Here is a 72089-nt window from a genome sequence, read left to right as displayed (position 1 = left end):
TGTAAATTCTAAACTCAGATATATCAGCAGAGAGATGACCTTGCCAGATTGCAGAAATACAATAAATATTAAATCCTTTAAGGCTAAGGCTTCACTCATATATGCAAAGAAGTTTTAAGAAATGAAATACATGTATGTATTATAGTTGTATTAAACCTCTACAACATTTTAAACAAGAAAGTGAAGTTTATGCTAACTGAATTTCGTATGTCACAGCCACAGAAATTTGCAGGAAAAAAAGTCATGAGAGACTAAGGGAAACATATTTCTCTATGAGAGTCCTTATTTTTCGTGTTGTGCCTTATTTTCACCCAGGAAAGGCAGTCACTCTCTCACTGATCTCTGCCACTCGTTTCCCCTCAGCCAGATGCCAAGGCGAATAGATCAGCCAGCAGCTCCTCACGCTATTCCTCTCCAGGAATTCAATTAGAGATGATGACTGCTTGGTGAATATACTTCCCATTTGCTTCCCCTGGACCTTGGACTAGGATTCATTTGTAAAACTGAAATAGCCCAGTCAGGAGGGTTCGTAAACGAACAATTTCTTTTAAAGGTCACGCATGTACTCTTGGAAGGACTGAACACCTGCACATGAGGATTTATTAGAACTCAAAACGCAGATTCTGTATGCATCAAAATATCAAATCTTAATGCTTTCGTCTTAGAGAATTTTTAAAACATACATGAGTTTATATCACATATTTGCATAGACAGTACAGGTAACTAAACATAACAGCTGGATATGCTGACCAGAAGCTCACCTCATATCTAGTATCTAATGTCTTTTTAAATTGATCTTTTGTCTGCAAAAGAGAGCTGAAAATAAACTGTTCTCTGACACATTTTAGTTAATGAACTTTACTGGATAATCCTGTAAGATAAGTATTTATTTCATCGCTAGGGAAAGGTATTACTTGTTTCTCTCTTCACCCTGACTTCACAAAATGTAACAGTTCCAGGGCAAAAGACACTGGTTATAGCCGAATGCCCAGAAGAAATCCCAGATGGTTAAATTGTTCCATTACTGAAGTACAAAGACTTCCATCATCCATCAACATGTCAACAAAATTTTAAAAGGTGGCTCCTCTGAGTAACACAGATTTTTTCCAGGAGAGATAGTGCTCTGTACATGAGCCTGGAACTAGAGTGAAAAAAAAAAAAAAAAAAAAAGAACAAAAACAGCTGAATAGAATTTGTAATCCCAGAGACTGAGACTAGCATCTTATTTTAGCAATCCAGATGTTACTAATGGAAGTAGCTATGTTTTATAAAAACTTTAGCACAACACAAGGTATCTACAATGTTGCACTAAGTAAGAAAACCAATATGGTGCATTCTGGTCARGGAGATATTTAAAAATAAATCTCTCATAGATTAATTATTTTGGTTGAATGTATGTAGGTGAGAAACAGATTTCTCTAAAGTATTTGGTCCTACCAAACCATGGAAGCCCAGGATTAAACTGTAGCAAGGGGCTGTTTTTCTTTCTTTCTTTTCAGATTCAAAGGAAAAAAAGACTATGTAAGAAATGCCGGTTTCTCACTGAAGTTTTCTGACTGATTTTTGACTCTCAAATGAAAATTTCTAACTAGCTGTGAAATGAAGTCATAAAATTCTTGGGTTATATAAAGCAGCTTCCTGTCCTCACTAAAAGTGGTAGGTTTTGTATCATTTTCAAATTGCTCTTCTCTTCCAAGTTTGGTGAAAGCTACTTTGCAAGTAGTCTATCTCAAATGCCTGGCCTCTGTTGTTGAGGGATTTATTGGATGTGTTTCCAAGTCTCCATTTACTATGGCTTTCTAGTTTATTAACTATTTACGCCCGGTATCACRTAAGTATCTCTAACATAAGCACCACTGTAGTAAATGTAGGTGCTATATAAATAATGGAGGAGTAACAGATTGGATCAACTCCATCTGGAATGGGATTAAACTCTCCTCCAGTTCAGACAGAAGCTCCTTCTAAAGAAGGCCCAATGCGAGGTGAGTTTCCCTCTAGAGAAGGAAGCTGGAGACTTTCAAGGCTGTGCCGGAGGGCAGCTTGCTGCAAGCGCTGATGCGCCAGCAGGACCTCRGCAGGCACTGGTTGTATTCAGTTCACATTTTCAAGCTTCCTTTGAAACTGTAAAAAACTAGAAAATGGAGTTTCTATCTCATACTAATTGTATGACTCCTGGAGGTGGGCTCCCTGCGCTAGACAGGAACAGTGGGCACACGCTACAAATGCTTTGATCCAGCCCTGCCTGGCCCAACAAGTTGAAGGCTTTCAAGACAAGGACCTGGCCTGAGATTCATTCAAACAGTCATGAGGAAAATATCTGATCCATATATTAGTGGTATCTTTTGCAAGTATCTCCTTGTAGGTGAATCTTGCAACAGTCTTAGTAGATACAGGTATATAATAAGATGTAGTTTGTTTTTATTTTTAATGCAAAAGATATATCAAAAACCAATTAGGTGTCACTGCAACTATGTTTATAAAGGGATGGCTAGGAACTTGAGGCTGGTGTAAATTAAGTCAGATTTATTCTGCTATAGATGAGAGCTTGCTAATAATACTGAACTGAACTGCAAAGAGAGATGCTGCTAAACCTCCCTGCGTGGCAGAAATCTCATCCATCATGGAACTGTTGCAGTTGAATATAGCACATTTACACAGTCTGAGAAAGATTTTCAAAAGCACCCAGGAGATTAAAGAGCATAACTGCCAATGACTTTAAATGGTACTTGCTTTTGCAGATTTTGTCTCCTGAGACAACTGTAAATTTAACAACCCACAAAAATACAGTCTGAATTGCTATCTCGTTCTATATAAGCTTGACATGTCTTCCTTTTGTTTTAATTAGACTGATACTGTCTAAAAAACAAAAGATTTTTTTTTCAAATAGTATCAAACTGGAAAATAATCTTTGTAATAATGCTTAACTTGATAGGGTCACTAGTATTCCTACTGCCAAAAGACAAGATGATATTAAGTAGAAATCAGCAGGGTTAGTTTATGTCAGAGAAGAGGCAAGTAAAGAGAGTTAACTGGTCTTAAGTAATCATCTCACCTGAAGAATACCACCACTGACAGCAACACATGAAAATGGATTCACAAGGGCAAATAATGTAGCCTAAAGCATGCAAACAAAAGTAACCTTTTGAAGTTGATTTGCATCAGAGTCCTCCACCTATTATCTAAAAATAATAATATTGACTCCAGCAACCCCATCCAGCCTCATCTGTAGTGTGTCAATAGAAAAGTCAGTCATCTGAGGCTATTTTAGCAAGAAGTAGCAGGAAAGAAAGAATGCATGAAAATTGGTTGTTAGGACCAAAAAAAAATTAAAAAATAGTGCCACAATATCTAAGACTCTCCCTGAGAATCCTGCTATTATCTGGGAGATCAAATTCATTGTAAATGTGTCTTTCTTGGCCATGTCTGCTTGTATTCCTCAGATACAGAACACTTTTCAATGGTGTTTTGCAAGTCTGGAATCCATCACCTGCAGATTGTCAGCTATTTCCAAGGCAGAATTGAAGGACTCGCCAGAGCTATGGCTCTGCAGCTACAGGAACTGCAAAGAGCGCCGGTGATGTCTTCAAGGATTTCATATGAATATCCATTCGAATGAAGCAGTGAGTTCAGCCCCCTTCCCCGCCTCCACTGTGTGACCTGTCTTGTTATCACTTCGTTCTCATWTTGCAGGAACACAAGGCCCCTCATGGAAGCCACAACTCAAGGTCAAGTGATGAACCCCTGGCAGGCAAGMCATCTCTGCAACAGGGCTGCTCACCATGCCTGTAGGCATGCTGCTTCCATGGGCAAGAACCACGTGGGTAAGCTGAGTTTTAGAATACTGCCAGCAGAAATGCATGGAGTGATGACTTTTGAACTGATATCTCTGGTATCTGCAGTGGACAAACAGACCCAAGACTTATATCTTACCTCTGTGAGATGACGCATCCTCCACCATGCTGTGGTCCTGCAGCCCAGCCCCATGCCCCRTGCCATGGGGCTGTTTGTGCACTGAGGTAGTATGCCAGGTAAAGAAAATTCAAGGGCAAATATGAAGKGTAAATCTCTCTGGGGCACCCAGGGCTGTTACCTAGTGCCTGGGTATTTTTGTGCCAGCTGCACCTTTGTGGCATGCTACCTGTGCACTAGCACTGAAGGAATGCTGTGCAAGTGAAAAATAGTGATATTTATCATTTTGTATTTGTTTCATCAAAGGAACTCGGTCTGCTTCTACACAGGCAAGAAAATGTCATCCAGAGAATTCCCCTTGTCACTGGACACCTTCCAGATTTACTTCTACTCTTTCGCTTCTACTCTTACTTTTTTCTTTTGTTGCTTGTCCTAACCTTGAAGCTTTAGCAGCTATAACGTATAAACACTATTGACACTTACTTAAATTAGTCTTATTGACTTCAAAGCTTGCAGGATTACAAATTCAATGCAGAGCAAAGAATCAGGATAATGGAATTTTAATTCAGATGATGGGAACTAGCTCATGTAAATATGTAAGAATGGAGCAAATTTAGGTAGCTTTTCAGTGCCAAGAAAATCTTGCATTAATGGAAAAGTGCTTCTTTAGCTATGAAATGATAATTTACTTCTTCTGTATAAAAATATATAGAATACGATGCATAATGCATGCCTTTTCCTTGTACTGCTCAAGATGGCTATACTGAAAAAGAGCAGACACAGAGGAACTAATCATCCATCTTTTTGCTATGCAGTAGATGTCAATAAACTGGAGTTTGTGTTCCATTCTACTAAAATCCCAATGTCCCAGACAATATCCTATCTTTCAATAAACCCAAGTGTAATATCCACTGAGAGGTAAGCTAATGCTGAGTGGAAAATGACTTTTGTGTTTACTTACTTCCAAATTATATTTTATCCATTTTGATTTTCTAGATAAAAACAACTGCCCCAACTTATTCGTTGTAAAGAGAAGGCTGAGTATCCATCAGAAGCTTCTATGATCAGGGGGATATTGATGGCAGAAGATTTCTAGTGAAACAAAAATGTTTTCCATCTAAATAATGATTTTAATTTCTCCATATATGATGTCTCTGAACCCACTTTTAAAATCCCATTTAAAAGAGATGTTTCAGGCACTCTTCAGACACTCTAGGTACTGTAYATCAGAGGAAAGTCTAAAGGGCAAACTCCAGGATGACCGATCAACTCCTGAGATCTTTATTTTCAACTCTGAGACAGAATTTACATGGTACAGCTGCGATTCCTAAAACGCTGCCAACTGCCTTGCCTAACTTAAACACATTGCAATGCCTCAGCACATGCTGCGCTGCCAGGCATCCCCTAAAGACAACTCTGCACTGTTTTGTTTTACATTACTAAATGGGAAATATCTAAGTAATTCATTGTATCAGCAAAAGAGTGAGTGCGAAACGAAATACTCCAGCTCTTCTGCGTCAGGCAATCGTCTCCTTTCCCTGCCCCAGTTCCCCTTCCACCCACCCCTTCTGCTGTCATTCTCTGCCCACATCCGGTGTCTCCTCCTAAATGCGGTGTCCCTATACATGTCCCCTTCACCTTTCCCAAAACACCTTTCCTTGCATAACAGCAACCCCTTTGGTTCACCCCTGCTCCTGCTTTGCTACAATTTCCCACTGGCGAGCGCACTTCTTCCTCTCCGCCAGCTGCCACAGCCCAAGAAGCCATTGGGACCACTCTGGCTCAGGAGGAGGGTGTTGACTCTGCAGCCCAGGGACCGGTCACCCAAAAGTCCTCCCAGCTAGTGCTAGTGCTTGTTTTTGGCCTTTTGGCAACAAGACTTGCCTGTTTGTATCAGCTGCCTCCCAGGCGAGGCAGGCGGAGGTGAGCTCCATCCACTGATAAATCACTCTGCAGGTTACCACCATCTCAAAGCTGTGCAACACCGGGCTGAGTTTGCAAAACTATTGATAATCTGAGATTTAAAAACACAATGCACATGGCCCAGGAGCCAGGGCTGCCTCTTTCTTTGGGCCAGTAATGAGCTAGRCTAATTGCCTAGTGCCAAAATGAGCTAGTTTGTTGCCTTCCCTACAACTCAGTTTTGCCACACCAGGATGATGATTAGGCATGCTTACACCATGCAAAGGAATATTTTTCTGGAATATGTGGGACTTGAACTGTTTTAATGTGTTTAGTAGAGATGCCACAATATTGGGTGGGTGGGTGGATGTCAATATTACCCTTGTTGCAGTTGCTATTATTATTATGATTAATTATTGTCATTATACTCTGCCTATTATTGCCACATCATTTACTACATTAAATGTGTGCTTTGCTCCCCAGCAGAAATGACAACTGTTAATGAAGAAACAGCGATATAATTTTGCTGAAAGCTGCAAATCAAGTTCATAGTCACTGTACTTCTTCATGTACTCGAGGGGCCAACGTGTCATCCCCTTACTCCTTCTTTCCTTGTCACATTAGTTCTGAAAAATCCAGTGGTATTATTTATGGTGGAAACCACTACTGAATGTGAGTAATAGAATCAGTTTGGCCTTTATAGAAGAGCATTAAATCACAATGTGCTGAGATACGGCAAGAATCCTCAGGCTTCTTTTAAGGGCTATTTTTAGAGATGGATATTCAGACTTTTCTTATCAAATAATTAGTCATCCCAGGAAAAGACAAGTTAACTTTTGATAATAAAATATGAGGTGATTTAATCCTTTTCTGAGTTTCCGAAAAAGGTTGATTTAAACTTTAATTGATATCTCTGCACCTAACTGAAATAATTTAGTAAAGGGAAAGCAGAAGCTCAAAAAGGTCCGCACCAATTCCAGCCCAGTTTGTGGGGCAAAGAACCGAAGATAAAGACATTTATCTAGATTTCTGAACCATCCCAGTGCTGCAGAAGTGCAGTGGGAATACATACCAGGTAAGGTGTTTTACAGCCAATGTAGTCTCTTTAAAAAACAGGATACCCATATAAAGAAGGAGAAAATCCTGATTAGACAGAAGGATGATGGAAAGGCTCTAGACTCACTGGAGATGATGCTCTGACTATGAGCCAACAAAATAATTCTGTCACAAAAATGCCAGAAGCCTTGTAGATTTGTGGTGAGGGAATTGTCACATATAAAATAGTCAAGATAATTATTCTGCTGTACTTGGCACTGGTTAAGTTTCAGCTGGGTGCTTGCATTTAATTTCAGGCACACAGATAAACTGGCAGAGTTCAGAGGAGAAAAACAAAAATGGTAAAACAGTTCAGAAAAGAAGACCTACCTGGTCTTCCCAGTTAAGGGAACTRGGCATAGTTGGAACAAATGAGCCTAAATGGTAGGGGGGAAGATTTAGGTTAAATATAAATGAACCTTTATAGCTTTAAGAAAAGTTCAGCCCTCAAGTAAGCTGCCAAGGAGAGTTTCAGACCATTACTGGAGATACTAAAAGGCAGGAAACCATCTGTCAYGGACAGTTTAGAGATAATAAAAAAAAGTACTGCCACATTTTAGGAAATAGAGCTAAATAAACCATTCATGACTAGACCTTAATAGACCAGAAATGTCATGTCTAATCTTTTTAGGGCAAGTTCCTAGACCTTTTCCCTGTAAAGATTTTCTTAAATTTATATGACAATGTAAGTTGATACATCTGATTTCAGATCCRAATTTGCTGCACTTGAATGTTTCCAGGGATAGACATTAATTTGAGCATAGCAAGAACACATCTCATTTTTGTTTCCATCATGTTTTGAACATGTGTATAGCACATACCTTGGAACTGGTATTGAAAAAACTGCATTTAATTTAGGTTAAACCATAATTAAAATCCCAACAGTGGTTATATCCCTTAGTATTGTAAGTAAGTAGTTAATGGGCTAGTCCAGATCCGTCCAATAACCTGAGGCTTGTGATAATGATATTCGAATGGACTTCAGATCAGGTCTGAACTTCTGTGAGTGGAAAATGGGCAATAATGGGTACAAAGTCATGTGTACCTGGCCATATGATTCCAGCACTGGGTCACTGGAGCCTGGGCATCTCTGGTAGCTTTGCATCAAACCTAGTGAGGCTCATTTGAGTGCAGGCTCAGGTGAGAGCTGTAGGAGCACACCAGCAGTCAGACCCCACGATTGACCCTATCACTTTCATTCTGCAGATACAGACGCAGAACAGATCAGGGCAGTAATCTGTTGACTTGCAGGAGAGAGACACTTTAAGAGAGCTTCACCTTGGCACTAGGCATCTGCTAGTTCATGTGTTTTAAGGAAACATGAAGCAATCTAGCCCAAATGGTCTTCAGTGGTGATTCAGCTGAACAGTGGTGATTTTACTCTAGAAGTTTCAATTGCCAGAATACATTGCAGACTCAAATAAAAACAGAAAAAAATTACCTGATCTGACTAGAAATCACACTCAGACGATCCAGTAAGTTTCAGCAGAGCTTTTCTTTTCCTTCTATCCCAGATACACTCTTCTTTTTCTCAGATGATTCTCATCTACCCTTTTTTTCCCATTTCATACTCCTGTAAATGTTTTTTTCTGACATATCTACACCGCTGCGCTCAGCCAATATACTTTGGAACAATTTCAAGCAGGCTGAAAACTGATGTATTGCTTTTGGGCAGAAGTAGATGATACAATTGCTGTTGACATCCATTTCAACAAGCAGACTTGATGAAAACGCCGTGCTACAAGGAAGCTGATGGAGGAGTTGTTACTGGGACTATGCTTGCTATACCTGCTTGGGATGATCTCTCCAATTACTGGGACTCAAACTGCATCCTCTGTGTATTCAGTGATGCAGTACCTGGCTCTAGCGGAGCTGTATTATTTCCACAGGGGGTGAATGTCACACCTAAGAGTTCTCTGCCCCGAGGTGTAACTCACACAGGCTTGCAAAGGCGGATGTTGAGCTGCATTATATGCAGCTTGGCTGATGGAGAGCAAATAAGTAAGGGGAGAGGAATATTGCTTATTCCCATGGGCCCTCTGGCCTTTATACATACGGCCAGAAGTGACCGACATCCTTCTCCTCTCCTTTGGACGAGGCCAGGCCAGGGCCAGACTGTGATGGGGCTGGAGCCAGCACCATTGCGGTGTCGCCATGGTCAGCCCAGTGACTAACAGTCCCAGGCTGGGTTAAGGTAGGGCTGGAGCTAGAGGTGAGGAGGCTGAGGTGGGCAGGGAGAGCAAGGGCTGCTGGGGACCCAGGGCTTGACAGCACCTTCCTCTGCTCTCTGCTCGGCCTTCAGCAAGCCCTCTACAACAACTAAGGAATGCAATTTTTTCATAAGGAAAGTATTGATACAATGATTTGACACCTCATTTTTCCTTTCCCTTTTCAGGTCATTTATATGATGTCAAACAATGCCAATGCCATTGCAGTCCTACTGGCAACTTTGTGCTACCATGAAGCCTGGCTGCATGATCCCTCCCTTCTGCCTCCTGTCTCATAACCAGTTATTTTTCTGTAGGAGGATCTTACCACTTATTCCAAGGCTGCTTAATCTCCTCAGAAGACCTTGATAAGGACCTTGTCAAAACTCCTTGAAAATCTCAGTGCACCTAGGTCACTGTCACACGCATATTTCTTCACTCCAGCCAGTAGGTTTGTGCCTCACAACTACAATCAAGCTAGTGTTGACTTTTCCATAGTATTTCATGCTACCTGTATGCACCTTTATACTGTTATTATCTCAAGCCACCTAATAAAAATAGTATTATTTTGTGAATCTATGAATTAGATCCATTTTTAAAATCTGCTATCAATTTACTACCTCTTATTCTGCTGGAATTGAAGCCRTGTGTAAGCAATGGATTAAACAAAGCAGTCATCACATATTTGAGTTACTTTTGATGTAGGTGAATCTCATCCAATCCTGGCAATTTACTACTACTCTTTTTGTCATTTTCTTTTTCTGATGCTTCAGTTTGATGATGAATTCCTTAGATTGGCATATTGTAAAGATCCCTGTTGTGGGATTCTCTGCTGTGGATGTTAACGCAGAGGATTCATTTCAATTTTCTGGTAAGGCCTTCGCTTCYCCCTCACCCCTACAATTCTCCAGCAGGCTATCAGCCTCAGGAATGTTTGAAAAAATTTTCTTTTCTAATTGTACCTTTAGCAAGCTGCAGACTGGTTTTGGCCTGCCTTTCTGTAATTCTGTGTTTAACTTAATAAAATTCACTTTCTTTGTTGCTTTCCTCGTTTGGTCATTCTTATGCTTGCTGAGTGAGTTTCTTCRCTTCTAATAGTTTCTTTCACTGTTTAGTTCTATAGGTTATTTTCACAGTCCGGGCAAGTATGTGAACCAGAGATTTCTAACTCTATGGCAATTTTTCTAATCCTACAGTTGTAGGCTATTTGAGGCTATTCTCTTTTGGGTGAGTTTGATAGGTAATTTTGAGCAGAAGCAGTGTGAATGTGTCTGAGGAAGGTGTGGATATATGTGGGTGGTGGGAGTGATAGACCCACCTTCTACAAAACCTACCGCTCTGAATAATTTTTCACGTTACTTACAAGAACTATTAGTTTCTTGGCACTCAGATATCCACCCAAATGAAATTTTGCTATTCGTGACTTGGTAACTCCCATCTAGGTTAATGCGAGTTAGCTAGAAAGCTCAGTCAGTGTTTGGAAGTTAAAGACATTAGTACCTAAATGTGTAAAAGTGCTCTCTTTTTCCCATCACAGTTAAGCTCCTGTTTGAATCAAACCCTTTTCCTCATCTCAGCAACATCCACACAGGTCTTTGGAAAGTCTGAGTTACTGACAAAAAAAGGAAATAAAAACTGCTGTCTTGGACATGAACAAAGAATCAACAAAAAGCAAGACTCAGGAGGGTCTCCTCCTTTGAGAACATGAACTGAATCTGTGATGCAAAAGCATTTTGATATCAAGGGAATGTCTGAACCAGAGGCRGTCATAATTAATCCAAATTTCATGCCAGCTTACCATTTCCTCATTATGTTTCACTGTGTACTAAAACTGTATTTGTAAGATGTAGTCTGAACTTCACATTGAAGAAAGAGCAGTAATTCATGTAGTAACAGCCCTCATTGCTGTGCTTCGACAACGTAATTGTTCTCCCTTGTCCCCACCATATGATTATTCCTGTTGTGCAGTAAATTTAACTCCAAAGAATGTCAGATCAAATATAAAAACGTAATGCTTACTCGTAGTTTTTATTCAATTAAGTAGCCGTTACAGAGCTCATGCTATTTCATATGACATAATGCAGAAAGTAAATGCAGTCCTTTATTATAGAGATATGTTCACCTAAACAAAATGGCACAACACAATCCAAACCCATTAGTATTTTTAAATTATTGTCCTAAGGGAATTATTAGATGGTGAACAGCTTCTGGGAAAGACAGGCAGGGAACCTGTGGCCTCCACAGGCCACTTTCACAGCACAGTAGAAGCGCTATTTGAAGTTTATTTGTGAAACTCCTAGATGCAGTAAGCAATATAAGAGAATCAGTGCTGCAGAAATATTCTCCTAAAGAGAAAGYACTGAACTCAGTGCTTCAGCTTCAGCTCTCAGCTCAGAGAACTCTAACTTTGTGTGTGATGTCTTACTGCAGTAAGTCACACACATGACTATGTCACAGGCATAGGTAGGTGTCTGAGGAAGGTCTGGGCAGCATTTAGGGGTTTATCCTCAAAATAAGATAAAAAAAAGCCCTGTCCATTCCTGTCCAGTCTTGCTGTGCTCATTATGCACCTCACACACTGCGCCTGTACATGCCTACACTACAGTAAGATCCAGAAGGCTTCCTCTGCCCAGTATCCCAGAAAGGCACCATTCATTTATCCTGCATGGTCCCAGAGCTCCTATCACCTACCAGTTTGGGCTCCATGCTAGGTTGYTGCCCAGCACCATAAGTGCCTTAATCAGTGTAATGCTGAGGGCCTTCTCTTTGCAGTCTGGAGCCTACACTCTGGTGGCTCTGCACCCTTTGCAGTATTGCTCTAATGGTAGCTTCTCATGAGAAGCAATTGCCACCAGTGTGAGACTYTCCCTACTGCCCTATTCCTACCTCTTGGTTGTAGCTTTTAGTTTGCATCATGGGACCAAAAAATAGGCTTGCACAAAGCTTAACCACCCAGCATGCAACAGCTGCGCTGCATTAAAGTATGCTCTAATCAGTGCTAACAGCATCGTAAGTAGGAACAACCAACAGGGAGTTTGAGTAGGTCCTGATGAAAACAGTATTGTTACTGCGGGTAAAGCATTAATGGATAGATTATCCGCTCTGGAAAGCGATCACCCAGGGAAGGATGCTCATCTTGGGACTCCTATTGCTTCTCCTCCTGGCTGGCCACTAAGAGCTTTTGCTTTCTTTTTGCTTTCTTCTTCTCTTTTATTTTCTTTTTCCCACAAAGTAATTTGCACTATTAGAGTTAGAGTTGTATGCCCTCAAGTAGAAAGCCTGCTAATAAAAATTAGTGCATATGTGTCTGTTTCAATATCCTTTGTGCAACAAAAGGTAGTCATAGCCACTGCTTTTCTTTCAAAGGTGCAGTCCCACAAATATTTTATGCTATTTCTCATTTGTATTTTATGCCAAATAAGAATTGGATAAACATAGAAACAGATCTGGAATCATGAMGCAAAACTGAGGATATGACAGACATCCTCCACACACATTGTCAGAACCACAGAATGGACAATGTCCTCTCCCACCAATACGCGTTCAACATTTTTGCTGCCAGATGCACTGAGAAAATGAAACTGGCCCCCGTTGATCCATCTTCTGTCCTAGTTATTGGCATACTCCTGTGCAAGCTGGGAGAGCAGAAAATGAATTCCTCTAGACAGAATGGGAAATTACACATAAATCTCCCWCATCTGAAGCCCTCTCAGCTCCAAGCTGTCCAGTTAAAGGTAAGCAAAGAYGCTGCTGCTCAGCACTCCTGCCTCTGGTAAGTCTTACTCTGCTTTCTTGAAGAGCCACTGCAGACACCTGTCCYTTAGAAAGCACTTTTGTCTGTGATTTCCCCAGAGGATTGAATCCCCCAAATTTGCTGATRGAGCTAAGTGCAGGGTAGAATTTTTGATACGTTTCTGCATGCTGCATGTCCCACTGGTTGGATCTAAGCAGCTCCTTGTTCTGAGTACAAGGTATTTTTTTTAAACCTTTTCTGAAGCCTCCAGCCTTTCCTATGTATTATACAGGCAGCCAATTTCTGAACACATCTGAGGCCAGGCAAGAAGAGATCCTTAATTAGGACCAGCCTCAAACAGATCTGTTAGTCTTTTATAGTGTGGATGGAGAAAATAATAGGAATACTTTCATTGTTGTGACTACTTTTTATTAACCAAATAGGCACAATATGATGACAGGGCAAGGAGCTCATATGAACTCACTTTAAATTATGGGACTGTGTAGCTGGAGACAGATAGTCTGTTATGATTTACTCTATCAATACTAAAAATTATAGGAAAAGAGAGAAAGGGGGTAGAAATATTTACTGATGATGYAGACAGAACAGCTTCATCAAAACAGACAGTTTAGGAGGCTAATTTCTATTTTTAGAAATAAAAACCTTTCCAAATGTTTCTGGAATTGGGTTTTGTATTTTGAATCTGTTCTTTTCTCTCTTTTTTTTTTGTAACAGTCAGTGCAGTACTAGCTGTATAATTCTGAATTTTATCACCCAAAGGGGAAGGGCGAAGGCAATTTCCTCCCTTAAGCCATTTTATTGGCATAATTGGAAAAGAAAAATAAACTGCTCACTGCTTTCCACACCTCTTGCCTTCATGCCAGCTCCTGTCTGTAACTTTTGACTTTCAGCTCATTATAGGAAAGTAATTTGATTGCCACATTTGGCTGGCAGCTGGAATTCTCCAAATGAGGTAAGCAGGGCTGAGATGTGTGCTCTCCTCCCTCGGCAAAAACCTTGTAACATACGGTGCTGTTACATCTCCAAGCTGTAAATGAAGAGGAAAATAGGCATCTGGGCTGAGTTTATTTGTAACGCTGTGCTTGCTGGATTAACATGAAAAGATAGATGAAGGCAGACACTTTAATTACTTCATCCTAACTTTTTATTACAACATCAAGTAACATGGTGAGTTACAGAAGTTAAAGGATGTGAAACACCTGGGATGAAGCTACACACAAGCTCATTGTTTGATATCTGCCAACGGGGTTTTAAATATGGAGAATTCCTGTACATGCATCTTCCTGTTATTTCTGATTTTCCTGATAAATCATTTCAGGATTACTTTTCTTTAAGGTGTGAGGTAGCTGCTAAGACTGGGACCCCGCTTTTTTCTTCTGGAATTTTCTGAACTGCGACTGTATCGCCACTGCCGCCCGTTCTGTCTCTGGCGCATCCATGTCTATGTCAAATTCCTCTTGAACTTTCTTCTGTCCATCTGCCCAGAGAAAACAAAATATCAATACATTTTTCAAATAGTGATAATCACTGAACAGCACAGATGAAAAACCCTGCTCTTCTTTCTATCACACAGGTATGGGGATAGGATRTGTATTCAAAAGAGCCACTGGAACTGGTTTCGGCAGGCACAGCTGATTGCATCCCTTACTTTCCCCAAGGCAGAGCCCGTGACAGGCAGTTTGTAGCTAGGCACGGAGGAACGACATCCATGTGGTACTTGGCAGTCACAGAACATCCCCAGGCACCTCAAGGAGAAGAGCCTGCCTGGTTAATGAAACAGATCAGGGATCAAGTCAGAGGGCAATGAAGCACAGAAGGAGCCTCCTTTACAGCCTATCAGGTAGAAATTATTCTTTTCTCTATATATACACTATTCTAATAAAGGTCAAAAGACAGAAATTTTTAAATCTATTAAAATCATGATAAAGACTTTGTTCCTACCCCAACTCCTGCATCAGAGGAAGAGATACTGCTTGCTAAGGTAATTTCCAACATTTTCACTTGTTTTTTTCTTGTCCCCTTCAACACCTACTGCCCTTCTTTGACTGATTTATGCTCCACCTCTGCTGGTTTGCTCCCTCTATACTGCTTCCTACCCTGCTCTCTCTGCTCTGCTGTTCCTTTTCAGCTTTGATCCTTAGTGTGTGACCCTCCTTTAGAATCACAGAACCATAGAATCAGTAAGGTTGGAAGAAACCTCTGGAGATCATCTAGTCCAACCTCCCTGCTCAGCAGGGTCACCTAGAGCTCGTTAGACAGGGTTGCATCCAGGTGGGCCTTGAAGATCTCCAGAGAAGAAGACTCCACAACCTCTCTAGGCAACCTGTGCCAGTGCTCTCTCACTCTCACAGGGAAGAAATTCCCCCTCACGTTCAGGCGGAACTTCCTGTGCTTCAATTTCTGCCCATTGCCTCTTGTCCTGTCACACAGGACAACTGAAAAGAGTTTGTYCCTGTCCCCTTGACACCCTCCCTTCAGGTACTTACACACATTGATAAGATTCCCCCTCAGTCTTCTCTTCCCCAGGCTGAAGAGGCCCTGCTCTTGCAGCCGTTCCTCATGGGACAGGTGCTCCAGCCCTCTGATCATCCTCGTAGCCCTACGCTGGACTCTCCCCAGTAGCTCCATGTCTCTCTTGTCCTGGGGAGCCCAGAACTGGGTACAGGACTCGAGGCCTCAGCAGGGCTGAGGACAGGGGCAGGATCACATCCCTCAACCTGCTGGCAACACTCTTCCTAGTCCAYCCCAGMAGACCATTGGCTTTCTTGGCCACAAGGGCACATTGCTGGCTCATGGTCAATCTGTCATCCACCAGCACTCCCAGGTCCTTCTCTGCAGAGCTGTTTTCCTGTAGGTCAGCCCCCAGCTTGTACTGGTGCCTAGGGTTATTTCTCCCTAGGTGCAGGACTCGGCACCTGCCCTTGAGASGAACCTCAGGAGGTTCCTCTCCTCCCAACTCTCCAGCCTGGCCAGGTCTCTCTGAATGGCAGCACAGCCCTCAGGTATATCAGCCACTCCTCCCTGCTCGGTATCATCAGCCAACTTGCTGAGGAGGCACTCTGTCCCCTCATCCAGGTCATTGATGAAGAAGTTGAASAGGATGGGACCCAGTACTGAGCCCTGGGGGACTCCACTAGCCACAGGCCTCCAGCTAGACTCCACACCACTGATGACGACCCTCTGAGCTCTGCCTCTCAGCCAGTTCTCAATCCACCTCACTGTCCACTCATCTAACCCACACTTTAGTGCCAGTCCTCAGGATTTAATCCAATTGCATTTGGCCTTCCCATGGATGACCTGCCTAACTTTGCTATATTTTGACAGATTTCGTCTACCTCCATGTTAGAAGTGCAGCCCTGGGAAAATGCTCACCCTTGCTGCATAGAAAGCCTCATCTGGACATTTACTCCACTGACCTGCTTATATCACTGTGTTTCTGTTCTTTATAAACTTATTTGTTAAACTCACTGATAATATTGTTATAGCCCAGTCCTCAGTAAATATCATGTCAAAAGTTGCCAGACAGCTGCACTTAAAACAGCTGTAGAAATTCACCTGTTTTGAGCAACTTTCCTTTTTATTCTTGAGATTATGCCTCTAGGATGCTCACCCTCCAAGAAGTGCTAAAGTAAATCAAGAGAAATACTTCCAAATATATTATTAAAATGAAAAGGAAATATAGGGTCCTATAAATGTAATGTTGTTCTAAGGAGAAGAATATCACTTCAGGATAAATATTCTTATTCTTGATATATTTTATCAAAATATTTGTACTGGTTATGTAAAAAGTATTCAGTCAGCTCTGATACTGATTAATGTCATCTTGCTGAATGATTTTCATTTCCATTGTAACATTCTGAGCTGCAAGTTACTCTCTAGCCTGTTACTAGACACACTTGTCAGTCAATGTTAGTTTGTTTATGTATCACTTGTAACTTTTCAGCATATACACTACTTTCACTTAGCAGTGTCAGTTGTGAAACCTAGATGGATGGATGAGTAGGCGCAACTGGTTTCACACCTCTCTGATATCTGGCTTGTACAATTCATTTCCTATAATGGTAAAGTCTCAGTGCTATGTTGGCTTGCAGTAGTTTGCAGTGGTGACTCAGCACCTTATGTTAGGATTTTATGGACTTTAAAAATCCAGCATCTAGTATAATTTTTCTTTAAAGTTCTATGCCAATTAATCTTTGCCTGATGTGAATCAGCATTACTGCATTCAAGTCAATTGTACTACAGTAATTTACCATAATTGGAGATCTGACTTTCTTTGATTTTTGAACACGTTTTTGTTGCAATTGAAAACAAAATTCCTAATGAACTCTTTCTGTATTTCTCTTTTTCCAAACATTAAAGAGATAAATGGTAGAATGCGAAGTTTCCACACAGGATTTAAACTCCTATARTAAGAAATCAGGAATTTTCAAAATGGTCTAGACATTATAATACAACATGTATATCATTTATACATAACGTATGACTAATCTCTAAATGTTTTCTTCCTTTCGTTGTCCATCTTCCTCTTTCTATGTGTATGTATGTGTATATTTACACATACACCCAATTGATTGTACATAGAATGTATAAGAATATATATAGATATACATACACATATTTGTTTCAAAGGGTTTTAAGTCCTGTGACAAACTGAAAAGAGCTAGACGGTATTCCATAAGATAAGTGTTGAGGGTGGATTTTCTTGAAGTTTTCCCTAAAACATTTCCTGTTGATGACTGGCAAAATAAAGATACTTAACAGATGGATTGTCAATCTGTAGAAAGAATCAAGTGCTATATCTTCTTTGGCTTTGTCTATGCTAAGAGGAAAAAGATATTAGCTTGAATTTATTCAAATAGCCTCCTGATGTAAAATATTTCACATTCTGCTAACCTCACTGCTTTGCTTTTACTGTTAGTTAGTTAACACAAGTTAAGTATTGATTCTTTGAATTACAGAGAAAGCAGCCTGTACTCAGGAGCTGCACAGACTAGGGTCACGTCATTGCACCAATATGAGTGACAGAAAGCCTTTTTGCACCCTTGCTAGTACATAGACACCTACGCCACACTAGCTTTTACTTGTCAACAGTGTGCATGCATCTCAAACATTCAGCCTATTAAGCCTTATCCTGGCTGAATGCTCAAATCATGGTATTTATGCAGAAAATGAATTCAAGCCCAGAAAAACATCATGCCTTCATTCATTTTCTCCMACTCTCAGCTTTTCTTTCATAAAAGATGGTTAGTTTTGATGTTGGCTGATCTGGTTCCCCTCCCCCCCCAATACACACACACTTTTGTTGGCATCCACACGTTTTAGTCTAAATTAGGTGTAGATTTTTCCACTTGTGGTTCATGGATCCCTGAGGATCTCTGGCTTTTTTTTCCCACAGGGCYGTATGGAGGCAACTAGTAGGAACAAGAGTGCTGTTAGTAGACTTCAATTCACAGACCAGAGAGTGGCAAATACACTGAAAAATTTTGAGGGGTCTAGAAGTCAAAAAGTTTTGAAAAAGCACTGACCTGCRCCTTCCAATTCACAAGGGGATTTGGCTTCATTAGCACCTGAAACACCTGAAAAAATAAAATTCCTAACCTCTCTCACTACAGTTAGCTATTTCAAGCTTTCCCTGAAAGATTTCTTGATGCCTAGTCTCAGTTCCTTCTCTTCCCACTATCCCTATCTATATGCCACAAAGGGTCAGGGGAATCAGTAAGTGTCCCTGCTGGGTTCCACTCACTACCAAYCGGGGAGGTGAACAGAACAGTCCTAGCCCTTGTCATTGGTTGGCTATGTGAAGAGCCTAGTATCTGATGAGTTTTTCAAAATCATGTGTTTAATGTGGATGGAGTTTGAGCATGTGACAACTCAGGCAAATCTGAGCTCAGATGGAATGAATCTCCAGGGGCAGAAGAGCAACTTCCTGATGAGTCCCACCATGATAAAGAGCACCCTGTGCTTGTAGTTTGTCTGGCTTTTCAGACTACTTTGCAGGTCTAAAGATTGAGACAACTTGCACAGTGCAGATTTTACTTCAGTGTGTGTAATAGACATCCCAGTAGGACAGCATGAAACAACACCTAATTAGCTGTTTTCCAAATCTAACATCCTGAAAGCTCATTTCACTTTGTTGCAATTGAAAAAGATCTATTTATTCCATTTCCAGACCAGACTAGAATGTTTTCTCTGTAATCTGCTAGAGTGCCTGATAACCCACTGCAAACACTGGATGGCTAATGAAACTGCCTATAACAAGGAAAATAATTAAATTGTACGCACTTAGCTCTACCCAGCAAACTCCAAAGAAATGGGGTGCAAGTGTAACTATTCACAAGTATGCCTTCAGCTATTTCTTTGATTTACTTCTCAAGTACAAAACAACGTGAATTATGACTACACTGGAAAATGAAAAAAATGGTTATACCCTAAAGGCCAAGAACTTGAAGCAGTCTTTTGTGGTCTTAGAGCAAAGGGGTATGGAGCAGTCTTTCCTAAAAGTCTTCATGAGGGCAAAGGCTAGTGGGCTATATTTGGGGGAAAAGAAGATTCACTCTTTATTCTCAGAATGTCTCCATCCTCCAGATGAAATAGAGATTGCTTGCCTCCTTCTGCAAAAAAACATTCAGCTTGAAAAATTGCATGGGCTGGAGTCTCTAACTAGCACTTCACATCTTAAGTGCTATCCTCCACCCCTGCTCACCTGACCCACATACAACATGAATTAGAGGACTATACTGAAGATGGAATAGACTCATAAAAATATGGAATATAGTCATACTGCCTTTTTTCAAGGGCTAAACTGCAGCACTTGAAAAAGACTAAATGAAACGCGGCACAGAATCATTGTATTCCATAACATGACAGAAGAGGTATTTTGCCTCAGGCAGGATCATTACCTCTCAAATGTCCTATGCTCAAATGATTTCTCAAGTTGTGACAATCTCTATGCTACCCTGACCTCTAGCAATTACACTAGTCTGTCCAAAGAGCCAGAACAGTCCCTGACTAAAGAGAAAAAGAGGGAGGAATGTCATGGATGTTGACATTCATGCGGAGCACCATTTTCATCTTTATGTGATGGGAAGAGTTATTTCCACGAGCCATCAGCAAGCAAGAAAAAAACATATGGGTGTTTAGGTGTATGGATAATGTAGTACAAAGGCTGAATCTCAGTCCTTGCAGCTGCCAGTTTGAAAAGCAAAGAGCTGATGTGGCTATTCTTCCCCTTCTGGATTCAACTGAGGTGTGAGGAAGTGAAAGACAAGAGTCTAGTCTTTCCCTAGAAGGAAGGAAAGGAGGTGAGGCTAGAGGGATCAGCTTTGCCTTTTCCTTCTCAGGAGAATGAGGATAAATAACAGCAAAACTCCAGTCAGTTGCCAGGGCTTCACTACCTGGAAGGTTGGCTCTGAGCCTTGCTTTAGGTCCTTCTAGTACTCCCAAGGTAGATTCTCAATTCACAAGACAGCTGAGATAGATGGGACTGCTGGGGGAGTGGATGCTGCCCAAGCCCAGGAGAAGAGAGGAAGTTAACACTCCAGTGGCATGGGGAGGTAAAGCCTTAATCTGACATTGYCTCTTTTTGTTTTTATTTCTGAGCCTGTTCTTTTGCTGAGTAAAATGCCAAATAGAGGCCTCTGAGGCCATCAGTTTGGCAACTGCAGTCTGTGGCTTTCTGTGGTATCAGTGACTAAACACCTCTCAGAACCCTGAGCACTGCACTGCATACTAGATTAGTGCATACGACTTGTTGTTGAGGTCTGGGAGAAAGGTTGATGTGATGGCCTTGCCTTAGCATCCATTCAGTGATGAGATGATCCCAAAGGATTTATTTCTGTAAGGGTGTCCGCTGCAGTAAGGTAAATTGATGAAACCTCAGATTTCTGGAAGTCATTAGCACTGTGGCCTCTGCATGTTCAGGGACAGACTTCCATGATATTACTGATGTGGTGCAACAGTCCTCTTTCCAAGTACAACCTTACTGCTCCAAGATCAGCTACCTTTTCTGAAGGACCAAGTGTCTGTCAGCTCTATCTGCTTCCTGATTTAGTCTCTAGCACAAACCTCTTGGAGATTATTTATTTTACATGCATGTTCCTATGATGTCAGGACAAAAAGTTCTATGAACCTGGGGTCAAACTCTCCTAGATTGCTGGAGTAATTTAAAGGCATTGGTTCTTGTGATATTTTTGGCTCATCTCCAGTTCTATGGCCATATGTGAAAGACCAGAATCCCTAGTACGCTTGTTGTTACACACTTAACTAACATGCTAGCATAGTCCCAATGCAGTCCCAGGCCTCTGTCAGACCCCAGTGTGGCAATCTTGTAGCCCTGTCATGTCCTCAGCCACAAGAGGCACAAGCCTCTGAACACAGTGACTATGGGACTATGCAAGAGAGAACAGTTCTGCTTTCTTCCCCTTCCTCCCCGTATCTGCACAATGATGTATCACTGACTCGTATRTATACAACCCAATCCAAATGTTCAGTTACTATGTTTTTAAGGACAGGAATTCCCCCTAATTAGCTCAGGAAATAACAATTTTTCTTTCCACTTATTAGAAATCCTGCAGAGTGAGATATTCATCTGGTGACAAGATCACTATGTTTGCTCCTGTTTCTTCACTTCATAATGAACTCTCAGACACTCAGCTGCTATCTTCAAAAGTCAAAAACCGCCTCTTGACTGTGGGTACACAGGCACTCACAGTGTGTGTGCGTGGATGTAGGTTTATATAGAGGTGTTYATTTTCCTCCATTGTCAGCTACTCTGAAGGCTAGAGAAGTGTAGTGTCCAGAGTCATTTCTGAAACTGGAGAACAAACCTCGAAACTCAGAACTCTCTTGCGACCTCAAAAGCACAGTGTGAAGGGAAATAAAGGTTATCATTAGTGATGAGATTAAATGTAACAGCTATTTTTATCTGAACAGCACCAACCAGCCCCTTAGTATCACTCAAAGCAAGCCAGAAAAGAATTAACATCTTTCTATTAGATTGTAAATTAGAGTTTGATATAAAGAAGATGACTTCATTAGGCAACTAGAATCCTTTATTTCTCAAATTGACCTTTACTTTTGTAACACAGTGTTCTTATCTCAAATTTGAAAAATTAGTTTTGCTGTAGAAAATAGYGGTTGTTCTTTTATAAATTTAAAAATGTTATTTCAGCATGAGGCTTTTGAAGTGTCTGATTAATCTTTTTTTCCTAGTTGTAATAATATGGGAGAGTAGCAATATTATTTCTGACATGAGATAAACGAAGTAGCACAAAATTATGCATTTTGGAGTAAAATATAATGAGACAGAAAGGAACGGTAATAACATTCAATTTACAAAAATTATACTTTAATTCATAGCCAACTACAGATTAATTGATTTTCCTCAACAATTGATACAGAGACAAATATTATTTTGCTTTAAATGTTAATATTATTCAAGCAATCATTTCTTATCTCAGAAATAATTATATTAAAGTACCAATTATAGACTTTTAAAATGGCTTACAAATGCATAATTGATGCATCTATAGGTACGTAATTGTTCATGCAGACCAAGGAGGTAATCTGGGCATAAAAAGGGAGGCCATCATCCCCATGTGGAGACTGAACTTTGCAAAGGTTTAACTATGAACATGGCAAATTAAAATGGCCATCTCAGCTGTAGAAGCTCATATCTTATTAGTTAAAACTGCATCTGAGTGGTGTTAGGCTGACTAGCAAATTCAAAGGAAATCTCAGGGAAGTGAAAGGAAGCAGTGTTGGTGATCAGCTGCTGGTGCCATCTTGCCTCTGTGTCACCAGAGAGTGCTCCACCATGGGTATAACACACTTAGCCAAGTCCCATTGTCAGGGACAGAGTGCCATGATCCTCCTCATAAATGTAGTCCAAAGTTCAGGGAGTCTCTGCAACTGTATGAGCATGAACCCTAATGGCCTGGCCAAGTTTTAAATGGGAATGGTTACGGTGCATTTTTAATTTCATGGGYGGTTTCCAGTTCTCACCTCCTCAGTAAAGACTGTGTCTTTAAAGAGCTTCACTGTCTTCCCATGGAAGAGCTGCACTTCCGCAAGGAGTGAAGCAAACCACCCTCTTGCCTCGCTAGTCAGCCGCTTGATTAATATATGATCAGTTTCTTTCCTATTATGGTAGCACTCAGGCGCTCCATGTCACAGATGGGAACCCTAATATGGTGCACAGTTACAAATGCAGAAAAACATATCCACCCGCCCGTCTTCCCCCCACTACGACCTTTGCAAAAGTGTCTTCAGAATTAAAGGTTTTAAGTGATGAACGCAGAGCCTCCTCAAGGCTGCCTCCCAGACTACGGCTATGCCAGCCAACTACCCAGGGCCTCAGCAGGATTCAGGCACTGTTCCCAGTATCTCCAGAGCATGCAAAGGTTAGCGCAGCCCCTGGCATTGCTCAGCATCGTGCCAGCTAGCTCTCTCCCAGGCTCTCTCATTACTGCAGTGGGAGAGTGTGGCCAGGGGCCCTTCCTTGYGGGCAGGGTGGATGAAAGCACTCAGTGTTTTTGAGGGAAAGGGAATGTAGCCCTACTGATTCAAGCCATGCTGTGCCACCTTGCATCAAAGTCAGAGAACAGTCTCTAGCCCGTTTTTATTTTCTAATGCAGAGGTGGCCTCCAGCACTTCAAGATACAGTATAGAGCTAGACCAGTGGGAAATTGATTCAAAATGAGTTGGCATATGCTATTAATTGTGTGATGACCAATGGCATCTCAGAGTCCTTGCAAGGAAGAGGCAGAAGAGGAGTGTTCATCCTCAAACATGATACTGCCTCCCTCRTGTTGTGTAACAACCTCACTTTCCAAGAATGCTTTTTTCCCCCCTCTCCGTCTCTTTGCAATTTACAAAGGTAGCAAAGGGAATAAGCTCCAAGAACAGCAGTGATCACAACATGCCACACAGAAGCTGCAGAAAAGGGGGCTCAAATACACGCACTGCTGAAGTAAGATGAGCTGGAGAAGATGGCACACATTACAGTGAAAAACCTGTCAATCCAAAAACGAAGGGGAGTCAATCAAACAAATTGTGATATGGAGTCAGAAGATGTTTCTGCTCACACACACAAAATGAAGAAAAAGGAAGAGTGAAATTTTGCACTGCTCATCTTCAAAGTGAAAAATGAGGGCAGTTTCTAGGGCTTATTGTATACCAGCTGAACTCTGTTAGCAACTAATGAGAGAGCTATTTTAAGTTTCCACAGTAAGTTTTATAAAAACTGTCATATGAGAGCTTGGGAAGTCACAGTGAGAAGATATTTGCCTCTCATAAAATCCATTACTACATTTTAATTATAAAGTATTTAAACACATACAGTGGACAGTATTATGTGTAGGAACTCTGAGCTCTGCCATTTAACCCTATACACATGTATGCAGGAGTCACTTCAGTACTTCCATGCCTTCTATATCTTATCACACAAGAACAAGAAATGCCTTCTAATAAGATTATCTGTAAGAAGTATTTACTTTACTGCATAGATTAAATGCAAAAGAACCATCTCAAATTATGTTCCAAYATTGTAAGTTTTGTTTGGATGAATACTGGCACTGTTGTGTGTTGGTAATAGATTAATTACTTTGGCACTACTCTACCATGAAAAAGCCATTGCTTTAAGACAGGGATTTTCAGTCCAGTGTTTTTCAATATCTTGCACTATATGCTAGCTTGGGGATTCCTGTGGAGGTAGCTGGGTCATTCTCAAACAAGTTGATACAAGTTGAGCTTGGAAGGTTAAAGGCGCCCAAGGAGGCATCTGGAGTCCTTTAGAGACACAACAAAATTGTCACTAGGTACCTGATCCAGCCCATAGGCTGAAAGTTGAACAAACTTGCTTTAAGAGATACTTTCAAGAGTGTATTTGTCAAACAAATCTTTTCACTCCCTCCCACTTTTAAAATCAAGCACATCCCATCAGTAGAGCCCTAGAGGTACTATTGGATTGGCACAAGTGTGATGGATATAAGCCCCAGTCTCTTGGAGCTGCTCTAGGTTAATTTGATCACAGTGTGAGTAAAGACTGGTGTTCTCTGATAGACATTGATTTATCTGTGCTAACCACCACTACTACCTGCCAGTAGACCTTTCATGCTCCTGTGTCATATGGGTTTGTAACTTCTGCTCCAACATCCAGATGAAGTGCTGGATTGGTGCAATCTCACCAGAAGTAGTTGTTCTGAATGAACTGTAGAGAGAAATTCTCTCACTAAGGGTACAAAATTTTAATTTGCCTGACTCCTGAAAGCTGTTATCCCAACTATAGCTTTCCACCTTACAGTAAAGAAACTTTGATGTAGGAGAATTCTAGGAAATTTCCACTACTTTCCTTTGCTTGGGTTGTTATGTGAACACAATCATTAGTTTATTTTGAGTTTCTCTTGTCTCCACTGAACACAGAAAGTCACATTATACATTTATTTCCCCTGTAGGCTGGTTTGCTTAGGCAGAGAAGGCACCTTGGGAGAATGCATGATAGCACTGATATAGAAGTTAGGGGGAGACGGATAGAGATCCTGTGGCAATATGGCTCTGAAAGAGAACAGGAAGAATTTATACAACTGGAGGGTGTTGTCAGTGTATGCCAAGAGCCATTTGGAAAGCCTTGTCTGTTGTTCTGTGTTGTGCAAAAGCTCAGCAGGTCAAACATGTAAAAATTCRATTCCAGATAAAAAGCTCTGTCCAATTCCTGAGCAAAATTCATCTCATCAAACTTGCAGGTCTTTACATCTGAGCTAATGAGCAGCTCCCTTAGAAAGAAATCTACCACTCAATGGAGAAAAACAGGCATTCTGAGGGCGCAATTCGTCTGACCTACTTTAGGCATCTGTTTGTTGTAGGGTAACATGAATCTACCCCTTGAATCCCCTTGCTATATTAGCTTGTTCTCCATTAGCTATGAAGGGAGCTCAAAGTAACTCACTCAGATGTATATACTGATACTTATTCAAATGAATCACATTCCTTGAGCCTGAGTGGTGTCTGAACTATACATTRTGGAATTCCGTATGGACAAACTTATCTGCTATTTCATCTGAAAATCCTTCTAATCAAATAAATTATGTAGTCCTTATAAAAGGTAYTATACTGAAAACTGTAGCAGCTAAGAAACCTTATTTGCTTCAGGAAGGAAGAGAATAAAATAAAGTAAAATAAACAGAGCTAGTGCACATCCTCTCACACTACTCCATCTGTGGGCTTCCATCCCATTGCTAGCATAGAGAGAACAACTCACCTTCAGTAAAGGGTCAAAATKAACATTTGTTCCCTCTGCTGAAATTGCCACTGGAGCTGCCAGTTGTGTGGCTGATCTGGTTCCTTTCATGTTCCCTCAGGAGCTGACTGAACAATCCACATATATTTCTTTTTATAGATACATACAGTTGAACAAACAAAAAAAGCTTGTATCAGCATCTCTTACTCTCAATTTATTTCAAGCACAGTTAACTTTTGCCCATGTATGCATGTCTGGGTGTTATGGAGAACTATTTCATGCACAAAAGCAGTTTTTATTTTTTTCAGTGTACATCAGCAAGACTTCTTATATTTCCCTAATAAGGGATTACAGTTAGTAGCATAACAAGCAATATCAAATATTTCATATGAACAAGCAGCCAAATGACACTTGCTTTGAGAATTATAAATGAATTTGCAAGCTATTGCAAACACGAAATCTCTGCTTTGCTATTCAGCTAATAATGAGCCAAATGATGGATGCTGCCATTTTGCTGAAGAGTGGAGATGTCAAAAGGAACTTTGTTGCACCTTGCATGTGTCAAAGGCAGCCATCACTTAACTGCAAGACTAAATAAAAGAGAAGAAATAAAATGCACACTCCAGGTGGAGAGTCAGATGCACTGGATGTGCTGGAGAAGAAAGGCATGGAGTGATGCTTTTTTTAAAGTTATCAATCACAGTGTTTTTCACTGCTGATCTGAGCCAAGGAATCAAAGGATGGCCCCAASTACAAGACTACAACCCTGCATGGAGCTCATACAAAGCCATAGTGACCACTTCCTAGTACGGCTCCCCCAACACATATCCTCTCTCTTTCCTTCTAGGCTCCTGCGCAGCACCTGAGGGTGAGGAAAAGGCATGGCTTCCACAGAGAAATCTTAGTTGATGTGCACTCCATCCAGAATACAAGTTTTACAGCAGAAGAATACAAACATGTTTTTAAATGCCAAAGCAGTAAATTACTGCTTCTTCATTCCTTAATAGAAGTACACAAGTATCATACATTGTTAACTTCTTTTTGTTGTTTTTTTCTTCCAATTGTAGAAACTCATGCTAAAGTTAATAATATGACTAGTGGCTCTGCGATAAAATATAAGCATTGCTCTGCTTCTCCACAATTTCCTCTTGCAGAGTAATAGAGAAGACTTTATTGGCATATAGGACAATTTAGTGTTTGTAAGAGGGAGTGAAAAATGGCAATGAATAGATTCTCTGAAAAAGTGAGAGATGAATCCAGAAGGGCAAGGTGTCCTTCCCAGCAGCTTGTTCATTACTTACAGAGAGTTACTGTATTGTGAGGCAGAGACCTGGAATTCTAACAAGTCAATACTAAAGCTCTGTGGGATTTCTTGTTCCTGACTTCAGTGTCTGTATTTATTGAGTGAGGTCTGATGGTATAGGGTAATGTAATTTTCCAAGCCTTTTTAAAGTAGCAAAGATTGATGAGCAAGGTCAGGCACCAAAGGCACTAGACAGTACTCCAAATCCTGTTTCTACTCTTTTTTTCCCCTTTCCTCACCTCATAAATAAAATTCCAAATCTTCCAGGTCCTGAGCACTGACTCAGCAACATCTTCTTTTGAACCTGATGTTATTTCAGATAAAGGATGGAGGGGTTGTTCTCCCATAGGAATCCAGTTGTATGTTCTGACAAACATCTGACTGAAGTGTAAATTATTAAGGCTGGGCTGATGTGGGCTTATTCTCAGGTTTGTAGCGAGAAGGAAAATCCTCTTTTTTATAGCCCATGTATTGATTAAATACATCTATCTTCCTTTTTTTTTTTGTGTTGACAAAAGCAAGTATGGCTGTTCCGTCAAGTCCCAGGAAAGGGAGAAGGTGGGCCATATTCCCAGCTCTTTATACTATCAGGAGCAGGGAGGGGGAAATGGTCTCATTATCCTGACAGATGGTGCACTTTGCAAACCCACACAGTACACTGAGGACACAAAGGAAGGTTGTACRTACTTGAAGCACAATGTGTCTCTGAGTTCCCAGTGAAAGCTAAGGTGATCATGATGAACCACACTGCCCTACAACCTAAGCTGCTTTGTAGCCCCCAGAGATGTAACAAGATGTCTGGAGCATCTCTTGCCTCTTTCTTCACTGGATGGGACCATCCTCTCTTCCACCCCTCCCACCAGGGGGAGGTCTTTTTCCCCTCAGATCAGCAGTACCTCCTTCTGCCTGGCAGCACCAGCCAACAGGGTTCAGGTATGACCTCCCTGCCCATGAGAGTGCTCTTAGTGCAGCCCCATTCACCCTTATCATACATACATAGACTCAAAATGGAGGAAGAGGAGAGCAAGACAGCAACAGCAATCCATACGCAAAGTGCTCCCCTGTACATCTGTGACTAGCACTGTCCTCCCTGCAGATCTCTGCTTTGTACCAAAAAGACTTGCAGTGACAGTAAGACAATGCATCAAGCTGTGTAGGACTTTTGGAAGGTGGTGACCGCACATGTTCACTTACTTGTGGGTTTTCTTTTTTTAATAAAAGAAAATACTGTGTATATTTAGAGCATAGATGGGAGTTTCATCCCCTATTTCATTCCTAAATTAAAAAAAAAGAAAACAAAATCCTTCAAGATAACGAACYGGAAAGTGCTAGCACAGTAAACCACAGCATGGTTCAAAGGAAACTCTTTCTTATAAATATATGGTCAACGTTTTATATCACTAGGTCACCCTGCTATTCAGAAGGTGATTGAGTGGTCTGCTTCTCAATGTAAAACGTTGTAGAGTGAAGGAAAAAAAAATACAAAACAGACAAAAAAGCCCCAAGCTGTACCTTTGCTAGAATGTGAGGCTGTCTAGAAGAAAAGGAGGGTTCCTATTCTGTTTTTGTTTTCACTTCACTAAGTTTTCACCTGATGTCTTTTAACAATCGCTATTTAAAAACAATTTTATCAGGAAGGGTGGGCATTGATTTAGCAAAGTGCTACAATTGCAATTAGAGAGTTATTAAACCCAATGCCAGCTAGTCTAATTAACATGGAAATCTAACAAGAGGCCAGGGAATAAAGGTTTTCCTCCTGCTTAAGCTGTATGTTTATTATACACATACAGCTACATTAAAAGAATACTAAGGTTGCAAAGTTGAGCATGTAAAAACTAGTAAATGACAAATTACAGTGATAACATCATGCAATTAATTCAGTTAATTTTGCACAGCAACTTTAATTCCAGAAAATTCTATTTCAAATTCCTGACTTTGCAACCTTCATATTCTCAGCAGTGTGTTTTATTTCCTAGATTTAAAGAAAAAAACATATATTCCTCTACAACATATGGACACCCACCTGGCTCCTCAGCATGGCTGCTTGGAACTGTTAGATCCACCACGCAGACCTCTCGTTCTAATGATTTAACCGATAACAGTAGTAGGCTGTTGTTCTCTGCTTGAGTCGGTACAAAATGGGATGAGTTGCATATTTTGCCAGTGAGTTTCATTGGCTGACAGATAAGGAACAATGAAGCATGAAAGGTACGGGGATACAGGTTTCATTGCTCATAGGTATCTTCAGATTTGCTGCTTCTCTTTCACCTCCTCCATATAAATTYAGGCCTAGTTATATCTTTTCCCTAGCCTGTATCTTCATCATGGTTCCTTGCAGACTTCAACAGGTTGTTTCTTTGTCCAGCTACTCCCAGTCCCCCCACCTCTACCAGGTCAGCCCCTAATCTCAGAAGTTGCCCTCAGCCCCCTTCTACACTAGCTGGCTCTCAGCCTCCTCTGGTTCCCTCATCCCAATTCCTATTCCTCATTCCCAGTTCCAGTTTCCATTCACAACAAGTCTGAATCTCTCCCTACTATTTTGGGGCTGTAATTTCCTGACGAGCTTTACTACAYCCCTCTGTCATTGTATCGTTTGATTTCCCTTGGTCTACCTTTTGTTGCCTCTTGATTCAAGGAAGGAGCTATATCGAGCTCCTAACCTCCTAACCAATTGAGCATACAGAAGGGGCACCCTCTGCACTCTCAATTCCAGTCCTTGGCTAAGGTATAGCCTATAGAACCTTGCAGCAGCAAATAAAAGAAAACCGTAATTTTCTCAAGCCCTGACAGGACACTGTTAGTTTAGTTGTCTTGGTGTTTAGTATTTGGCTCTATGATGTTGAGTCTTCATAATTTTGTTAACTGCTGAACCAAGACACAACTGAATATGTGCAAACATGAGTCTTGTCTATCTAAATGTTTATAATTTGGCCAACTTTGAAGATAGAAAAGTCAGATCCTGGATGGTAAATCTTAATCTGTTCAAAAAGACAAGGGCTCAGAACAACCCCCCAAAAAAGGCCATCAGAAATTGTTTTTAATTGCTAAACATTCTACCCTTTTATTCAAGCCTCATTTTTTAAAACAGGTGGAATGACTTTGCTTAACCCTTCTAAAATAATTCTGCTTGTGGCAAGCAATCAATATGACAAATTTCAGTCTAAGCAATTGGATTTTGGCAAGGCTTTACAAAATCGAAAAAGAAGCTTTCAACCAGCAGAGTTCAGCAGCTCTGTTAATTGGCCTTGCCACCAGTCCAGACTATAACAAACAAAATAAATGTGCACAACATGAATAGAAGGACATAAATTACATGAAATAAAGATAAAAATTCTGAATAGCTGGAAAATCTTTAAAAGGAGTCAAAAACGCAACCTGAGTCTTCTTGTGCTGGGGTTTTGAGAGCTGTAAATGATTTCTCAAAGTTTTAACCTCAGAAAAAACGTAAAATGGTTTTAGCCACTTAAAATGGTGACACAGAAGACAAATTAATCCAGATCTCCCCTACACATTCTATGTTTGAGAATTTCTCTAGTGCTTACCTCTGCCGCTCATTTAAAACTTTTCTAGAAAACACTTGTTCCTGTGTGAATTTAAGCTTTGACAGACACTTTTAAAGTTCTGCTTGGATTTATAGGCGTGGCAGATTGTCAATAAAGCTGATCAGCAACAGCATCTTAGCTGACACACACGGTTGACCAACCTCAGCTCATTACTCCAGCCAATGGTTTTCTGATCTGTATACACTCATTTTTCCTTCCCCTATTTCTGAGGATAACAAGCCCCATGAGCTTACAAGGTCAGCACCTAAAAGCAAGACTAGACATTTCAAGCCTTTTCTCTGCGTGGAAAAACATGGATTGGGCTAGTGTAATACAGGACTTAAGTTAGGACATAAATCACTACCTGACATGTGAAGTGTTGGCATATGCAAAATGCACAGTATATAGCACATGCCAGAACTAGTCCCAGCTGCACTAACTAAAACATAGATCATTCTCCTCTCTTCTCAAATCTTAGATCTGAATGTAAACAGAATAAATTCAGTATCTTTTCCTTCTCTTTTCCCTCAGAAACCCAATCCCTTTTTCCCTTTTATTCCCTTTTTCCTTCCCAAGTTGACAAGGAAGAACAGAAAGAACAATTTGAAAGCTCTCCAGTTTCCATCCTTGTTATTGTAAAGATTGCTTTGTCTCTTCCTTAACCGAAGCACTCTTCTTCCAGATACTTCTTTGTTGCYCCCTTACCTAGGCCTTTTCTAAATTTACGGTAATGCTGCTGTCTGCTAAACAATAAATGCTTTGTGAGACTGCAGAGAAATGAGAGACTTGAGGTGAGGGTTAACCATGACTCCAAATTAGAGCATTAGTCTGTAACCATCTTCTGCTGAGTGTATATTCTTTATAAAGACACAGACAGGAACTTAGCTTTGGAAAATTAGACAGTTTGAGGGAGAAGAGGCACTTGATCTAACTCAACTGAGGAGACCTGAAATTCTCTGGAGGGGGAAAAAGAATGAGGAACAAGACAAACAGCATGAGGGAGACAATAAGAAAGTAAGTCAGAAAAGAAACTTCTTTTGAAAAGACAAAAGGAAAACTTCAGCTTTTATGGACAAGGGAAGAAAGCAAGGAATAATTAACTTGATCTATCATCGCAGTCTGGTCTGCCTAACAGAGAAGACCTCTGACTTGAAATCATCCCAGAGCATCCCACTTCATTGCATGCTTCATCCCATTCCCATTCACTCACTGCTTGTGAGAATAACAGGTCTCACTGGCAGAAAACTGTCTCCTTATCGAAGTAATGATTGATACAAACCTTCAGCAAAAATCTCTGAGTCCTTGTATAAATCAGTAGATTCCACTACAGCCAGCAGAGCTATGGCAATTTGCACCAGTTGAGGATCTGACCCGCTGTTTTCTGTTGGCTACCTCAGCATATGCAATCTGTTGGAACCGGCAATAAACCGAACAATTGTATCTTTTTCATCAAATACATCTGATTTTCTCCTAAAGCAAGCCATGGTAAAAAAACAAAAAATAAAAAAATAACAGATGCTTTCTTGGACTGCCTGAACTTAAATTCTATGCAGTATTTTTTTGTTTTATTTTGTTGTTTTTTCTGTCATGCTTGGTCAAGTTTATCCATTGGTTTATCACATCCAGGCAGCATCACTTCAAACAACAAAAGGTATCCCTGTCACTGGAAGAGAATGCTGGCAAGATTCTAGACTGAATCACTCACTAACTCAGCAATTATACTGAAATGTTAAGTTGTGATGAACAAAAATGGAAGCTGTGCTCTCAGCCTCCTGCTGCTTGCCCAGAAAGCTCACAAATACAGCTGAATAGAAGCAGCTGCTCTGTATCTCTGATCAGGCTAAATTAGATGCTAATTTCCACTCTGTAAGTTCAATTAAAAGAATTCCCCCTAAATATGCGTTACAGTACTATATAATCCTGGAGAACACTACTTACAAGCTTAGACAGTTACCATCATCATCTGAGAGTTTTGTGAAGCCTGAAACCAAGGTCAGATTTATGGTAGTTACAAAGCCTTTCCACACTGAATTTAAGTAAATTTTGATCTATTTAKACTTTGGAGAGGAAAACTATGCAASTGATCTTGCATAGTGCCCACTCCAAAAGTCAGGGCAGTTGTGGATGAATTTACATTTAGGTTTATCAAAACCTGAAACTTAAAACTAAATGAAGTTGGGGTTACAAGCTCACACAAACAGAGAAATAGGGGAGAAACTACAAAGAAGCACTAGCAACATGGTATCATTCCTTAATATGGCCGTCTTCACCAATTTTTATGTACTGTATCTTCTACTGGAAAAAGCAAAAGAACAAATAAAAGGAAGAAAATAAGCRTTCTCATTCTAAATCACTCCAGACCACAACCAGTCCACTATATAATACAGAAAGTGCTAATGTTAGCAGCAATAATCTTCTTAAAGTGATGAATAAAGACCAAAAATCTACACTAATTCTGCTGCATCTGAGAATATCCTCCAGATTGCATTGCTCAGAAGGTCTGCCTGTMGCATGGGAGGAACAGAGAGAATAGCCAAAAATTAGAGCTTCTTTTTGAGATTCTTCCATAATGGTGATAGCTCTTAGCTGAGAGACCCCAAAGGACTCCATCTTATGACAGAGAGTCTCTTGCTTTTTATGCATGTGGTGCCCCATTCAAAAACCATAAATACATGAACAATGATTGTGTTGCTTTTCTCTAGCATAGGGCATGAAACACAGTTTGAAAGAAGCCCCATAGTCAGAGCAGACTATATGCATCAGAACAGCCCTAGTTGAACAGTCTAGTCCCATTGTGTATATGACAGAGAGGCTTGTCTGCCTGTGTGCTGAGTGTATATAGTACCATTAATAGATCCATAATCTCCCGATTTCTTTGACTGGAGTTTTAACAGAGCTATTTCTTTCACTTGAATTCAAACGAGAAAGGAACTTAAGCCAAGGGCTCAAGCTAAGACAAACTGGTGCCGATTGATAGAATGATGCTCCTGACTCATTGGCAAAGCCTAGGTCTGTGACCTCCACGGAGAGCAGCTGTCATCCATTAATAAAGGGGTCTGAAACCACATTTTCTGTCTTCCTATCTTTGATAATAAAAGCCAGGAACACTCTTTTCCAACTTCTCCTGGGTAGCAGAATATGTTTTTGCCTCCCAGAGGCAGACCTCACAAGAGATATGCAAGCTTTAGTTACCAATGGATTTATTGTAAAGGTCACCTAAAAATTTTTGCTAGTGAAAAATACAGCTGTTTGCTTTACAAACAAAATCATTAGATGAGATAATAATCACCTGTGCTTTGCACTGTCTGCTAGTAATTAGTCTGCTGGCTGATAGGCAAAGAACAAGCTGCTTCAGGACATCAAATGGCCTTGAACAGCTACCTCAGGTTGTGTCTAGACTTCCTCCCTGTTTGAGTTATGGCCCTTGGTCATCTGAGGTGAAGGGAAAGGGAGGAGATCTGGTTCTCATCTGGGCTGTATAAACATCCATCTGTATAAACCAGGATATGAAAGTGTTGCACAACCCCAAAATATCCCAAAATGGAGCGCACAGTTAACTGGAGCTCTTTATACTACGTATACATCAGCACCAACCTCTCATCTCAGTTATCACAGCTGGTACTGTACACCATACTGAGTATTCACTCAGTGAAGTAAGTCTAAGGCCACAATACTAAACCCATCTTCAAGTTGTATTAATCCCATCTCTCTCACACATCTCTCTGCTGCAATAGAGCAGAGAATCCAGCCCAAAATTTTCTAGGTAGCTAATTCTTATTTTCTGCCTTAATCATGGTCAGAAATTCTCTGAAGTGTCTATTGGGACCTCAGCCCCAAGGCTCATAACTCTCTGCCTAAGTTTAATGGTAAATATCAATTTCAGAGCCTGTCATTTGATTAAAATAAAGGCTTTGAGAGTCAATCTAAGACATGCCCAGTGCAGGCTGCAGCAATACTACACAGATACAGCAGTGATGGGTGCCACAGTCAAAGGCATGGCCCTGATGGAAGTGGGGTGAGGTTTTGATGTAACTGCAGTAGATGTGAGTGCCCATTTCTTTTTACTTCATCTCCCTCCCTGTGTGAATAGCATGATACAGCAAAGGCAGCTTATAGACTTTGGCTAAAATGAGGCACATGCTGAAGTACATGCAGGAAAGAATAGAGGGGTGAGAGGAATGAACTAATGTCATCTTCACACCTCAGCAACTTTTGAAGTAACTGTTTAAAATAATAAAATTGCTGAAGTTGGTCATTTTTAATGGGAATGAAACTGCTTTATGAACACTAAAATATAAAGTTATTAGTGAAAATGATTTACATATGAGTGTAGTGTTGCTTAGCTGGAAAAAAAGAGTGCCTATATAAAGCAAGCAGAACTAACAAAGCACTCCCTTAAAAACTATCAACATAAAGCAAGTGAGTGATTATAGCTAGCCTAAGCCTCAAACTACCAAAGTCAAATGTTATCAGAAGTTAATGCACTATTAACATGCAGTAAAACAGAAGGTGTTCAGGTGAGGGGCTCTATCCTACATTTTTTTTATCTGAAAGAGAGATATTTTCTCCYACACATTCTCAGAAATGACTGCTTCTGAGATACCTACAGAAGTAGAAATGATTTAGAGTACAAAGGTGAYTAGAAATCCAAAAGGCTAGTTCTATTTTAGCTCTGTCTGGCTACCAGTATGAGATCTGTAACTTAGATTAGAAACTGTGGAGACAAGATAGTTTTATTTGAAGGAGTACAGACACGTAATGAATTCCAAAATCATACAATAATGCATTGTTTTTCTGAGAATTAGTCTGGATTTTAATTAGTTTGTACTAATGAATACATTTGTATGCATCCACTCTTTATTGGCAGTTTTTAGTGGAGCTGGTAAATTGGTCTCAGTGGAACGTCTGTTTCACTAACACGTAAGATAATTAATATTTTCCATAGATAGAGTCAACCAAAAGTCTCAGGGGCAGTTAGGTATAAATTAGAATGAAAGATGAGATACTCAAAATACAGCTAGACTACTCATATATCAACCAACCATTAAATAACATTAACATGAGACCCAAGATACGCTGAGAGCTGAGTTCCAGTCTCTGGACTACCCACAATATCTTCCAGGAGCTCTCAGAGCACCCTGCCCTATTTTCCACCTAGACTCTTGGAATGTTTTTTCTGTATCTAGTCATATTCAAGTTTCCTCATTACTTGAGAATTCTTTCTCAGAAAATATGTATTTTTCTGTCCTTCCTGTTCCTAATGTTCTGCAGGTTGGAGAAAAAATTGAAATAATACTGAGTGCACTTGAACAAAGCAAATGCCCTCAGATCTAGTATTCTAGTTAACAAAGACCTCAAGATAGCCAATATTTGGATGTGTTCAGAGGCAGATTTTCATGTAGAAAATGACCATAAGACTGACACAAGGTGACCAAAATCAATGAGATCTAAATAAGGATGGAGATGCATGATATGGGATCAAAGTGGAATTAAATGTCCATAACCAAAACTGACATGTTGAAAAACCCTGTTGGGCATTCACTTAACTCTGGAGACAGAGGCTCTAGAGGACTTTTATTCTAGTATCACCCACAAATTCCTCAGTCTTGACAGGGTTGAGCAAATCAGAAGCCATTTTATACCTATAGCCTATTTATAGCCTCAGATTCGGTTGCAGAAACACCTAGCTCTCCAAAGCAGCTCACTCCAGTAAGTATCATACRACAGAAGAACCCGTTTTCTTTCTGTTGACCCCAAATGGAGCTTTAGGTTTCTCACACAGATATTGATGCTTACAGCCAGGTAAGAGGCATTTCATCCCTAATCTCAGAGATGGAGTTTACCCCTGTAAATCCTAATGGCTTCTGCTCACCACAGGAACTCAAGATGTACATGGGTTTAAGTGCCCCTTTGAGATACCTTTCTCTTGCATTATGCAGGGAACCCAGGCCCTTTACATAAGGTCCTGAAATCCCCTCTGAAAGCCAGCCATTGGAAGTGAGGTGTTGCACTTGTTCATGTTGTAGTGTCTAATTTCTTTTAAAWGTTTTAGCTACTCTGTTTTGGTCACTAGCTCAGCTAAGGACCAAACTTTAATCATGTTTGTAACATTCCTGCTATTCTAAATTCCGATGCGTGCTTTCAGAGGGGAACCTAATACCAAATTACAAGCTAATTTTTGAGCATTAAGCTAACTGTATTAAGCCAGCTGTGTTTTATAAATTAAAATTTTAAAAACCTCCAGTAGAAAATGAATAATAGTTCATCAAATTACTAACAAGCAAGGAACTCATAAGTAGAAAAGCATTTTCATTTCATTTACAAAGCCAAGCCTCTCGGAAAACAAAAAGAACAGAGCAAAACAAAAGCTTATCACATGAAGTAAGGCAGTCAAAAAGAAAAGCAGTTTCTGCAACAGAAAATCCTGGTTTTCAATATTGTGCATTGATTGTGCTGCACCTTCATTTTTCACTTCCACTARAGTTGAAAATATGCTGCTGAGCTACCATCACCTCTTGTAGCCTTTTAAAGATCTACTGGTAGAGTATAGCAACACAGAAAGGCAGATCTTTAACTGGTACAGGTCAGTCCAGTTCCACGAACTTTTACTGAAAGTATGCTGGTTTACATATGCCATTTGCTCTAGTCCTGGTACAGCCTCCAAACCATTCTTAATGATGGCAGGACAGATTGATTTCAGAGGCAACATTATTAGTTTTACTACAAGTTCCCTTACTCAGAGTATTGGTTACGGCATGGTTTCAGATGAATGTGCATTTGTGGAAGTAACCCAGCAYACGTCAGGTATGTGCCAGTCAGAAAAGAGGTCTCATTCTCCATGGTGCACAGTCAAACAGCACATGAATAACTACAGATGGATTTCCAAAAGAAATACGGCACTTGTCAACAGCATAATTTCAGTTCTGCCTTTCCTCATTAACACTTGACAGCAACTCCAGCATACTTTGAGTCATCTAAAAGGCAAAAATCAGCCTCACCAAAGCTTTATTAAATTTTTCCTAATTTACAACTGGTTTTCTGATGTCCTAGCTTCATTTTTACAGACCAGCTTCTCAGAAAGCATTAGGAGTCCTAGCACCTTTTAAGTGCCCAAGTACTYCCCTGAGATGTGAGAAGAATTAGGCACCTCCTAAGTGCCAGATTCCTAAAAGCTGTGGGGAGCGAGGTCTAAGTCATGCTCTCATTGTAAGGACAAAGGAACTGAGACAAAAATCTCACCAAATAGGGAAGTGGTGGCAATCAGCTAAGGGAGGAAAAGGCCAAACTCAGAGTATAACAAAGCAATAGCAAAGTCTGTTCTAACATCCAAAAAACTCATGGAGAAAGGAGCACGTCAACACCCTTGTGTGGGTATCTTGAAGAAGTTTGGGCCTGGGATTTAAATGACTTAAACTTTAGTTTTACTGCCAAGTGCTGTTCTTTCGGCAATTTCACTGCTTGCTTTCGCAGTCCTTACTGTGCCTGGTTTGTCTGTCAGCATTGTAAACTTTTCTGATGTCTATGTGCCACCTAATCCAATAGGGCCATGATCCTGCCTTATTACTAGAACTAAATTGCAAGTGAACATAATCATGATGATTTCCTTGGGCTGCCTCTCATCTCAGTGCTGCAGGATTGCTGCAGCTCTGCTGATCTTCACCCACTGCAAATGTTATGCAAAGGAGCAGACCATWCTAGTGACTATACATATCTATATATACATGCTCACTTCTCTTGCACATTTTCAGAAATGAAGCTGAATTTTTGGATGCATTCAGCTTGTATYATATGTAAGTAGGCACACACAAGTCTCAAGTTATATGCAGGCATACAACTGTGTGCAATGTAGTTCCCATAAATTAATCAAGTTATTTTTGCAGCAAGCTGGAAAGAAAGATTAAGGCGGAAATTGTTATTGTTATATCTATTTTTAAATACTTGGAAGACACTTAGTTACTATGGTGGTGAGCACCATATAAGTACCTAAAGAGATATATTTGTAGTAGGAATGTTAAGGCTGAGGGTTTTTCCATATCAAAGGTGTCAGCTTGCTGAGGATTCAGGGGCCTCTAAGGAAAAAAAATGGTAAAAATATGATAATTTCAAAATGTTTTTAAGTCCTTTAAAAGAAAGCCTAAAGAACTGAAATAGTTCTTATATGGCTGTACTGTTTTGCCTTCCCTCCCCCCCCCCCCCCAAGAAATGGGACTTAAGCTTTAGTTTACTTTCTTAGTAATATTTCATCAGATATAAAACTATTCTTTTCTTCTCCAATGCAGTTCTTTATTTTTGGGGGTTTCCCCCTTAATGTGACAATAAAGCTACATAATTAACATTATACATCAACATATGAGCATCCTTCATATATCTATAACATTATATTCTTTGCATCAAGAGATGGATTTATTTGGTAGAATCACAACAGTAGTTATCAATGATACACAGAGTGAAAACTTGCAGAGAAATCCAGAGATAGGACATAGGCCAGACTAAGAGTGCTGCCGGCTCTGCTAATTTATTAAAACTTTTAATGTGATGCTTGTTGAGAAGCTTCTATTCAAACATTTAAAAATGGAAGCTCTTCTCATTACCAGATGCAACAATAATACATAATACCAARCCAGATATGTCAGAAAAAGGAAGTATAAGACAGTATCTCCTCCATCACAGGTATAATTTAGAGTTTAAGTACACTCATCATTTTAAACTCCATCAGCTAATCCTCTCTAGGAAAGCAGAAGGCCAGTGTGTACAGTCTTGTGTGGGAGTATGTGAAGTTTCAGTACAGAAACCATCTATTTGATCTTAAGTAAGCATAAAAGGTTGTTTTGAAAGCTTTTGTTGTTAGATAAACATCAAAAGTTGTTGATATGAAAAGTTTGACTGATCCTTGATTGTTATTACTGCTATTACCTAATAAATAAGCACACAGCATTCCTCTGGAGAGAATTTACACACATCTTTGGCCTCAAGAAATGGAAATTCACCTAGGAGAGGAAGTGAAGTTCACACAATTCCCCTCTCTTCCTTTCAGCATCCTCTCCAGGGAAAACATGTGAACAATCTGAGTGCCTTGTTATTAAAGGCTAAATCTGTCTTTAGCCAAGCTGTCAGCTGCCTGAGGAGATGACTGGATTCCTTAATACACTGACCAGTTCAGGGAATGGGAGAGGTTAGTCCAGGAGAGGACATGAAACATTTGGTCTGGTTCTGGATAAAGTAAGTGTGGCAGTCCACCAAAAAAGTGTCTGAGCTTCAGTAGATAAAGCTGCCCATTTCTTCCCAACCCCCACGCATAACTATGCCTTGCAACAGAATTAGTCTAGAACTGTTTGCTTTGATTTTTTTCCCTACTCTGCTCTGAAACAGTCTGAGCTACAGACCACAGTGCTGAGTTTGGCCAGGATTTTTACACCTTTGTCCGAGCGCGAGCAATCCATACATGACCAAATACAACAGAAAAAACTATGCTAAAAATTCAAGCACTTCTGTATTCAGATATTGTGAAGGTGTTACCTTATTTGATGGTTGCATGTATATCCACATATGTTGTTGAGACAGACTTCCTATTAAGAGGCTTGCAACACTTAATTGTCTCATGCTTCCTAACCCCCTGGTACYGGACAGATTGTACATAAGACAGAATTTGGCTCTGAATACACATGAGAAGAAATGGGAGAGTGACTGGGTAAATGACCGGGAGATCATATGCTGCAAGGCACCACTTCCAAGGCACAAAGAAATATTAGAACACGTAGTGAAAAGAGTCAAGAGGACAAGGTCACTTGCTCCCAACACTCAACCTAATACCCAGGAAAACTTAGTGTTAATTAGTTTCACACAATATCACCTTTCCTAACTTCTAATTGGTGCTGTGTGGGTGAAATACTAAAGATAAGCAGTCTGGAAGGTTTTTTTTTTTTTAATTATTATTATTACATTGATTCAACAATTGCTTGCAAGACCTCTTTTATCTTTTGCCACACAAGTAGTGTTCTGTGGGAAAGACAAGACGCACAAAGCATTGCAATTCTACAGTTCAGTCAGTCCTCCCTTGTGACTAAAGAACCTGACCTATAGACCTAGACAGATACAACAAAATATGTTCCATGAACTCATTTGAATATTTATACAAGTTAGCCTCATGTGTGCTCCCTTTCTTTTTGAAATCTTTTTCCACAAATAAGTTTATTTGTAGGGCTGTTCCCCAAACTAGTACATTTTTACATGGTCATTGGAGAATCTTAGTGGAAAATTAATTTTGAGTTCTTACCACAAATATTTGTACTAAAGCATACTACAATAATGATCCTGGGCACTAGCCAGGAATTAAAACTTTATTGAGCTAAGTACTCTGCATAAATAACTGCAGATGATTATTCAGTCTGCTGGACCTATAAAGTGTCCAGTGTGCACCGAGCACAGAATTTCACAGATTCCTTAAGTAGATGAAGTAGGTAAATTGACTGTTGACTACACTGCAAGATGTATATATACTTACACCATGAACCCTTACTGAAGAGATCTCTGTTCTAATATACTTGATTACAGCATGGCAATGTCTTTACATTTACTATGAATGTTTTCTAGAAGCATTCAGATTTAAGCAAGTTCAGATTACTCCATTTTAGATGAAAAAGATAAGGATAAACAAATAGAGTTCAAAAAGTACAATCTCATGTAAAGCTGTCCCAYGGTGTATCCCATGGAGAGGGAAAAACAGAACATTTATTTATACTTTCCTGACCACCTCAAAGCAGAGCTCATGTACCTACAGAGCAAGCATTCAAGAATAAGAAGTGGAAGCTAAAAGGAATGACTTCCCTTTTTAAATACAACAGATCATTTTCTCTTTACTGTTTGGATCTACTCCACCAAGTCATGTAAGTTTATGCAAAAACCATTCATTTTAATTTCATGTTGACTCAAACTTATAGAACTCCTCATATGGAAACACATTTTGCAAATATTCATAAGCTGAATAATGGATCTGATTGAGAGAATTATTCAAACATCAACTAATAATCACATATCTTTTATACTTTCAGAAGAAAGTATGAGATCTGTTACTAGGAAAAAGGATGCTTCTAAATTTGCAKACAAAAATAATTGGTTCTGATGCAGTTTTCCTTGCAAGATGTGCTAAGTTGTAAAGAGCTGGTTGTATGATACTCAGCAAAAATGCAGGACAGTAAGAAACAGAACAAGAAGTGGCAAGTGTTAACCTACAAAAAATTGTGACATTGCCAAAACAGTAAGAATAGGAAGGGTGTGTTCATAGAGAATAAGCAGCACTTCTTTGGCTCCTTTTTGCATTAGGTGCATTTGCAAACATGATATAATAAATAAAAACAGGTGAGCAAAAAGGAAATGATACCTTCTTATCTGATGCTGACTCTATGTGACCACATCAGATTCATAAAATGGGAAGGACATGGAGATAGTACTGCTATGTTCCTTTTGGATTTTCTACCACAGAGAAGAGCATTATGTCATAGTCGAGATGCCATTAAAATTTTTCTGGAGGAGGTAACTGGAAGGACAGTATGAAACTGTATCTTTACTAACTTCTGCARTGCTTTAGTCTCCTTCTGCCAGGTCTTTGCTAGGCTTCCCAAACTTTCTTCTGGCTGAGACAAGACTTGACTTGTATTTCCCCATTGCCAGTGCTGTGTGCATGACTTTAAACTAGCATAAACAAGCTTAATATGGTTGATACTCAGTGGATCACAACARAAGTAGATTAAATAAGATTGTTTTCTTGGCGATGCTATCAACTTATCCTCATTTATTTTTTCCTTTGAGAAGATTAGACCATGTGTGTTGTGAGAAATGAAAACTTGCTGATTCTAAGGAGCACAAGGCTCAGTGGAAATAATGCCACTTTGGGGCAACCACTTCCAGTGTAAGTTTACAAGTTATGTCCATAACAGGACACATAAGAAACTGACTTGTTTTTCAGATAGACTGAGGTCCTTCAAGGCCTGAGGTCTGTAGCAGCTACAGTTACATAGCTACAAGTTGTTTTCATTCAGATGCTTCTGTATGGATAGTGTTACTGCTAAGCTACTATGGTAGTTTCTTTAGTAGTCCTTTGACTAGTTTTCTTCCAAGAAAACTAATCTGTTCCTCCTACTATGACAACAGAATGAAATTGCACAGACTTCCCTGACAACAATACAGTACATATGGATGGAAAGGCTACTCAGCCATATACCATGCCCACTGAAGCTGTTAGGAGCTTTTCTATCAACTTCAATAGCCTTTTCATCAGGCATCATCACAAGCTCTCACATTCTGGCTTATCACTGCTGTACRTTCATCATCAAGCTGCACATTGTGGCTAGTACAGGACAGGCTTTTCTAAAGCTCAGTCTCTTCCATTGCTCATCTCCTTGAACCAATGAACAAAGCACTAGGAAAAGGCAGGGCCAGTTCAGTAGAACTTGGGACTGTCCACACATCCTCCACTAGAAGTGAGACTAAGAGGCCCATGCACTGGTGGTAACRGCTAGACAAGACTAAAGATATCATGCTGCTCTCTAATGAAGAGGAAGAAAGAACACGCCTTCATAAGTGTCTACAACTTCTGTAAGAGGAGTCTTCAGACTGCATTTCCCCAAATGCTTTACAGTGACAGCAATGCCACATGTCTTGAGAGAGGGAGAGGGCTGATTGTCATGGTCATAGTTTTTCTCCATTTTTTCAGCCAGCTTAGAGATGGGCCTAAAATTCCTTTTCCACAAACTATACATGAACAAGCTTAACCCGCAGCAGTGCATCCACTGTGAAAATCAAATCCTGAAAACAACTAAGCATCATGATTTCAATTGTTAAGGTTAGTTTTCAAGCAGCTCTTCCTGACYTTATTACCAAGAGCAAGGGCAGTGACCAGATATAAAGCTTCCCTCTGCRAATTGTTTTCATAGCACACCTCCCTTTATACTAAAAGGAAAGTGGTTTTGATTTGGGTTTTTTCTCCCCTTGCAGGAGGGAAAGCTTCAATTTGACAGRGACATGAAAGTTATAACTCTGACAGTTACAGCCACAACAGAAAATTTAGGACATTAACATCTTTTTGGCAAGAAATCTACATTATGTCATAGAGGCTCTATATGTACACACAAGTTTTTAGCACATCCCAGTTTCCAAAGGAACAAGCCACTTTTTGTTYGAATTCTAACTAAATACAGCTAATAAGGAAAAGAGTTGTTTTCAGCATCTTTGACTTAGAATTCAATCTCAGGTTGAAAGTTCTGACTGATACTTATAATTGACATTGGTTAATAATACATACAATAATTCATATCCCTCTGTTTATTATATAGATAGAAGTATGCCATGATTAACTAGCATCACATTTGTGAATTAAAGCCCTTTCTTAGTCAAAATTCCTTTTAAGTAGTAGAATTTGTCTCTAAAAATGCTGCAGGATCAGTAAGTCTAAACTTAAACAGTTTTGTTTGTGATTAGATTCAAGGTAAATGAGCTCAGTTCATGATGTGCTCAAACAATAAAGAGAAAAAAAATGCTTTCCAACTGCCCAAAGAATGAGTGGCATAATTTTGCTTCCTCTCCTTTTTTGCTAATCTGAGTATGCAAATGGCTTTGTTGTCAGGGTACGTTTGTTCTCMCTAATTCAAGACACTAACTAGCCAAAATATTTTTTTCTACCATTTACATTTTATCATATTGGGAACATTGTCTACTGATCTCATTTACTGTAACTTTATGCAAATAGCCCTAATGAGAAAGTTGCCTCTCTAATAGAGAAAGCRAGCATAAAGATGTCTCTTAATGTCTTAGGATGCATTGCCTCAGAGTGCCCAAAGATTCTGTTCACACCAACACAAAGACCAAAATGTACATTCAAAAACAACTATTCAGATATCTCATCTCAGGGAAAACCTGGCTCTGAACTTCAGAAAAGACTCACATTTGTCCTGCTTTTCACTAGGCAAGATGGACAAGAACAAATTTTGATTAGAATAGTATATTTGCATAGTTCAGTCCTTGTCCCGCTTACGAATGTCTACAAACTCATGCTGCCTCATATTCAGCTGGGTCTATAATTAAAGCTAATCAAAATGTTTTCTTTTAAAAACTTTCCTATAGTAATGGCCTTTTAATATAATTTTAATCATTTGTGCATAAAGTGTTTTTGCCCATTATAGTAAGAAAATGACATTTCTGCTACAAAATTGTGATTGTCCATGAAAGTTCAGTTTGGCTTCTTTCTTTAAAAATGTTGGTGTGCTTTTTTTTTCAAATTGTAATTGGTTTATACCATTCAAGGCGCAGAAATCAGTTCCTGCCTTCCGCTTTGTTAAGAGTCCATACTCCCCAACAGAATTAAAAAGCAATGACTTGCTCTTCAAAACACTGGAGCATAAGTCCTGATTCATCCCACCTGTATGGGGTGCCAAAGTTAGGAGCCTGTTTGCCACAGGATCTCTCTCTGGAAGCTGCTCCCAAGCCAGAAGCATTTGTATTGCCTGTCAGAAAATGAATGGCATCAGACTAAAGGCATCAACTGCACTTCCTGCCTTTGACTTGAGGGGAAAAAAAAAAAAAAAAGCAGGTATCCTGGGACACGGGGCATATCTTTGGTTCTTCTAGAAAAAATGCAGCAGGTCAGATTACATTCATTTTACACATTTACCACCAAGTACTTTGTTTGGAACCACAATCTATTCAGTGGGGGAAGGGATCAGCCTGCCCAAAATTTAAGTCATTATCTCCAACTCTTCAACAACTTCTGTGCAAGCAGCTCCTAACTTTGGCATCTCAGTTATAGGCCTAAAATTAGGCAGGATGATCACACCATAGAGGCTATGTTTTTGAGCAAGATCTTTGCAATTCGTTTACCTTTATTCACCTTCCCCATTCACACAGTAACTAAACATGATTTAGCTTGAAATATTTTAGTCTTATGTCCTTTTCTCTCACATTTCAAATATTGGGTCTTGTTCTAACCTTATTTGCACCTGCACTGACTTCTGCAGAATCCTTCTGTTTACCTTAACATGAGCTCAAAAATCAAGGTCTCTACTTAGTATATGACATACAAACTGAAGCCCTTCCTGCTTTTCAAACAGATACAAGAGGTGAGAGATCAARCAAGGCTCTTACTGGCTAACAACTGTTAAAGATTATTTTGATAATGAAAAGTAACTTAGATCAATATTCCCCAGCAAGAAATATAATTTATCCTTACCATTCTCACCAGATGTTTTGTCTTTTCCATTTGTAGCTCCGGTTCCTTGCCTCTGGGAGAAGAAAAAAAATGGTTAGAAGAAACCTGAATGTGCACTTCCCCCTTAAAATTACTAGTGGTTACAGCCAGATCTCTCTTTAACCTTAGGTAGCTATTTACCCTCATGCAAAGTTGCTTTGAAATGCTACCAGTCAGAACAGGAATGCTTAGCACCACCTAGGCATGGCTGTGTAACTATGCACATACAATTATTATGTTAGCGATGAAATAAGTATATTCAAGTTTCCATTTGCACAAGGGTATGAGCTACAGTAGTACATCTCTCCAGGTCTGTTGTGAAGCATTACCATAATTCAATTATTTAACTTTGGTCAGAATACTCATTCTTCCTGCCTTCACCACAAGCAGAAATAGAACTTCTTACTTMAATTCACTAAGTAAAATATAATCAAAAGATGCAGTAATGGAAAGTTGTTTTAACCAAGAAATAGCCTCATGGCTTTCCATGAAACAAATTGTAAGCCTCTAAGTGATAAGTGGTAAATGCCAGTGCAGTCCAGATATAAATATATACACAGTGACAGAACCRTATCAGTGTAATTTCACTATTATGCAATTTATTAGCTTAGGAAAGGCCACTCTATGAAAATTATTCTGCATCTCCCAGATACAGCATCTCACAGATGGAGATAAAGTACTTTAGTAAGCCAGTACAGTTAAACTTGCAATCCTTATGCAAAGTTATTCATACTTCTGCATATTATTGAAACGGATTAAAGAATTTGGCCTCTAGGGTTCCATGTGAAAAATTAGTAGCATTATATTCAGGGAATAAATTCAACTGCATTCAGCCAGGGGAAGCACACCCTCACGTATTAGGAAGGTTAACAGCTGCAACAGCACTACAAGTCAAATCCTTCGCACCACAATATGGATAGTTATGTCAATTTTCATATGAAAAAATCAACAGCGTATATACATTAAAGGATTTACTGTTCACATCTACTCTTAGTTCTTACTGCGGAAAGCTAGGGGAGAACGTTCTTCCGCTCTCTCAGAAGAATAGTACAAGAGCTACATATGGTCTATAGTGCTTCCACATGCCAGTGGTGAGGTTTCTCATCTCCCTTCCTATRGCAGATGTTAGTGCTTATCTCTGCTTCACTGGCCCTGCCTCATCTCTCACACTCTGTGGAATAAGACAGAGCATCCCTAGAGAACAGTTCTGTGAGTCCATAAGCACAGCTACTGTTTCCCTGTGCAATGGAAACATTGGTTTCTCCCTGGAGCCTTACTGCCTCAGACAGGAGAGGGAACTTTGCAAATAACATCAGAACAGAAGGGGAGCCTGATAGGATAAAAATCTTTTATAAAAGCATAACTTACCAACAGCCAGAAATTACCCAACAACCATCTTGCCAAAGAATTAAACTTTATGCCTTTATTTAAACTTTTGTTAATATTTCAATGCTGGCTGACTTACAGGATTATTATTAGCAGCCAATTCCACGTTGGAAATTAAATTTTAGTGCCAGTTTGCCAGGACCTCCTTAAAAACAAAATACAGGAATTTTCCTACCTAAAAATGGTAACTATATCACATTTTCCCTATTTATTAGAATGCTTTATTCAGGTTGTTTTATTTCCTGAGAGTTTCAGGCTGTGCTGTTTAGCCTTTATGAAAGCTTCTCTTTCCTCCCTAGGCTATACCTGTCAGGGTCAGTCTGCTATTGATGGAGTGCTAGAATAGGGATGCACACATTTATTTCATGTCTCAGGATTCAAGGTAGTAGGGGAAGTTCTCAGAGACAATGAATAAAGTCCTGGTACCCTTAAAGTCAACGAAAGCTTTTTTTTTTTTTTTTTAATAAAGCCAAGATTTTTCTGTACATCTGAAATCAATCTAAAAATTTTAGAGCCATCTATTTGATTGGTGGCCACTGAATATACAGAGAATGAAGTCTGTACATCTACTGAACATGCTTCTGGTATCTTTCTTTCCATCACATGTATATTTTGATTTAAAAGCACTGTGCTAAGAGATTGCAGTGGATTTAGGAGAAAGATCAGTCTCTCCTTAACAAGGCATTGAAATCCTTGTGAAAGAGCCATATACTATGTGATCATCCACTCACAAAGCCTTTAGAGCCTTTGATTTTAATTCACTCAGTAGACCTATTTYTTTAAAGTAGTTTAAGATGCTAGTAATATTAGTACCTGAAGCTTCTTGCATCTTTCACTAYCTTGCACGATGCTTCCACAGGCCACAAACAAGGCTTAGTTTAATTTTCTATTCAAAGCATTGGAGGAATAGCCACTGGTAGAAATTGGGGCTACTTTCAAGAAATAATAGAATAAGGCACTTGGAATGTTGATAACAGATACTGTYTTCAGACACAAACCAAATTAAAATCAATTAAATAAAACATTAATTTCTGAGATTTGTTTTTATACAAGTTATCTACAGGTTGACCACATTTTAAAAGACAAAGAATGGTCCAGTTCTTGTTTCTTGTAACATGTAGCCAGCTTCCTATTTGTAGCTTCTAGAATTCCCCAGCATTTTCCAAGGCAAGTACTAGTATCCATCAGAAGATAGAAACATTGAATAAACTTTCCACTTGGCAAAGAAGAAATATCAGGGCCAAAATGAACATGAGTGCAAAACCATAATGATTATACAGTAAAATAGGATAAACAGTTTTGTTGCTATGTTGTGTAGGAGGAAACAGTTTATGACTGCTTGGGGCCGTATTAAGTTTTAACTCAGTGGTTTTGCAGAACAAAGGCACATCGTTAAAAGCGTCTCCAAAAAAAATCAGTCATCTCAAATTTGTCAGAAAAGGAAAGAGSGCTACTCCCATATGCCAAAAATCACAGTAAGAGGAGCAGGTTTATTTTCTTGCAAAATTCTCAGTGCTATACACAACTGCTATTTAATGTGGCATGAAAGTCTGTATTAAATTAGTCCCCTAGGTATACAAACTAAGGTTAGAAGTGAGTTTTCAGCAGGAGGACTTAAAAAATGTTAAATTCTGCAGTAAGCTTTTCCACTCCATTCCTCTGGCCTCTCTTGCACCCCCAAGCCTAATTTTTGCCTTTAATCTTGCATTCTGTTCCTGGCTTGAGACTTCCACATCTTTTCAATTAGGTTCCCAATTAGCAGTGTTCAGGACTGTAGCCAGGTGTTGATTACAGAATTTTTTAAATGAGTCACAAAACCCAAGATTATGAAGGTGAAGTTGTCAGGAATCTGACAAATGGGCCCTTACAGTTATCACATTACTCCACCCTAGTGCAGGGCCAGGGAGGTATAGCACACTGTATCCCAGTAAAGCAGCAGATGCACATCTGCAGAGGTGGAATGCTTCTACATCAAAGAACAAAGCAGCATCCAAAGGTAGAATTAAGAGAATAAGAACAGTAGAAAGTTTTTTGTAAAGTTAGTATCAGAAACTGCTGATGTAGACTTGACTGGACTGAGAATAAAAACAATTTTCACTGACAGATATTTTAGAATATCCTGTTCTCATTCACTGCAGAGGAACAGTAGTGAAATTTGTGCACATCCTAAGGTTTTCTTAGATGTTTTGCTTCAAGGTCCAATGCCAGCAGAAAAGGCATAGTCTGCATGACACATAAGGAAACATATGTTGGGGCAATACAGCACAAAGAAAGGTCCAAGCTTTTGGTCAGCTAGCCAACTGCATACCAAGCAAGCCTTTTCTATGCAACCATGAGTTCTCCATAATTAGTTTAACAAAATGAAATGTTTTTCTCTGTAAAGTAAACAAGTAACTAATTTTTTTTTATAGCCTTCTGCTTTGAGTTCAACTACCCTAGCCTCAGAAGGAAAAAGATAGTAAGACACATTTTTACAAATTTAAAGATTATAACTTTTATGTAGACAAAATTGTCACTATAAATATCTGCTTAAGGACTTCACAAGGCTTCCAACTAAGGAAAGCTCGGAATTTCCCTAGTCTACTACATAGTGATCTGGAGAAAAAAAAAAAGTAATTTATACCTGCCTGTTTCTCTGTTCAGGACTAAATACTTCCTGTTCAGTGCCTCAGATTAGGAGGGTTGTAATGGATTTTGTCTAGGAATAAAGAAGGAAACAATTCTTGCCTATTTTTATTTACTGTTGGTTCATCTTTGAAGATACTGAGAGGTTTCAGTTATTGAAACCAGTCCCAGCTGAGGTTTATTACACTATAGGTAGAGGTAGAACCCAAAGTATACTTAAAATCGTAATTGCCTGAAGCATAATAGCCCATTTTTTATTTCTACCTAGGTGGAATTTTGATATTACATTACCACACCTACTATTTCATAAATAGTGAAAACTGAATTAGGGATAAATATGGAATAAAACACAGGATATACTGCTCAGATTTGAGACTTCTGTATTTCATATAGCCTGTTGAATATAATCAGAAAAATAACTTATTCAATTTTTAGCAGTGGGCATTGAGGGAAACATAGGCTATTGTTGATTAACAGCCTATGTGTACATACTATTTGCACTTTCCTGTGTGCTTTTTAGGAAAGACAGGCCAGGAAGGTGAGGTGGTGGAGTTGCTCTTCACGTGAGAGCGCAACTGGAATGCATCGAGCTCTGCCTGGGGACGGAGGAGGAAGCAGTCGAGAGCTTATGGGTGAGGATTACAGGGCAAGCTAACATGGAGGATGCTGCTGTAGGTGTCTACTACAGGCCACCTGACCAGGAAGAGGAAGTCGATGAGGCCTTCTACAGACAGCTGAAAGTAGTCTCATGATCACAGGCCCTGGTTCTCATGGGAGGAGACTTCAACCACCCAGACATCTGTTGGAAGGACAACACAGCAAGGCACAAACAGTCCAGGAGGCTCCTGCAATGCATCAATAACTTCTTGACACAGGTGGTGGAAGAGCCTACAAGGAAGGGTGTCCTGCTGGACCTTATCCTAACCAACAGAGAAGGAATGGTTGGAGATGTAAAGGTTACAGGCAGCCTTGGCTGCAGCAACCATGAGATGGTTGAGTTCAGGATCCTGCAGGAAAGAAGTAAGGCAATGAACAGGAYTGCAACCCTGGACTTCAGGAGAGCAGACTTTACTCCAAGTAGTTCCCTGAAGAGCCTAATCTCATGGGTTAAGGCCCTAGAAGGAAGGGAGATCTGGGAGAGATGACTAATATTCAAACATCACTTCCTCCAAGCTCAAGAGCAGTGCATCCCTATGAGTAAGAAGTGCAGCAAAGCAGGCAGGAGACCTGCATGGATAAACAAGGAGCTCCTGGCCAAATTCAGACAGAATAAAGTACACAGAATGTGGAAGAGGGGACCGGCTACTTGGGAGAATAAGAACGCACACAGAATATGCAGAGATGCTATAAGGAAGGCTAAGGCCCAGCTGGAACTGGGTCTGGCAAGGGATGTCAAGGACAACAGGAAGGGCTTCTTCAGATACATCAGCAGCAAGAGGAGGACAAGGGAAAATGTGGTACTGCTACCGAACAGGGCAGGGACCCTGGTGACAAGGGATACAGAGAAGGCAGAATTACTGAATGCTGCCTTTGCTTCAGGATTCACTGCTAAAGGCAGCCCCCAGGAATCCCAGAGCCTGGATGTGAGGGAGAAAGCCTGGAGAAGGGAAGACTTTCCTTTGGTTGAGGAGGATAGGGTTAGAGAATTTCCAGGCAAGCCTGACATTCACAAATTCATGGGCCTGGATGGGATGCACCCACAGGTACTGAGGGAGCTGGCAGATGTTGTTGCCAGGCCGCTCTCCATCATCTTTGAGAGGTCCTGGAGAACTGGAGAGGTGCCTGAGGACTGGAAGAAAGCCAGTGCCACTCCAGTCTTCAAAAAGGGCAAGGCAGCGGACCCAGGCAACTACAGGCCGGTCAGCCTCACCTCCATCCCTGGAAAGGTGACGGAACAGCTTATTCTGGATGTCATTTCCAGACATATGGAGGAAAAGAAGGTGATCAGGAGTAGCCAGCATGGATTCACYAAGGGGAAATCCTGCTTAAACAATCTGATAGCCTTCTAGGATGAAATGACTGGCTGGGTAGATGAGGGSAGAGCAGTGGACGTTGTGTACCTTGACTTCAGCAAGGCTTTTGACACCGTCTCCCATAATATCCTCCTAGAGAAGCTCAGGAAGTGTGGGTTAGAYGAGTGGACAGTGAGGTGCATTGAGAACTGGCTGAAAGGCAGAGCTCAGAGGGTCGTCATCAGTGTCGTGGAGTTGGAGGCCTGTGGCTAGTGGCATCCCCCAGGGCTCAGTACTGGGTCCCATCCTCTTCAGCTTTTTCATCAGTGACCTGGATGAGGGGACAGAGTGCCTCCTCAGCAAGTTGGCTGATGATACCAAGCTGGGAGGAGTGGCTGATACACCTGAGGGTTGTGCTGCCATCCAGAGAGACCTGGCCAGGCTGGAGAGTTGGGCAGAGAGGAACCTCCTGAGGTTCAACAAGGGCAAGTGCAGAGTCCTGCACCTAGGGAGAAATTACCCTAGGCACCAGTACAAGCTGGGGGCTGACCTACAGGAAAACAGCTCTGCAGAGAAGGACCTGGGAGTGCTGGTGGACGACAAGTTGACCATGAGCCAGCAATGTGCCCGTGTGGCCAGAAAGGCCAATGGTCTCCCAGAGTACATTGGGAAGACTGATGCCAGCAGGTGGAGGGAGGTGATCCTGCCCCTCTCCTCAGCCCTGGTGAGGCCTCATCTCAAGTCCTGTGCCCAGTTCTGGGCTCCCCAGTCCAAGAGAGACATGGAGCTACTGGRGAGAGTCCAGTGTAGAGCTACAAAAATGACTAGAGGGCTGGAGCACCTGCCCTCTGAGGAACAGCTGCAAGAGCTGGGCCTGTCTAGCCTGTGGAAGAGGAGACTGAAGGGGGCTCTTAATGTGTCTAWGTACCTGAAGGGAGGGTGTCAAGGGGATGGGGACAAACTCTTCAGTTGTCCCATGAGACAGGACAAGAGGCAATGGGCAGAAACTGAAGCACAGGAAGTTCCACCTGAACGAGGGGGAATTTCTTCCCTGTGAGAGTGAGGGAGCACTGGCACAGGTTGCCCAGAGAGGTTGTGGAGCCTCCTTTTCTGGAGATATTTAAAATCTGTCTGGGTGCAACCCTGTCTAACCTGCTCTGGGTGACCTTGCTTGAGCAGGGAGGTTGGACTAGATGATCTCCAGAGGTCCCTTCCAACCTTACCAATTCTATGATTCTATTTGAAAATAATTGTGATGAGGTGATATCCTGAGCTTATTGAAATCAATTTGCAATTGCTGTTCTTTCATACCTACCCTAGAAAAGAATACAAGCCTTATGTCAGAAATTAGATGAAAATCCAAGATTTAACTAAGAAGGGCAAGAACCAAGCAGCTGTGACCTGAATAAATGGACATGCTCTGCAAAATTTGATATTTCAAGGTTTTGGTATTCAGTATTTTTGGTATATTCAACTGGTATTTAATATCATTAAGTTAAACTCTTCTTTACTGGAGATTTCTAGTTCACTGTGTTTAACAATCTTTCTAAAGTCATGTACTGACTTGAAACTATAGCATTTCCTCATATAGGTAGGAAAAAGATTACTCTTCACCACTCAACCACAACTTGGTCAAGAACCCAATAAGGGCAATAGATATGTTTAAGATAGAAAGTTAACAAGAATAGCAATGATGCTGCTGTGACAGAAAGATTCCCATTTACTGAAGCTGCCAAAGGATACTTTGCCTTTAAATGATGAAACCAGAATTTTAGCATCATTGTTTTGGAATTATATGTAAGTATGAAGATTAAGAATGGATAAAGGGTGTACTTTTGGCAAGGCATGCACAAGCTCTGCTGAGAGAATTCACTCATTTTCTTCCATTAAGTCTTAAAATTGCAGAGCTAGATGTTAAATCCCAAACCAATTTCTGTAACATATAGCCTCATTCAAATCAGTAACAGTCACCTGAAGAACATCTGCAGAAAAGAATCCTTTTGAGAAGCTTGTATGTAGTTACAAAAACTAAATTAGAAGGTACACAAGTAAACTTTTCTCCCTGCTGTTTTTGTTTCCTTCATAACTTCTTCCACACTGTAGATGTGGCATTGAGTATTAGTGAGATGAAAGTGTCCTTCAAAAACCCACCTTCAAGGTAACAGCATAAAGTACAGAGCATCCAGCCAATATTTTGGCTGAATGAAGGGTAAGTCTGATAACATCTTGATTTCTATCTTGCACACCAGCACAAGAAATCACAGATCACATCTGCTGACCAGCAATAAGGCAAAATATTACCACATACTCTTCAGTACAAAGCTGTCCATTTCTAGTTTTGATCAAAAGTCACTTACATTTCTTGTTTTTAAAAGTGACTCTGGAGATTACCACTTTTCCTTTGCTGCTCCTATCCTAGAATTTGTTCTTTAGGATGTAGCCTCTACTCTTGCCTACATAACACTTTTCCTGCATGTTCCTTTATACAATGGGAATTCTCTATGGCCATTTTTGTTGCCTCATGTTGCCAAGGTAGCATAATATTGCCAGAGCAAGGGTGCCAGAATCCATCTTTCAACAGCAGGCATCAAAATTAACTGCTCTTTGGCACTCTGATGATTGTTATCTTCATGGGTCAAGTAGTGTTTTACTTCACTAGCTCTTGACTGTCTTTAGTTTTATTAAAAACTCCAATAGCTATTTTTTATAAATTAAAACTGCATAAGTGGACTGAGGTGAACTGATATGATTTAAACTGCAGTGGCTAAAAATCAGCAGTGATCTGCACCACTTTTCTGACACTTTCATAGTCACTGAAAGCATATGAACTTACACACATGCACATCAACATTCCAGYAACCAAAATATTTTTCAGAAACTAACATAACTGTAGTTAGACTACAGCAGATTTTCCTTTCAGGTACTGTGGGTTGGCTGCCCTTGCTATCAAAAGCCTGGGCAAATTAGTCTCTTGCTCTCCCTTTATTTCTCCAGTGCCACATCTAACCTCACCAAATGACAAGTTGCAACATAGTGGAACCTGCTGCCAAAATGCTACCTCTCCAGTATTGTCTTCCTAAGCAAGTTCCCTTTGTCTTTATACAAAGGACAGAATCTGGCACTCAGCATTTCAGGTTAAATAGAGAGGCATCTAATGAGAGAAGGTGTCTGAATGTCAGACAAGGGGGGGGGGGAACTGTCTGGGATGCAAGAATGGTTCTCTAACAGTGAAGAGGAGAAACTTTCATTGTTTCTCACCTCTGCCAACACTGTGCTGCAATTTTTAAGTCAGCACAGTGAGAACMTGCTGATTTTGTATTCAAGTTCAGCAGTGTTCTAAACAGAATATTTAGACAAACACCAAACAATCAATGTAATTAGTAAAGACAATAACTTAATGCATAGGTTATTTTGAATATATTTTGAATTTAAGCATTATTAAGCAGATATTTTCTCCAAAGACATTAATCAGAGGTTTCTTTTGAGGGAGGGATTAATGGAATCTTTGAAGTTAATTTTGAAAGCAACAGTAAGGAAGTATTTTCCAAATCATGTTAATTATTGTGTCAGGCATGAGAAGTAATCCTTTATTTTTTCTGCAAGGAAAAAAAACTCAATCCTGCAAGACTTCCTTACAGAGGTTGCTCATATGCAAGCAATTGTCTTTAGTTCAGTTACCCGCACAAATAAAAGCCAGAAGCATAGTACAGTGCTKTGAAATTTAAGTTGCATGTTAGGTTTCAGTTAGCAAAGGGTGAATATGGTAAAGTCAGCTACAGATTATGCCTTCTTATACCACTTGCCAAAAACTACCTCAGCTTTCATTTGGACATGGATTACACAACCCGTATCTTAATTACACTGAAAACTGATAAAGAAGAAACATCAAGGTGACTCAAGACAAATATTTCCATTACATAAAAATTAAGCTAGGTGGCATAAATGAAAAAGTGACTGAGGTCAAGATAGTCTCCTTTCCCCCTCCTCCTCTCTGTTAATTCTTATCTATAGTAGCATCAGACATTGCAGTAAAGTTCCAGAAAGGGCTGTTTCAGGCAGGAAATCTGCCTTAAACTCACTCCCCAGTCTAGCCTCATCTAGCCACACCTTCCCATTCCCAAGGTCTCAGCTGTTTGGATACAATTGCTGGCAAAGCAATACAGAAAACAGGAACACTAAAATTATTCAAGTCAAGAATAGCCCTTCAACAGATCAGTGCTGAAAACAGAATCATTGAACTCCAGGTAAGAACTAAAATTTGTTTCTTCGTGGATCAGATGCCAACTAGGTTACTGAAATAATCCAAACAATTGCRTAAGTCCAGCAGAACAGGTAATGCATTGCAACAGAGCAAAGAAGCACTATGTAGTTTTAGTATGAGAACTGAAAAGCTAAATGAATGCCTGCTCTCCTGAATTAGGATACATATCATGCTTTGAAACAGGTTTTCCTTTTTTCCCCACTTAAAGGCAGAGTGAGAACTATCATACATTTCAGGCTTGCTATTTCACAGGGAGTGAAAAAAAATGCAATGTCCCTAACTCAAAAATGAGAAAGTAAATCTAGAAGAAACTCAAGTTTCAGTTATAGAACCATGGAAGAGTTAGATGGAAGGGACATCTCAGTCTCTAGTCAGCCTCCTCCTCGAGGGAGGAATATCACCAATTCCAGGTTTGCAAGAGCTGACCTGACTTCTAAGAATAGAGAATCCACATCCCCTCTGGGTGACCTCTTCCAGTATTGCACCATCATCCTGGTAGGAAAGTATGTCCCATGAGGGCATAAATTTCAGCAGTTTTAAATACTAATTAGGACTCTCCCAAAGAGCTAAAACTGTAGATGGATCAAAGCTTCTGGACAAAGATAATCTGGAACCTACGGAACWGTAATAACAATTTTTATTTTAAACTAAATCTGATACATTTAAGTATTTTGTTTGAACAGACTCAAAACATTTTTTTCAAGTCAGTTGAACATGGAYCTGCATCTTCCTATAATGTTGCATTTACTAGTAATCTTCACACTTCAGTGGAGCAAAATGTAGAGCTGAATGGGATCTGAAAGGGTCCATCCACACAGCCAAGGATTACCTAAACAATTTTTAGACAGTCTAACCATGTTCAAATAGCATATCTAAATTTCAAGCCTTGACCACCTGTGCAAACAATATGGACAAATAATGATACTGCAACATCTGATCAGGAACAGAACAGAACCTTGGGAATTAAGAAAAATGTTTGGATGCAGTTGGTATTCTGGGTCCTAGTATTTAGGATCCCCAGGTAGGAAGAATGTCATAAACCAATTAAGGGGTCAAGCTCCTTGCCCAGGCATAGTATACCTGATTGGGAGTTTTCATAACAAATACTTACTTTATATTTCATTCTTCCAAACCCTTCTGAAAGTCAGAGTAATTTAGTTTGTTGATATAAACCTAGCTGCAATTTAGCTAGAGGCTATCTTCAAGGGACAGCTTGGTTATTAGTGGCAGAAGTCCACAGTGACATATCTTCATATCTGATCATATTGACCCTTTCATTAAGGCAGATTGAGCTTCTTCCCAGGTTGCAGAGCAAAAAAAGTTCAGGTGTTCTTGCTGTTGGGTTTGTTATTTCCAGCTGCACAATTTAAATTTGTTTTCACTTTCTTACCATTTTCCATACATATTTCAGAGACAAACTGAGACTACCCATATCTGTTACTTTTATTAGTCTGTATAGCAAGTGACCAGACAGGTTTTGAAAAAGTAATTATGGCAGTTTCATGTTCCCATACAAGGTTACTTTCCRCCTTCTGTCTGAGGTGAAGCCTTCCAAATTTCAGAACAGCAAGACAAAGCCACAAGGCTGTTCATGCATCACTCACTACTCTTCAAACACCAGGCAGCCAGTGCTCAGAGTGCAGTTCCAAGCAGCCTCATAGCCATCTGCAGTTATGACTATAACTTCTTCGGGGCTATTCCAGTAGCAGGGGATCACTCAGCTGAAAGCATGCTGCAGCCTTGGCAACACACCATGCCCAGGGGCTGCACAGAGATGATGCAAATCTGCTACCTTTGGCTCTGTGCCACAAGGACATTCACACAAGGGGAATCCTGCACTGGCTGCTGAAGCTGCCTTTATACTGGGCTTGATGCTCTCCCACTATAYTATCCCACTTGACAGAGTATTTGTCTCATTGTTCAAGTCTGTATTGAAACAGACCCTCTGAGTCTTGGGGAGCTCGTATGTTTGAAGTCCTACGCAGCTGATAAAGCTGTCTTGGCACTTGGAGCCTAAACAGCAGCCAAGCTATTAGAAATAACCCCACCACATKAAAAAACAAAAATGGACAGAGTGATACAAAAGGTCACTTCAATTGCCAAGCATTAGGGACAGCATTCTTATGTGCTCACATACAGAAAGTAAAAGAAAAGGCAGCTCACCAGCTCCATCCAAGATCTGCCTAAAAATAGGGATTTCCCACAAATGAGAAGCTCCCCAGACCCTGCAGTTGCTAAGTGAAATTGATGCTCCTGTCAGCTTTGTTAATAACAAAGAAAATAAGAACAGAGTTTTCACTGAGCTGTTCCCATGGTCAGCAGCCCCAGGWCAAACCCAACTTCATCTGCCTTACAAGTAAATATTATAGTGCCTGTATTGCCCTAGCCTTGGAATGAGCCCAGAACTTAGTCAAAAAGATTCAGCATAAGTTCCCCCATCTCACTGTTTTTCAAACAGYGCATCTCTAATCTGTTCTCTAATGCAAGTTTAGTGAAAATTGAAAGTTTCTCTAAACAGTCACCCTTTGCTCCTTCTGTCCTCACTGTCTCATTATGCACTTTGTACCTTGCATATGAAGTGAAAGGCAAATGTTATCTAACTAGACACTTACCTTATTCACACATGACAACCAGCTGTTAGAAATGGACCCTAACGTTTCTTCAGGAAATAAGTCATGTATTCATTTAGTTAATATTCTAACAGCTATCCTGTGTCTAGATAGAAAATAGGTTCCTCACAGAATTTTCCTGAAGAAAGCAGATTAACACTAATTTCTTCCCCCTTATATCTAGCTCTGACACACTGCAGACAGACAATAACATCTTCTTAATTTAAGGCTTACATAACCACAGAAGTTGTTGCTAGAATTCAGATTTATCATTTGCAGTATTAATGCTTGATCCTCACCTACCAGTTCTCCCACATCTGCAGATTCATTCTGTAAATCTAATTACTGGATATAAGTGAACCAAGCTTTTAGGCAAAGCAAGGAATACAAGGCAGCATTCAGAACAAAAAGACCTGTGAAACAGTGAGGTGGTCTTCTATAATCTTACTCAAGAGGCTCATTCAGCTTGGCTTGCATATTAGTGTTGTCCCATGGCTTGTAAAGTGAGCTGGATAAACTGAAGGAAGAGTGATAACCAGCCAGTTCTAACTGGCATGAAGTTGGGCAGCCTTAGGCATTTGGCTGCCCTGCATGAACTGCAGTTGTGTGCTAGCACATGTATTTTGTAGTGTGCCAACTATAAAATATTTGCTATTTTCCAGTGGTGAGTGTACATCACAGATCTAAGTGCAGTCATGAGAAGTACAGAAGTATGAAACAGCTGTGAACCATGAAGCTTGGTCTCCCCCCACCCTTCCCCATCATGTGGCCTGCAAGAAGCTGTCTGCTCAGCCATCTCCACTTGCCTAATGCATTCTTCTACCTCCYTCCTGTTAATACTTCTAATTTGTAACCCTTTCCTTTATGTCTCCCCTCACCTCATCTCACATTTACTAATACACATTTGGAATTCAAGGAGCTAGCTTTCAATGTTATTCAGGTTTCTTCCCTGAAGACTACATAGGACAATCAACATTAGTAGAAATTCTTCCAGCATCCTTTATATGTAGATTAAAGGAGATGCTGGAAGAATTTCTACTAGTGTTGAGATTGTATTRAAAAGACCAGCATACTGAATATTCAGCATTTTAAACTGAAAACTTAATCATGAGGGTTCAAAAGGAAACTATATTTTCTACAAAGGAAAGGCCAGCAAGAGCCCCATTACTTGATGCATTGAAACTAGTGCGGAAAGCACTAAAACTCAAAAGATCTGCCCTCCCTAAAACACACTTTAAGAGACTGAACAGCCTCTGTACCCCCACCCTACTTGGGCCCAAACATTCAAGTGTGTTTGCATGTTTAGTAAGTCATTGCMCTCTGGTTCACCTCAGGCAGGCTTCTCCTTTACCAGATGGATTATGTTGCATCCATTTTACAACATAGACATCTTACCTTCTTTGGAATTTAGTCCCTTTTAAAGGAAAGGCACTTTGCACATTCAAAAAGCCAATTCCTCTATCCCTTCATAGAAAAGGCRCACCTCCCTCCAATCAACCTAACCTTGCCCTGTTTGTTGATGGCTTTGCTGAAACGGTTTCTTAGCAGAGATGCAAAGATACTGCAGTACAYAGGTAGCGGGACCATTCAGGCATGACTCAGTTGAATGTATCTTACTCAAACACCAATTCACTGAAGCCAAACTTTTTGTGAGAAAAAGCTACAAAACCTGTAAAAACATCCTCACAAGCCTTCCTTCATATGGTCTTGAGTGTTATTAGACCCTAACTCACTGAAGTCCTCAAGAAATCAAGATAGCCTCAAGTCTAACCAGGTTTGACTCATCTATCTAGTTACAAACTCAGCACCAATTTAGGAGTTGTTTCAAGAAAAAAAGTGTCAAAACCATAACTATGTTCTCCTGCAATCAGTAATAGTATCAAATCCAGCTACAACTCCAATGCCTGGAATTCTCTAGTTTAAGGTTCCTTTAGCATCTCCAGGGCAAGATAATGATCTGGGTACCCAGATCAATAGTATCAGCAGGGCARCAAAGTTTAGTTTGGACATCACAGAACACATGGAGATGCAGAGGAATGCACCCTCAAGCATTAGCAGTGGTAGCTTGCTTTCTAGTACTCTGCTCAGTGATTTTGAACCTGGGCAGATCTCTGGTTTCCATGAGAATTCTTCTATCAAGTGCAAAAATTAGGCAGTTTGTGGCTATAATGCCTCATCTAGGTCTATTGATTCTTACTAAGAAGGCCATTTTAACAGAACAGTTTTAGCAATCTCATTGATTCACTCAGGAAGGGCCTACTTCAACCCTTGTCAAGATTAACCAGCTTTAACAASGCAGTGCACCAAGAGGTCTGTTCCTGTTAACAGGCTCAGTCAACATTAGTTTGGATCTCTGAACTGTGTTCCATCATCCTCAGATGAGATGCACCTAGAAATTCTAGAATACATCCAAAGAGACATGCATTCCTAGCTAGGATCCCTACACATCTTTCTCCTTCATTCTTAAAATACTCTGTTGTGCTATGACCCAAAACAACTTTCCCTTGCTCAGGTAYCCAGCAGGGCATGGCTCTTTCAAGTTTTTAATTATAAATAGAGCATTTAGTTCTCATTTCTCCAGCTCACTATTCCTGGCTTTCTAGTCTTGCTGGCACTGCCTGGCTGCTGGCTTCACAGAGTGGCTAGAATCAAACAAGCCATTCAAAGCACATGACAAAGCTGGTGACAAACCAGCTCAGGCCTGCTTTCTTTCAGGCCCTAAGACCCTCATCCTGTTAAAGACACTCCAAGTACTTGCAGACACTTTACCRTAGTTAGAGCTCTATCTCTGCACATTAATCTGTAGCTCTCCTACCTCATGACCTGGAGTGACCCTTCTCACCAGCATGCTCTCTCTGATCAGGGAATCCTTACGAGTCTCTAGAGTCAGACAGAAGGATACTATCTTTCTCAGCTTTGTTTTCTTCTATTTCTTACTCTTTGGTTCAAGGAAAAAAAAAAAAAGAACTAACATCATTCTATCCATTGTCACACTAATCAGTATCAGCAGGACCATAGTCTAGAACTATGTTTCACACACTACAYGTTAAATTAGGTGATAATGTAAGAACATTCATTGTAGATGCTTGCGTCTTTGAACACCAGTTCAGCTGTAACTTACATTCAAGACAGGTAGGCAGACAATTCTCATCTCCTCTGAGGTTTGTGCTTCTTCCTCCAAGTTCCATGCAGCTACCACACAGAGCTTGATATAAATTCACAGATCATGAGTTGAAGACCTGGCCTAGAGAAGAATTGTCCAGCTTTATAGAGAGACCTGAGTAGAGTCTCAGAGAGGCCAGATGTGGAGGGTGAGAATAAATAATGAACCCAAATACTGTCATTAAATAAGTTTTACAATTTAACTTTTCTGCAGTTGCTTAGCTCTGAGCATATTCTGCAGAGATTGCCATTCATTTTCCTACTGAGAGATCTGGCCCATATGATCTGTCTTTTGCATCTCTTATTTCCATGAGAAAAGGAAAAAAAAAAACAGAAAGTCATGCTGCTTTAGGAATGGAAATGGAAAGAGTCAGGGCGAAGCAAAGGATTGTTTATTATGGTTTGGTTTGCTTTAGTTTCTGCTTATCTGACATGTTTGTTCAGCCACCCAGTGTCCAAAGAACTAAGGAAAGAAACAGAGCTCTGTTGTAAGGAAGATGAAAAACCCAGTCTTCCTTTTTCTAAGAAAGAGACTAGCTCTTTTAGAGAAAACACTACATGGCTCAGACTGATATAAGCCTCTGTTGCAGCTGACAGGAAGAAGGCATATCTTCCCATGCACACAGCCTTCTCCCAAACCTCTTCTGCCAAGAAGTAGGTCTCATGATTTATGTATTCAGTCTTAAAGACTAAGCACACTAGTACAAATTCCTTCATAGCATAGTTACAGAAGAGATAAAACAAACACTGAGACAGATTTTACTGGTCATCCCTAAAAAAAAAAAGGGGGGGACAGAGCAACAATAGCAAGCGCTGGCCTAGAAAAAAAAATTTAAATCAGTAAGTGTCCTTTTATCAAAAGGCCATAGTTGTTCCCATTGAAATTGACTGCAACTGTACAACACACTTCAGCATACAAAGGATCTAGTCRGTGTTGAAACTGTTCAATGACCTCCGCAAACTTACCAAAGCATTACAAGTTTAAAGGACATTAGAAATTAATATGCCTTTTGACCAGGTATGATACTCCATTAACTCTCATATTGCAGCACAAGATGGTGTTTTTCTATTTTATGGATGCATCAGTCCTTGCTTTATAAGTTGTTCTTTAATAGGAAAATATTAGTGTGCTGGGCTTCAGCTCTCATAAGTCTGTCATTTATTAAAGTGTTAGGTGTTTGAATCTTTGGCATTATACACATTCCAAGAAAACTAGTATACTTCTCTTTCTAGATAGTACATCTTCCAGCTTCATAATTAAAAAATATCACTTAAAAGTTAGGTTGGAATTGAATTGTTTCTTAAGATGCCTGATCTCACTGAAACCACACTGAGGAAAGGAGTGGGCAAAGTGACAGATCTAAAGCTTACTATTCTCCCTCCTTCCTCCTCTTTCAAGCTGCAATTTACCACCCAGCTAATAAATATATGCAAGATGAAATTAAAAACTGAGTTTATACATCTTCTCTGTCCCACCTCATCCTACAACAGACACAGAATTTCCTCCTCCAACCTGCCATGTTCTTGCTGCATTCTTCAGATCTACAGTTTTGAATTTATTGTGGGTATAACTATCRGCTTCACTGAGGTTGATAGTTGAGGGTCTGTCACAGCAACACCTGAAAAATGTTTACCAAATTGAGTCCCTTGAGAAGTCTAGTTGACTCAGGAGTCCCCTGGCCAGTAAGCACCACACAGAACACTAGCTCCTTTCAAAAAAAAAATCAGTGTACTTCCCCCTACAAACACCTACTCTTTGGTTTAATGGTCTCAGGTTTGTGTAGTCTCCACTTAAGTGTTTGAATATACCTGGCTAAGCATCAGTTCAGTAGAATTCAGTGAAACTCAACTGAATTTGAGACCAATCCAAAAAACAAYCCCACTATTCCTGTTTATATACCTGAAATAGGCTAGGCAGCTATGTCTTCAGACAAACTCCACTATAACCTGTTCTACTCTTGGCCATGTTAAGACCTCCATTTTTGAGATGACTAAATAGCCAGTTATCTCCCAAAGACCAGTTAAGGTCCAGCCATCCCTGCCAATCCATTTACCAAGCAAGTTTGTGCCGTGATCCAAGTTGGAACAGCAGCTATGCCTTGAATCACATCCCTCTCCTTGTGCAATAGCATCCTGGTGAGAGAACTTGCCCAGAATGAAGCAGACACCCTCTTACTCTGCCAGCCTGGGGGCATCAAACTGCTAGGCTATGTGGCATTAGTAGTGCTGGGAAGAGCCACAGCAGACAATGCCTTAGTGACTAGTTCTGCCACTACTACCTCCCACCCAAGGCCTGGTGAAGCTCAGATGTCAAGAAAAATATCTTTGGCACCTGTATTAGGCCATGTCACATTCCCAGTGTAGTTCCATCTTTGGAGAGTTGCCTTACTGGATACCTACCTCCCACTGAAAGTGATCTGAGCTCTGAGATAACACTCCCAGTGGCAGCCTGAAGCACTGAGTCTTTAGGTATGCCCCACAGGGTCTGAGGTGACAACTCATCCCCCTAGGAATGCTCTGCACATCCCCATTGCAGGTCAAGAGCACCCTTAAGGATGGTTTAAGGTAGGCACAACATAGCAACTGGTACAGGATTCAAGAGCCCAGAGGGAATATAAGTGAAAGGGGAAGAACTTTCTGTAGCTCAAGGGAGAAGCAAAACCTAGGGTTCTCTGGATTTAGAGCCTTTGAATCCAAAGATTCTGCAGATTATGCAGAAATCAAGCTCCCACCTCCTCCTCACCAATTAAGGGGCTCTAAGAAATACTCCAAAGTATAAAGTATTTACTTCATAGAGTCAAGCACCTATGTGTCCTCTTCACCTATCCTCAAATTACATATTCCTGATCACTTGATGCCCATTTCAAAAGGAAAGCCAGAATGTTCTCTAGCTACTGTTCAGTAGCTAGGCTCCCCAAGTATGTAAAAGTTGCTGTCTCAATCCCTGCTCTAACATATTTTGCAAATTAGGCCTGTGTCTAACTGCCTTGGGTGAGACACATCAGTGCCCTCAAACAGCGTAGCATTTGCCATGGTTGTACAAGGTATTAAAGTTCTCCCTTAAGTTACAGGTGCCTGAGGCACATGGGTTAATTCAGTAGTTTTTTTGGATGGCTCTCCTGAAATTAAGCACCTAAATAACACTTCAGATATTGAAGGAGAACTGTCCCACCCCAGCAATGCTAATGACTTTTATAACAAAGTGAAAAAAATGCATCCAACAAGCTAACACCATTCTGCACTGCTTCTTGTGCATGCGCTCAGGCTAAATGCTTCAYCCTTGAATCTGTGGAACAGCACCAGGGCTGCTGTTTCTGGGTCTGAAAGAACACACTGTTTACAGGTACTCCTGCCCAAGCCCAGATCTGATTCTTAATGACAGCAGAATTATATTTAATACCRTAGACAAGTGTGGTCATGACTGTTGTAAAAAATGATTGTGTAATGAAGTGTTTCTATTGAACCCTCATGTCAGAGGAATATTGTTACCACGACCAAACATCAGCCAAAATGTCATAGTTAAATGATTGCAATAAGATGACAGAATTCCCTGAGGTGGGTCAAGTTCATGCCAGTTTTGAGTCTAGAGGTTCACTGATCATGAATAATTGTCATTTTTCCAGGAAATTATTCAGGATTATTTCCCCAAATTCACATTAGGTGACCCAAAATAGTTAATGGAAGGTCATCTGGAAATCTCAGGGGAGATTTTTCCCAGAGAAAGCTCTTAAGCAGTTATTTTGAGGACAGATTTTCAGAACTATTTCAACATCTAAAAATGCATTTCTGTATACAGTGAGGTTTGAGAAGTTCCTGTGCCACTGAAGTGAACTATCTCCTCCTAAAACAAGGAGCATCAAGCACTAAGTAGGTCTGGACACAAGAAATACTATGAGATAAGCCTGTATCTCAAGTTCCTTATAACTAGTTAGAGCTAGTCTTCCCCTCCACCCCCACCATACAGCAAATCTTAAAGATTGCAGACATAAGAGTGTAGGTTCTTTGGAAAAAATCTTCATCCTCCCTGCAAAATAAGTCAGCTACTGGAGAAAAAAAAAAAAAGTAGTACAGTCAGACTGATAGCTACTTTCTATTACTCAGTTTTCTCCACCAGGTTATTGGTAGCTATTGCCACAAAGAGAAACTAAATTTTCACCTGACACAGAATGGAATCCATGCAGTTTCAAGGAAATAACTTTAGGAATGTAAAAACCTCTGAAGAGAGCTTTGACAAGTKAGTTAAGCTCCATGCAAGTTCTCACAATTATTAATGTAAAAAAATTAAAACCCCCTTTCACCCTCCCAACACCATTCATTTGGTATAATCTTTCCAAGGCTTTATAGAAGCCTCCTTTCAGTCACCCTGTTTACAGATTTTTCTGACAGATTAGAACAAAACAATTCAGTTACAGCATTACAAGGGCAATCTACAAGACCCTCCCCCATCCAATACAGCAAACAGATGTCTAAGGAGCTTGCATTTACTAATCTTTTTTGCATCAGTTTAACCAGTATCTTTCGCACTGAGATGGTTTGCAGAGGTCCAGTTGCTTTTATCTAACTTTAGGAAAAAATATTTGTCATAATAGCCAAGAGGCAAGCAATAGAAAGAACTATTCTTTCTCATAGCCATAGGTGATACAGTATCATATCTCCCCAATATTATCTGCTGAATGACAGGAGCACTGAAAACATTGATTGTAGCATTAAGTGTCATATACACAAAGTGCTGAGTATTGCATCAAAAAAMCAGACATTCCCAGCTCTGAGGACATGCCTCTTAAAAAGAAGGAGATTATGACTAGAGATTCCCAGTGCTGATTAGTGATGTTTGATATTCACTGGGACTTTTAAGATTCACAAATTCAAACTAAGAAGGGGCAAATCCCAAGCGAACATAGCCTGGCACAATACTATAACAAAATAGCATCTAGCACTGTTTCAGCTGGTACAAGTGCACATCACTCACTCTTCACTGGAATTTTCCTCAAATGCTACCTTTAAGTAGAATACTGTTGCTGCACCTCACAGAACCTTTCTGCTACTGCAGGTGGCAGAGGGACAGCTGACATAGAAAAGCTATAGAATTAACTGTGTCCATCAATTCAGATGTAGACACCAGAGAGGCAGAGAGAGGCCTTAGATTCTGGTGCATTACACCTGCACCGCCCAATCTCAGCAAGTAGCAAGAAAGCAGAATGAGGATTGCCTCCACTTTCATAATCTAGCCTGAACCGAAACTGAAATCTAAGCGTCCCCTCATGCACCCCTTCAGAGGCCATTCTACAACTGCTCTTTGCCTAAGGTTTATACCTCAAGTCACTCATTTAATATACAGCAGAGTATAGCTCCCATACAACAGCTATGCTCAGAACTTACTGTGGCTCTTAACTTTAGCCTGGCTGCCAGGAAAGAAATACCAGTTTGTCAAAGAGGCAGCAGGTCTTTATAACAGGAAATAGTCTCCAGAAATAGGTGCTGGATAAGACAGTCTTTACTGATTTGGGATGAAAGAGTTGGACTGCAGAATCTGGGATTTTACTAGCTGAACCTGCCTGACAGTTGACTGACTAGATTTTTCAGTAGTTTGTGCCTGATCACACTTAGGAATATTGGTTTCCTCTCTTAAAAAGAAAATCTGTACTGTAAACAACGCAATGAAAGAAGTTTTCAGCTTGTTCATAAGTACATAGCAATCCTTTTGTGGTTGGCACTATCTGCATTTTCCCCTGACTGGTGGTATAGGGGGCTGTAGCTATAATCTTTCTCAGGATAGTATTTCTGAAGTTTGTATCAACAGCCAGCCACAAACAGAGCATTTTTTTCAAGTCAGTTTTAGTGTTTAACTTCTGCACTAGTGAAGTATCAAATCCTCTCTTCTACATAGCAAAGCATTAAGAAAAGGCACAATTTAAGGATGAGTTTAACAAATACATCTCCACTGAGACACATCACTCTCTCAAAGCATAAAATAAAGCAGTATTTTATGCTTCAAGTGAGCAYGCACACATGTGGAGATGCATTTATTAAAAAAATAGTTAATAGAAAGCATGTATTTCAGATTTCATACCCAGGAAACAGCTGTCTCACAGATCCACAAGCTGAGCAAGCAAGTACAGCAGTCTCATCAGGTTCTCCACACAGCCACAAAGGCAGCAAGCACCTGGACCTTTGCAGCTAAGAAAGTGTAATGTTTAACACCAAGTGTTTCTCATACTCAAAACCACCCGCTCCCATTAACTCCCGGAGGAAATTCGCTCGGTTATAAACAGCGGCTCCAGCCCTCAGCTTTAGCTCCTAGGTATTGACTCCAACGCCCTCCCCGTGGCACCTCCCGGAGGAAAACCGGCGGTGCCCCCTCGCGCCGCTCCCCGCGCGACCCCCTTCCCCCCGCCCCAACGGCCGCTCGCTCACCTCGCTCATGTCGCCCGGCAACGGCAGCCCCGCGTGCGTGCCCGACCACCACCGCGCGCGCGCGCGCCCACCGCCCCAGCAGCCCGGCCGGCACAGCTCTCCCGCCGCCCCGCGCTGCCCTTTAAGAAGCGGCGCCYCGCGCCCAGCGTGGCCCGCGCGAGCCAATGAGCGCCGCGCCCGGGGCCGAGCCCCCCGCGCCCCCACGCGAGGGGCCGCGGCGCCCCCTGGCGGCGGCGGCGGGGCGGCAGCGGGGTGGGGCGGGGTCTGTGCGGGGGCCGGAGGCACCTCGGCGGCTGTGCGGGGGAGCACTGGGCTCTCCGCTGCCGGTGGTGGCTTTTCTCTGAAGCGTCCTCCCTGCCAGCTGCTAATAAAAGTCTAAAAAGATTTTTTTTTTTTGACCAGATTCGGGCACTTGGCTGCTGCTGCTGCTTGCTTTGGGCTTTGGTTTTATTTTTTTTCCCCCATCAACATACGCAAGTACTTCAAAATCCCTGACGCCTCTGCCGCTGAGCACACCCTGTTGTCTTCGTTTTATACCCACAGCCTCTCACCCACAGCCCCTTTCTCCTAGGCCGCCTTGGTCACCTGGTGTCTGCCGCTTGCCCCTCCTCGCGCTCCGCTGCTTTGTCCTGCCTCAGTCTGCCTGCGGCAATCGCACCTGCCTGCCGCTGAAGGCCTTGGAGAGCCATGTCGCAGGCAGGGGCCTTCGACCGGGGGAGACTGTGTCCTGTAAAAACCCGTAAACAGCTTCTTCCCAGCAAAGGCAGTGCCCGAAAAAAGAGGTGGCTACTGATTCCTGCCTTCCTGCTCGTTTCCTCCCCATCCCGCTCAGTCCTGAATCCTCTTAGCTGGAGGGAGAGCCACCTCAGCAGGCAGGTGTGGCTCGCACGCCGGGGCGAGCRCCCCAAGCCCGTCCTTGGGATCTGCTCGGGTGCATGCTCTCCCGCAAAAAACAATAGCTAAAAATAAGAAGGCTGCTGCTTTACTTAGATGCCGGACCTAAGCTGCGTTCCCTTTCACTGAAGCCCCTGCACATAGCTATGGGGAAAACAGAGCATCACAGAGAGAGGCAGCTGCTTACACATGAAGACTCAGAAGGAACTTCTCTGCCCAGTTCAAGGTGGGAGAGACCCTTCAAAAGTAGGTGCTGAAGGCCCCTTTGGACGTGTACACAGATCAGGTGAAATAGTCAAAGTTTCATAGCTCTGTTTGCCACATGGCCTTTTTCTTTATTACTGTGGAATTCAGTGACTCACAATATGAGTCCTATTGCTTTTTCCATTAAAATATATTGTAATTCTTCATTAGCTGCTTTTACAGATACATGGAGGAAGGGTCCTTTCAGTAAGTTGTTTGAGCATGTAATTAAAACAAAAGTTTGGAAGCTCTGCAGTTATACTCCAGCATCCATCTTTTGATGGAGCATGATTACTATATCCAGAAATAAACATTTGGATGTTCTGACTCATCTATCTGTGAAGAAATATGGATTCAATTTGCTCTGGGAATGCATTTCACTCCCTCAAATTTTTCTCAAATCAATAAGAAAGTTACGCATTATTTTGGAAAGCCTGAGAAGTTTGCCAGCCTTTCCACTTCTAGAGACTACCGTGTAATAGCTTCTTTTCTTCATCAAAATCTATATTCAGGGTCAGTGATAATAAAGACAGTGCAAGAAGCTTTGTGAAGCTCTTCTGGAAACCCCTTTTCCCTTTCAAGTTACTACCTATCCGCAGACGCGCAGACACTGCAGTACAATGCATTGCTATACATACAGTGATGGAGGGACACGCAGAGCCCGGCTGCTGCATTTAGCACTGCCATGGCTTTCAGTCTGCTTCTGGGCAGGAATAAAATACTAAATTGTGATTTATTTTTGCTCTGGAGGAATTTACTGGTCCTTGACAAGGTAAGTAATCATTGATGTGATTGCCAATCTAAGCCAGCCTTTGGGACTTTCTTGGTTTTTATTTTCAGTGGGAGGATCTGAGATCCCAGTCTTGCAGATGCCTTTGGGAGAGTTAGAGGAGAAAGCACCATTATGAGAACTCATGCAGTCATGATCCAGCTGGAGGAGGAGAGCTTTCTTCATCTCTTTTAAACACAATGACATGTTACAGTATGTATAATTATCCAACTAGTATTTGAGCTTTCACCTGAGCCAGTGCCATGCTTGCCTATGTGTATATATTATTAAAAAATAGTTCACAACATGAGATGTTGGGAGAAGAATCAACCCACCAAATGCACGGATGTATAATTTTTAGATTTAATATGAGTCCTGCCATTCACAACTTGGGATCACAAAGCTGCAGGGATACTGCTTTTTCTAAATTTGAAACCTGAGTGGTGCTTTCTTTTTTTCAGGCTTCTCTGGATGACTGGCAGTAACAAGAAAGGAGGAAGGCCCCATTTAAAATATCATCTTCAGCCCTCTTTTATTACGGTAATATTCCCAGTACAGGCAACTGACAGTTTCTAAAATTGACGTTAATGGTCCCAGGTCTTCTTTTGAGTGGAGCAAGTGAGTGACAAGCATGATAAGAGTTCATGCATTGCAGTTTGTTCTACAGCTTCAGTGCGGCACAACTTCAGTGTCAGTACAGTGTAAGGACCAAAACTGAGTATGATGAAGTTCAATCATTGAAGAAGCTTTTTATTAGGTGACAACATTTTCTCATGAAAAGTAGTTGTGGATACATTGCAGCAATATTCATATTCTGGCAGGAGTGCCATTGGTCTGTAAGCTTATGGGTACAAGGTACAATGACAACAGATTATTGAAGGGTTATTTCTTCCCAAAGGACTCATAATCACAAAGTTATGTAAGTAGCTTAGGGAAAATCTTTTTAGTTCCCACTGACACTGATAGGAGTCTTTCTGTTAGTTTCAGGAGAGTTCAATTGGATCTCAAATCCTCATGTCATTGACCTAAATGAAAAAAAAAAAAAATGCCAGGAACGTAACAGTGTCAGTTTTTAATCTGTGCCCAAAGAGAATCCAGTAGTTTCTCCCGCATGTACTTCCTCAGCCGGTCCCATGAAAACAAACACAAATACTGAGGAGAAATGTGATAATGAGATGGGTAATACACATAAGCCACCACACATCCTCTCCAGTACAGCAACTGGCTCCATAGTTGCCAATTAGCCAGATGGGTGGCAAATAATAGATGTTCGTTTTGCAATTGCATATATTGTGTATGTAGGTGATGTATGACATAAAACAAGAATTTCTGTCTGAGAGCTGATCGTTCTTTATCTTCAAATGAATGTGACAAATTCAAGCAGAAACTCCAGTTGTGATATTTCAGGTTGTACTCTACTGTGCACAGAGAAGCATGATAATAGAGAAGGCTCTTTGCACTAGATTTACCAGGGGAGCGTGTAAGGCTTTTTCCTTGGATACCTTCTGACCTGCTTTGTGGAGTTTACAGCCTCCTAGAAAGGCACACTGGTGAGCACACTGAGCTGCCTCTGGGAAAGCCCAGAGCCACCAT

At 40.6% G+C, this 72089-nt stretch overlaps 1 protein-coding gene across 1 annotated transcript; it reads right to left on the bottom strand.

Annotated features, from left to right (window-relative positions):
- Positions 1–13988: 13988 nt before the first annotated feature.
- On the bottom strand, positions 13989–61920 carry PCP4 (Purkinje cell protein 4). Its single transcript, XM_085305118.1, has 3 exons — positions 61830–61920; positions 46164–46215; positions 13989–14344 (listed from the first exon to the last, which is right to left on the bottom strand). The coding sequence occupies exons 1-3, from the start codon at positions 61860–61862 to the stop codon at positions 14217–14219; spliced, it is 213 nt and encodes a 70-aa protein (XP_085161244.1). The 5' UTR covers positions 61863–61920; the 3' UTR covers positions 13989–14216.
- Positions 61921–72089: the final 10169 nt, after the last annotated feature.

This window comes from Rhea americana, unplaced genomic scaffold (genome assembly GCF_003343005.1).
Source record: "Rhea americana isolate MKP2758 unplaced genomic scaffold, rheAme1 scaffold_101, whole genome shotgun sequence".
NCBI classification, from domain to species: Eukaryota; Metazoa; Chordata; class Aves; order Rheiformes; family Rheidae; genus Rhea; species Rhea americana.
The sequence above is the reverse complement of the archived record's forward strand: the minus strand, read 5'-3'. Positions and strand labels throughout refer to the sequence as shown.

Bases quoted from the DNA above. Each gene is read 5' to 3' on its own strand.
- PCP4 (XM_085305118.1), bottom strand. From the start codon at position 61,862: ATGCTGGTGAGAAGGGTCACTCCAGGTCATGAG. The intron at 46,216-61,829 runs GTAGGAGAGCTA...TTCTTCTCCCAG, and splicing joins GGGTCACTCCAGGTCATGAG to AGGCAAGGAACCGGAGCTAC. The intron at 14,345-46,163 runs GTAAGGATAAAT...TTCTCTGGGCAG, and splicing joins CAAAACATCTGGTGAGAATG to ATGGACAGAAGAAAGTTCAA.